The 72,089-nt window shown below is 50.0% G+C and overlaps 1 protein-coding gene across 3 annotated transcripts; it reads right to left on the bottom strand.

Annotated features, from left to right (window-relative positions):
• Positions 1-18,240: 18,240 nt before the first annotated feature.
• Positions 18,241-45,307, bottom strand: LOC115125787 (uncharacterized). Of its 3 annotated transcripts, none has more exons than XM_065018311.1 (12): positions 45,075-45,307; positions 43,325-43,494; positions 42,899-43,054; positions 40,301-40,437; positions 26,522-26,679; positions 26,112-26,300; positions 25,627-25,716; positions 25,401-25,490; positions 24,866-24,988; positions 24,569-24,700; positions 24,327-24,443; positions 18,241-18,721 (listed from the first exon to the last, which is right to left on the bottom strand). In XM_065018311.1, exons 2-12 carry the CDS (start codon positions 43,483-43,485, stop codon positions 18,611-18,613), a joined length of 1,464 nt encoding a protein of 487 aa, XP_064874383.1. In that variant the 5' UTR covers positions 43,486-43,494; positions 45,075-45,307; the 3' UTR covers positions 18,241-18,610. The 3 variants fall into 3 exon arrangements, with proteins under 3 accessions (XP_064874383.1, XP_064874382.1, XP_064874384.1); XM_065018310.1 differs by lacking the exon at positions 45,075-45,307 and adding an exon at positions 44,733-45,016 and having other exon boundaries at positions 43,325-43,499; XM_065018312.1 differs by lacking the exon at positions 45,075-45,307 and adding an exon at positions 44,733-45,015.
• Positions 45,308-72,089: the final 26,782 nt, after the last annotated feature.

Raw genomic sequence — 72,089 nt, 5'->3', positions numbered from 1 at the left:
TCAGAGTAGCTTGCCCAACACTATGTTAAACACATAATTGTTGTTAGCTTCCTGTTTCCTAAATGGTGCAATATTTTACTCCTAGAAACATCCAATCCATTTATTTGAACCTTAGAGAAGCTTTGGGTCAAAACACAAGAGTTTTAGGAAAACCTGTTATAGAGTATACTATATTTCTATCTTCAAGGTTTGCAGCACGGTAGTTCTGAGGGCCATGCTCCTCGCCCTCTATTCCATTTCTCCAGCTAAACAAACTAAATCTAATGAAAAGAGTAGTATTAGAAATGACCCTGTTAACTTTTAGATATCGCTTCTGTACCTCAGAGGGCCACTGCCAACCTGCCATGCCCCTCTTTCTTGACTGCTCCAGCTAAACAAATAGTCTCAGCCTCCCTCAAACTTCTGTCCCTTTGAAGGTAGTACCTAACTAAAACACGCCAACGTCAACACTAGGACATTGTTGTTATTTACGTCTTCAAGGTAGTTCAGAGGGCCACAGCTACTATGCAAAGCTCTTTCTCTCTCTCACTCTACTACCTAAATAAACAGTCTCCGCAGTCCCAGAAGTAGTTGGGCGGAGGGGCCTCCATTCCCGGCTGCTGATTGGACCACAGGCCCCTGAATGTCTCCATTGAGAACTTCAGGAGGAATTTGTGGAGACTCTCTCATTTCAATTCAATTCAAGGGCTTTATTGGCATGGGAAACATATGTTTACATTGCCAAAGCAAGTGAAGTGGATCAGGTACTCCCAAACTGGGGGGGTGGGGGGGATACGTCGGTACACCAAATAAAAACGTGATTCACAATTAATTAATTTATTATAAAAAAGTGTATATATATATATTATATATATATTTTTTTAAATATTTTTTTATTCTTCACATTTTCAAATTTACATTTACATTTACATTTAAGTCATTTAGCAGACGCTCTTATCCAGAGCGACTTACAAATTGGTGCATTCACCTTATGACATCCAGTGGAACAGCCACTTTACAATAGTGCATCTAAATCTTTTAAGGGGGGTGAGAAGGATTACTTTATCCTATCCTAGGTATTCCTTAAAGAGGTGGGGTTTCAGGTGTCTCCGGAAGGTGGTGATTGACTCCGCTGTCCTGGCGTCGTGACGGAGTTTGTTCCACCATTGGGGGGCCAGAGCAGCGAACAGTTTTGACTGGGCTGAGCGGGAACTGTACTTCCTCAGTGGTAGGGAGGCGAGCAGGCCAGAGGTGGATGAACGCAGTGCCCTTGTTTGGGTGTAGGGCCTGATCAGAGCCTGGAGGTACTGAGGTGCCGTTCCAATCACAGCTCCGTAGGCAAGCACCATGGTCTTGTAGCGGATGCGAGCTTCAACTGGAAGCCAGTGGAGAGAGCGGAGGAGCGGGGTGACGTGAGAGAACTTGGGAAGGTTGAACACCAGACGGGCTGCGGCGTTCTGGATGAGTTGTAGGGGTTTAATGGCACAGGCAGGGAGCCCAGCCAACAGCGAGTTGCAGTAATCCAGACGGGAGATGACAAGTGCCTGGATTAGGACCTGCGCCGCTTCCTGTGTGAGGCAGGGTCGTACTCTGCGGATGTTGTAGAGCATGAACCTACAGGAACGGGCCACCGCCTTGATGTTATTTGAGAACGACAGGGTGTTGTCCAGGATCACGCCAAGGTTCTTAGCGCTCTGGGAGGAGGACACAATGGAGTTGTCAACCGTGATGGCGAGATCATGGAACGGGCAGTCCTTCCCCGGGAGGAAGAGCAGCTCCGTCTTGCCGAGGTTCAGCTTGAGGTGGTGATCCGTCATCCACACTGATATGTCTGCCAGACATGCAGAGATGCGATTCGCCACCTGGTCGTCAGAAGGGGGAAAGGAGAAGATTAATTGTGTGTCGTCTGCATAGCAATGATAGGAGAGACCATGTGAGGTTATGACAGAGCCAAGTGACTTGGTGTATAGCGAGAATAGGAGAGGGCCTAGAACAGAGCCCTGGGGGACACCAGTGGTGAGAGCACGTGGTGAGGAGACAGATTCTCGCCACGCCACCTGGTAGGAGCGACCTGTCAGGTAGGACGCAATCAAGCGTGGGCCGCGCCGGAGATGCCCAACTCGGAGAGGGTGGAGAGGAGGATCTGATGGTTCACAGTATCGAAGGCAGCCGATAGGTCTAGAAGGATGAGAGCAGAGGAGTGAGAGTTAGCTTTAGCAGTGCGGAGCGCCTCCGTGATACAGAGAAGAGCAGTCTCAGTTGAATGACTAGTCTTGAAACCTGACTGATTTGGATCAAGAAGGTCATTCTGAGAGAGATAGCGGGAGAGCTGGCCAAGGACGGCACGTTCAAGAGTTTTGGAGAGAAAAGAAAGAAGGGATACTGGTCTGTAGTTGTTGACATCGGAGGGATCGAGTGTAGGTTTTTTCAGAAGGGGTGCAACTCTCGCTCTCTTGAAGACGGAAGGGACGTAGCCAGCGGTCAGGGATGAGTTGATGAGCGAGGTGAGGTAAGGGAGAAGGTCTCCGGAAATGGTCTGGAGAAGAGAGGAGGGGATAGGGTCAAGCGGGCACGTTGTTGGGCGGCCGGCCGTCACAAGACGCGAGATGTCATCTGGAGAGAGAGGGGAGAAAGAGGTCAGAGCACAGGGTAGGGCAGTGTGAGCAGAACCAGCGGTGTCGTTTGACTTAGCAAACGAGGATCGGATGTCGTCGACCTTCTTTTCAAAATGGTTGACGAAGTCATCTGCAGAGAGGGAGGAGGGGGAGGGGGAGGAGGATTCAGGAGGGAGGAGAAGGTGGCAAAGAGCTTCCTAGGGTTAGAGGCAGATGCTTGGAATTTAGAGTGGTAGAAAGTGGCTTTAGCAGCAGAGACAGAAGAGAGGAAAATGTAGAGAGGAGGGAGTGAAAGGATGCCAGGTCCGCAGGGGAGGCGAGTTTTCCTCCATTTCCGCTCGGCTGCCCGGAGCCCTGTTCTGTGAGCTCGCAATGAGTCGTCGAGCCATGGAGCGGGAGGGGAGGACCGAGCCGGCCTGGAGGATAGGGGACATAGAGAGTCAAAGGATGCAGAAAGGGAGGAGAGGAGGGTTGAGGAGGCAGAATCAGGAGATAGGTTGGAGAAGGTTTGAGCAGAGGGAAGAGATGATAGGATGGAAGAGGAGAGAGTAGCGGGGGAGAGAGAGCGAAGGTTGGGACGGCGCGATACCATCCGAGTAGGGGCAGTGTGGGAAGTGTTGGATGAGAGCGAGAGGGAAAAGGATACAAGGTAGTGGTCGGAGACTTGGAGGGGAGTTGCAATGAGGTTAGTGGAGGAACAGCATCTAGTAAAGATGAGGTCGAGCGTATTGCCTGCCTTGTGAGTAGGGGGAAGGTGAGAGGGTGAGGTCAAAAGAGGAGAGGAGTGGAAAGAAGGAGGCAGAGAGGAATGAGTCAAAGGTAGACGTGGGGAGGTTAAAGTCGCCCAGAACTGTGAGAGGTGAGCCGTCCTCAGGAAAGGAGCTTATCAAGGCATCAAGCTCATTGATGAACTCTCCGAGGGAACCTGGAGGGCGATAAATGATAAGGATGTTAAGCTTGAAAGGGCTGGTAACTGTGACAGCATGGAATTCAAAGGAGGCGATAGACAGATGGGTAAGGGGAGAAAGAGAGAATGACCACTTGGGAGAGATGAGGATCCCAGTGCCACCACCCCGCTGACCAGAAGCTCTCGGGGTGTGCGAGAGCACGTGGGCGGACGAAGAGAGAGCAGCAGGAGTAGCGGTGTTGTCTGTGGTGATCCATGTTTCCGTCAGAGCCAAGAAGTCGAGGGACTGGAGGGAGGCATAGGCTGAGATGAACTCTGCCTTGTTGGCCGCAGATCGGCAGTTCCAGAGGCTACCGGAGACCTGGAACTCCACGTGGGTCGTGCGCGCTGGGACCACCAGATTAGGTGGCTGCGGCCACGCGGTGTGGAGCGTTTGTATGGTCTGTGCAGAGAGGAGAGAACAGGGATAGACAGACACATAGTTGACAGGCTAGAGAAGAGGCTACGCTAATGCAGAGGAGATTGGAATGACAAGTGGACTACGCGTCTCGAATGTTCAGAAAGTTAAGCTTACGTAGCAAGAATCTAATTGACTAAAATGATTAAAATGATAGAGTACTGCTGGGGTAGGCTAGCTGCGTTGTTGACACTACCCTAATCAAGTCGTACCGTTGAGTGTGAAGTTTCTACAATGCTGCTTATCGGGAGCTAGCTGGCTAGCTAGCAGTGTTGGTTACGTTACGTTGCGTTAGGAGAACGACAATAGCTGGCTAGCTAACCTAGAAAATCGCTCTAGACTACACAATTATCTTTGAAACAAAGACGGCTATGTAGCTAGCTATGTAGCTAGCTACGATCAAACAAATCACACCGTTGGGACTGTAATGAAATGAAATGAAAAAGTGATACTACCTGTGGAGCGACGCGGAATGCGACCGGAATGCGAAAGTTCTATTCAGTAGACGTTGGCTGGCTATTGGCTAGCTAGGAGTGTCTCCTACGTTAAGGACGACAAAATAGCTGGCTAGCTAACCTCGGTGAATTAAGATAATCACTCTAAGACTACACACTCTAAACTACACAATTATCTTGGATACGAAGACAGCAAAGACAACTATGTAGCTATCTAATACTACACTAATCAAGTCGTTCGGTTGAGTGTGATAGTTACTACAGTGCTACGGTAGCCGGTGAACGTATGCTAGCTGGCTAGCTGCTAGGCAGATAGGAGGGCGACGAAATACGATAATAACGCAATTATCACTCTAAGACTCCACACTCTAAGCTACACAATTATCTTGGATACGAAGACAGCAAAGACAACTATGTAGCTAGCTATGTAGCTAGCTAACACTACACTAATCAAGTCGTTCAGTTGAGTGTGATAGTTACTACAGTGCTACGGTAGCCGGTGAACGTATGCTAGCTGGCTAGCTGCTAGGCAGATAGGAGGGCGACGAAATACGATAATAACGCAATTATCACTCTAAGACTCCACACTCTAAGCTACAGAATTATCTTGGATACGAAGACAGCAAAGACAACTATGTAGCTAGCTATGTAGCTAGCTAACACTACACTAATCAAGACGTTCAGTTGAGTGTGATAGTTACTACAGTGCTACGGTAGACGGTGAACGTGTTGGACAGATAGGAGACGACAGATAGGAGATTTACGAAATACGATAATTACGCAATTATCTTTGATACAACGACGACTATGTAGCTAGCTAAGAGGAAATTGCTAAGATTAGACAAATCAGACCGTTGTACTATAATGAAATGTAATGAAATGTAATGAAAAAGTTATACAACCTGCAGACCGAAGCGCGGATGCGACCAGATCGCTCCAACCCGGAAGTCGAAGAGGGTTAGGGTACCTATGTGAGAGCGGATTCATGGCCCTCACTAGAATGAAAACTAAATACAGACACAGACTGTCACACCCTGATCTGTTTCACCTGTCTTTGTGATTGTCTCCACACCCCTCCGGGTGTCGCCCATTTTCCCCATTATCCCCTGTGTATTTATACCTGTGTTCTCTGTTTGTCTGTAGCCAGTTTGTCTTGTTTGTTCAAATCAACCAGCGTTTTTGTGTCAGCTCTTACTTTTCTCATCCTCCTGGTTTTTGACCCTTGCCTGTCCTGACCCTGTATCCACCCGCCTGACCACTCTGCCTGCCCCTGACCCTGAGCCCGCCTGCCTGACCACTCTGCCTGACCCTGACCCTGAGCCCGCCTGCCGTCCTGTACCTTTGCCCTTGATTGCTGTAATAAACATTGTTACTTCGACACGGTCTGCATCTGGGTCTTACCTTGATTCCTGATACAGACTGTGTGTGGAAAATGATTCCATACTGAGACTCTCTCCAATACATCCCAACGTTGCAGAGTTATGTGCATCCTTTCAAGCACACACTTCTCATTAACCTGTGGTGAGTTATTCACCATTTTCGATGAACAAATAAGGTTTTATATGTAAGATGGTTAAATAAAGAGCAGAATGATTGATTATTATTATATTATTATTTGTGCCCTGGTCCTATAAGAGCTCTTTGTCACTTCCCACGAGCCGGGTTGTGACAAAAACTCACACTCATTCTTATGTTTAATAAATGTATCGTATAGTGTGTGTGTGTGGCAGGCTTATAATGATGACAAAAAAAACAACATTTGAGAGTGCGATGACCCTGGTGCTAGAGGGGGTACAGCTGACCCTGGTGCTAGAGGGGGTACAGCTGACCCTGGTGCTAGAGGGGGTACAGCTGACCCTGGTGCTATAGGGGGTACAGCTGACCCTGGTGCTGACCCTGGTGCTAGGGGTACAGCTGACCCTGGTGCTAGAGGGGGTACAGCTGACCCTGGTGCTAGAGGGGGTACAGCTGACCCTGGTGCTGACCCTGGTGCTAGAGGGGTACAGCTGACCCTGGTGCTAGAGGGGGTACAGCTGACCCTGGTGCTAGAGGGGGTACAGCTGACCCTGGTGCTAGAGGGGGTACAGCTGACCCTGGTGCTAGAGGGGTGCTGACCCTGGTGCTAGAGGGGTACAGCTGACCCTGGTGCTAGCTGACCCTGGTGCTAGAGGGGTGCTAGAGGGGTACAGCTGACCCTGGTGCTAGAGGGGTACAGCTGACCCTGGTGCTAGAGGGGGTACAGCTGACCCTGGTGCTAGAGGGGGTACAGCTGACCCTGGTGCTAGAGGGGGTACAGCTGACCCTGGTGCTAGAGGGGGTACAGCTGACCCTGGTGCTAGTGGGGGTACAGCTGACCCTGGTGCTAGAGGGGGTACAGCTGACCCTGGTGCTAGAGGGGGTACAGCTGACCCTGGTGCTAGAGGGGGTACTCAGTTGGAGGTTGAATGTTTGAAGGGGTACGGGACTATAAAATGTTTGGGAACCACTGAACTAGATAATAAACAAAAGTGAAATAAACAATAAAAAAATAACAGTAAACATTACACTCACAAAAGTTTCAAAAGAATAAAGACATTTGAAATGTCATATTATGTGCAAACAGTTAAAGTACAAAAGGAAAGGAAAAATAAATCAACATAAATATGGGTTGTAATTACAATGGTGTTTGTTCTTCACTGGTTGACCTTTTCTTGTGGCAACAGGTCACAAGGTGGAATTTCACCCAATTGTTTTCTAATTCTTTGTAGGTCTGTGTGTCTCTCTCCCTATATATATTTCTCTTTGCCTCTCTCTCTACCACCTCTCTCTCTGCCCCCTCTCTCTACCACCTCTCTCTCTGCCTCTCTCTTGACCCCCCCTCTCTCTGCCCCTCTCTCTCCTTCTCTCTCCCTCCCTCTCTCAACCTCTCCCTCTCTCTTCCTCTCTCCTTCTCTCTCCCTCCCACTCCCTCTCTCCTTGTCTCTCCCTCCCTCTCTCAACCTCTCTCCCTCTCTCCTTCTCTCTCCCCCCCTCTCCCAACCTCTCCCTCTCTCTCCCTCTCTCCTTCTCTCTCTACCCCCTTCTTTCCCCCCTTGTTGCGTTCCCTGTGGTTCTGCGGTTGTGAACCCTGTGAACTGTTAATCCTGCGCTCAGTCAGTCGGTGGGTTCATTGGTCTGTACATCACAGGATCCATGGTGGCAGTAAACGGCTCAGGGGAGAAGTGGCGGCTGGTGTTATTGGGCGCTCTCCTCATCTGTGGGTTAAACCTGGAGTTTGGTAAGTGACTTTATTTCCTCTCTGTGTGGCTGTGGATAGTGTGCATTCCTGAACGTACACTAGGCTAGTGAGGTGCAGGAAGAGATTAGTAGATGACTTACTGTGAACTTTGATGGCATTTCTTGTGTTAGTTACATTACTTTTCACCTCATGCTGTCTGTCTGTATTGTAAATTTCATGCAGGACATTCCTGTTATTGCCAAAGTATGTTTACCAATAGCAAATCAACACTTGTGACTATGGTTATGTGTATTTCAAAGAATACAAATTCACTATTTGATACTTGCTCTGCAAGACAGTGCCAGCAGGATGAGTAGGAGGGACGGACCAGCCCACCAGGCCGTAAGCCTAAACCCAGTAAGGGTAAACCAGTGAGGGGAGTAGGAGGGATGGACCAGCCCACCAGGCCGTAAGCCTAAACCCAGTAAGGGTAAACCAGTGAGGGGAGCAGGAGGGACCGACCAGCCAACCAGGCCTTAAGCCTAAACCCAGTAAGGGTAAACCAGTGAGGGGAGCAGGAGGGACCGACCAGCCAACCAGGCCGTAAGCCTAAACCCAGTAAGGGTAAACCAGTGAGGGGAGTAGGAGGGACGGTCCAGCCCACCAGGCCGTAAGCCTAAACCCAGTAAGGGTAAACCAGTGAGGGGAGTAGGAGGGACGGTCCAGCCCACCAGGCCGTAAGCCTAAACCCAGTAAGGGTAAGCCAATGAGGGGAGCAGGAGGGATGGACCAGCCCACCAGGCCGTAAGCCTAAACCCAGTAAGGGTAAACCAGTGAGGGGAGTAGGAGGGACGGTCCAGCCCACCAGGCCGTAAGCCTAAACCCAGTAAGGGTAAGCCAATGAGGGGAGCAGGTCAACCCAAAGCTAAAGCAACACCGGCCCTGTTCCTCTGACAGGTAGGGTTGAAAACATTTCAAATGATCAAATTATTCATAAAAGTAAGCCTTGTTTTGCATTTTCATAATCGGGAGGCTGCCATGACAGATTGGGATCTTCGTCTATTCTGTACATATAAGCAGTATGCATTGAAGGTAAACATTATGTGCGCAAATAAAAAAAAAAAGCACACATCTCAAACGGCGATGCCATGAAGCTGAGGTGGAAAGGGAACCCCTGATGCGTGAGGCGTTCCTGCTTACCTAGAGGAGGACAACGAGGTGAGACTCCGGTCCTGACGATGTGATGGGACAGGGTGCCATGGAAACAGGCCTCCGCGGCAACAAGGGCTCACTACAAAAAGTGACCTCAGTCTCAATGTTGTTTTCCCTGTATAAAACTTGAATGTAAAAAAAGACTCACTTAATTACTCATCTCTCTGTTTGTACAGAGATGCTGTATGTAGGCCTGTGTGACTCTGGTGAGAGGGACTCATTTCTCATCTCTCTGTTTGTACAGAGATGCTGTATGTAGGCCTGTGTGACTCTGGTGAGAGGGACTCATTGCTCACCTCTCTGTTTGTACAGAGATGCTGTATGTAGGCCTGTGTGACTCTGGTGAGATGGACTCATTTCTCATCTCTCTGTTTGTACAGAGATGCTGTATGTAGGCCTGTGTGACTGGTGAGAGGGACTCATTGCTCACCTCTCTGTTTGTACAGAGATGCTGTATGTAGGCCTGTGTGACTCTGGTGAGAGGGACTCATTGCTCACCTCTCTGTTTGTACAGAGATGCTGTGTGTAGGCCTGTGTGACTCTGGTGAGAGGGACTCATTGCTCACCTCTCTGTTTGTACAGAGATGCTGTATGTAGGCCTGTGTGACTCTGGTGTGAGGGACTCATTGCTCACCTCCCTGTTTGTACAGAGATGCTGTATGTAATGCCTGTGTGACTCTGGTGTGAGGGACTCATTGCTCACCTCTCTGTTTGTACAGAGATGCTGTATGTAGGCCTTTGTGACTCTGGTGAGAGGGACTCATTTCTCATCTCTCTGTTTGTACAGAGATGCTGTATGTAGGCCTGTGTGACTCTGGTGAGAGGGACTCATTGCTCACCTCTCTGTTTGTACAGAGATGCTGTATGTAGGCCTGTGTGACTCTGGTGTGAGGGACTCATTGCTCACCTCTCTGTTTGTACAGAGATGCTGTATGTAGGCCTGTGTGACTCTGGTGAGAGGGACTCATTTCTCATCTCTCTGTTTGTACAGAGATGCTGTATGTAGGCCTGTGACTCTGGTGAGAGGGACTCATTGCTCACCTCTCTGTTTGTACAGAGATGCTGTATGTAGGCCTGTGTGACTCTGGTGTGAGGGACTCATTGCTCACCTCTCTGTTTGTACAGAGATGCTGTATGTAATGCCTGTGTGACTCTGGTGTGAGGGACTCATTGCTCACCTCACTGTTTGTACAGAGATGCTGTATGTAGGCCTGTGTGACTCTGGTGAGATGGACTCATTTCTCATCTCTCTGTTTGTACAGAGATGCTGTATGTAGGCCTGTGTGACTCTGGTGAGAGGGACTCATTGCTCACCTCTTTGTTTGTACAGAGATGCTGTATGTAGGCCTGTGTGACTCTGGTGAGATGGACTCATTTCTCATCTCTCTGTTTGTACAGAGATGCTGTATGTAGGCCTGTGTGACTCTGGTGAGAGGGACTCATTGCTCACCTCTCTGTTTGTACAGAGATGCTGTATGTAGGCCTGTGTGACTCTGGTGTGAGGGACTCTTGTTTCTTTGTGTTTGTATAGAGATGCTGTATGTAGGCCTGTGTGACTCTGGTGTGAGGGACTCTTGTTTCTTTGTGTTTGTATAGAGATGCTGTATGTAGGCCTGTGTGACTCTGGTGTGAGGGACTCTTGTTTCTTTGTGTTTGTATAGAGATGCTGTATGTAGGCCTGTGTGACTCTGGTGTGAGGGACTCATTGCTCACCTCTCTGTTTGTACAGAGATGCTGTATGTAGGCCTGTGTGACTCTGGTGAGATGGACTCATTTCTCATCTCTCTGTTTGTACAGAGATGCTGTATGTAGGCCTGTGTGACTCTGGTGTGAGGGACTCTTGTTTCTTTGTGTTTGTATAGAGATGCTGTATGTAGGCCTGTGTGACTCTGGTGTGAGGGACTCTTGTTTCTTTGTGTTTGTATAGAGATGCTGTATGTAGGCCTGTGTGACTCTGGTGTGAGGGACTCTTGTTTCTTTGTGTTTGTATAGAGATGCTGTATGTAGGCCTGTGTGACTCTGGTGTGAGGGACTCTTGTTTCTTTGTGTTTGTATAGGACCCGTGCAGCATGACCCATACGGCAACCTGACCCTGTCCAACTCTACAGGAGAAAAAACCTTCCCCTTGTGAAGACAGGGACTGCAAGAAGGACGATGACAAGGAATTCTTTGTCTTCTTCCCTGGTACTAAATCCCGGCCTCCTGACATAGGGGTCATTACCATGGCTACGCCCCATAAGGCACCCTAGTTTCTACGTAGTGCACTACATTTGACCAGGGCCCATAGGCCCCTTTCTTTGATCAAAGAAGTGCATTACATTAGTGGTTTGGGAATAGAATGAACTTTGAGACACAAGCCCATGTGATTACCTACAGCTGCTGAGTCCCTAATAGCACCCTATTCCCTATTCCCATAGGGTTCTGTTCAAAAGTAGTGCATTACATAGGGAATAGGGCACCATATGTTCTCAACTGGCCTACCTGGTTAAATAAAGGTGAGTTTTTAAACAAATGAAATAAGAGGAGCTGTTCATACCCTCCTCCTCCTACTATGAGGTCATCCAGTTGAGGACCAATTGGCCGACAGCACCTCCCCTGTCGGTTGACATCACCTGAAGCTGAAGGTGAGATCAGAACACATCAGGAGGGATTAGATTACATAATACAGAATTACCCATTTTTGAAACAGACCTTGTTGCTTAGAAAAACCTTTACTTTAACAGCTATAGAGGTCTTATAATGCATTGGGACGCAGTTATAATGCATTATAAGACTTGTCATAAGCACATTTGGCCGTGCTTGACTATCATCTCATAATATGCTACAATACGGTACAATATATTTAACGTGTGGGGGGGGGGATGTACCAAACCCTTTCCCTGTAGCCATTCTACACCACCTTGTATATATGTACATATATATATATATATATATGCCAGGTGAGGCCCTCGGGACGAAGCTAAACGTAACACAGGTTCTTTACATCTTGGACTGGAGTCAGACAAACAATAGCAGGATGCAACAGTTATTTATTTAAACATTCCAGCGTCATAAATCTCCACATATCTCTCAGACTCCAAGGAGCTGTGGACAACTCTCCTACAAGACAGACTCCAAGGAGCTGTGGACAACTCTCCTACAAGACAGACTCCAAGGAGCTGTGGACAACTCTCCTACAAGACAGACTCCAAGGAGCTGTGGACAACTCTCCTACAAGACAGACTCTCCTACAAGACAGACTCCAAGGAGCTGTGGACAACTCTCCTACAAGACAGACTCCAAGGAGCTGTGGACAACTCTCCTACAAGACAGACTCCAAGGAGCTGTGGACAACTCTCCTACAAGACAGACTCCAAGGAGCTGTGGACAACTCTCCTACAAGACAGACTCCAAGGAGCTGTGGACAACTCTCCTACAAGACAGACTCCAAGGAGCTGTGGACAACTCTCTCAAGACAGACTCCAAGGAGCTGTGGACAACTCTCCTACAAGACAGACTCCAAGGAGCTGTGGACAACTCTCCTACAAGACAGACTCCAAGGAGCTGTGGACAACTCTCCTACAAGACAGACTCCAAGGAGCTGTGGACAACTCTCCTACAAGACAGACTCCAAGGAGCTGTGGACAACTCTCCTACAAGACAGACTCCAAGGAGCTGTGGACAACTCTCCTACAAGACAGACTCCAAGGAGCTGTGGACAACTCTCCTACAAGACAGACTCCAAGGAGCTGTGGACAACTCTCCTACAAGACAGACTCCAAGGAGCTGTGGACAACTCCAAGGAGCTGTGGACAACTATCCTACAAGACAGACCTACAAGACAGACTCCAAGGAGCTGTGGACAACTCTCCTACAAGACAGACTCCAAGGAGCTGTGGACAACTCTCCTACAAGACAGACTCCAAGGAGCTGTGTACAACTATCCTACAAGACAGACTCCAAGGAGCTGTGGACAACTCTCCTACAAGACAGACTCCAAGGAGCTGTGGACAACTCTCCTACAAGACAGACTCCATGGAGCTGTGGACAACTCTCCTACAAGACAGACTCCAAGGAGCTGTGGACAACTCTCCTACAAGACAGACTCCATGGAGCTGTGGACAACTCTCCTACAAGACAGACTCCATGGAGCTGTGGACAACTCTCCTACAAGACAGACTCCAAGGAGCTGTGTACAACTCTCCTACAAGACAGACTCCAAGGAGCTGTGTACAACTATCCTACAAGACAGACTCCATGGAGCTGTGGACAACTCTCCTACAAGACAGACTCCAAGGAGCTGTGGACAACTCTCCTACAAGACAGACTCCAAGGAGCTGTGGACAACTCTCCTACAAGACAGACTCCAAGGAGCTGTGGACAACTCTCCTACAAGACAGACTCCAAGGAGCTGTGTACAACTCTCCTACAAGACAGACTCCAAGGAGCTGTGTACAACTATCCTACAAGACAGACTCCATGGAGCTGTGGACAACTCTCCTACAAGACAGACTCCAAGGAGCTGTGGACAACTCTCCTACAAGACAGACTCCAAGGAGCTGTGGACAACTCTCCTACAAGACAGACTCCAAGGAGCTGTGTACAACTCTCCTACAAGACAGACTCCAAGGAGCTGTGTACAACTATCCTACAAGACAGACTCCATGGAGCTGTGGACAACTCTCCTACAAGACAGACTCCAAGGAGCTGTGGACAACTCTCCTACAAGACAGACTCCAAGGAGCTGTGTACAACTCTCCTACAAGACAGACTCCAAGGAGCTGTGTACAACTATCCTACAAGACAGACTCCATGGAGCTGTGGACAACTCTCCTACAAGACAGACTCCAAGGAGCTGTGGACAACTCTCCTACAAGACAGACTCCAAGGAGCTGTGTACAACTATCCTACAAGACAGACTCCATGGAGCTGTGGACAACTCTCCTACAAGACAGACTCCAAGGAGCTGTGGACAACTCTCCTACAAGACAGACTCCAAGGAGCTGTGGACAACTCTCCTACAAGACAGACTCCAAGGAGCTGTGTACAACTCTCCTACAAGACAGACTCCAAGGAGCTGTGTACAACTATCCTACAAGACAGACTCCATGGAGCTGTGGACAACTCTCCTACAAGACAGACTCCAAGGAGCTGTGTACAACTCTCCTACAAGACAGACTCCAAGGAGCTGTGTACAACTCTCCTACAAGACAGACTCCAAGGAGCTGTGGACAACTCTCCTACAAGACAGACTCCAAGGAGCTGTGGACAACTCTCCTACAAGACAGACTCCAAGGAGCTGTGTACAACTCTCCTACAAGACAGACTCCAAGGAGCTGTGTACAACTATCCTACAAGACAGACTCCATGGAGCTGTGGACAACTCTCCTACAAGACAGACTCCAAGGAGCCGTGTACAACTCTCCTACAAGACAGACTCCAAGGAGCTGTGTACAACTCTCCTACAAGACAGACTCCAAGGAGCTGTGTACAACTCTCCTACAAGACAGACTCCAAGGAGCTGTGGACAACTCTCCTACAAGACAGACTCCAAGGAGCTGTGTACAACTCTCCTACAAGACAGACTCCAAGGAGCTGTGTACAACTATCCTACAAGACAGACTCCAAGGAGCTGTGGACAACTCTCCTACAAGACAGACTCCAAGGAGCTGTGTACAACTCTCCTACAAGACAGACTCCAAGGAGCTGTGTACAACTATCCTACAAGACAGACTCCAAGGAGCTGTGGACAACTCTCCTACAAGACAGACTCCAAGGAGCTGTGGACAGACTCCAAGGAGCTGTGGACAACTATCCTACAAGACAGACTCCAAGGAGCTGTGGACAACTCTCCTACAAGACAGACTCCAAGGAGCTGTGGACAACTCTCCTACAAGACAGACTCCAAGGAGCTGTGTACAACTCTCCTACAAGACAGACTCCAAGGAGCTGTGTACAACTCTCCTACAAGACAGACTCCAAGGAGCTGTGGACAACTCTCCTACAAGACAGACTCCAAGGAGCTGTGTACAACTCTCCTACAAGACAGACTCCAACTGAGAGAAAGAGCGGATTTCTCACAGACTAAATATCGCTCGGGTTGATACGTTTCATTCACATACTCAAACAGACCATAATAATGTGTTGCAACAGACACGGTAACCAGGGAGAAGGTGAGCCGGGCTAGGTAGAATATTGGCGCCAACGCCTAAAAACACTACATTTACAATCATTCCTATTTGTCATACTTTTTTAAAAGAACAGCATCAGTGCTCATTTCTCCCAAGGCACAACGACCAGCATAGTAAAGGGATCCTCTGAATGACATAAACAGGAAGGCTTCAAAAACACTTGTGCTCCCGAGTGGTGCAGTGTTCTCTCAGTGCTAGAGGCGTCACTGCAGTACCCGGTTCGAATCCAGGCTGTATCACATCCGGCCGTGATTGGGAGTCCCATAGGGCGGCGCACAATTGGCCAAGCGTCGTGCGGGTTTGGCCGGAGAAGGCCGTCATTGTAAATAAGAATTTGTTCTTAACTGACTTGCCTAGTTAAATGAAGGTTAAATTATACAAAAGACCACGCCCATTTCCTGCAGTCAAATGACCTCGTGACCTCATGAGTGAGATGTTTCATAATTTATCAACATTATTTTAAAAAACCTGCAGAAAATGTGGCGTTTCTATGTCAAAGGTTTTGTTAAATTTCAGTCTTCTGTGATGAAAATAAAGTGTAATATTGAGATGCAAACTCAAAATGTAATACATTTCAACTCTATATCTGACATGGTACAGGTGTCTTCTTTTATTACGCCGTAATCATGTGTGTGAGGTGAGGACTTCTGTTTAAAAGTAGAATTATTTAAGACGACCGGAGGGGGGAGAAATAGAGAGGGGGAGAGAAATAGAGAGGGGAGAGAGAAATAGAGAGGGGAGGGAGAAATAGAGAGAGGGGGAGAAATAGAGGGAGAAATAGAGGGGGAGAAATAGAGGGGGAGAGAAAATAGAGAGGGGAGAGAAAAATAGAGGGGAGAGAGAAATAGAGAGGGGGAGAGAAATAGAGAGGAGAGAGAGAAATAGAGAGGGAGAGAGAAATAGAGAGGGGAGAATAGAGAGGGGGAGAGAAATAGAGAGGGGAGAGAGAAATAGAGGGAGAGAGAAATAGAGAGGGAGAGAGAAATAGAGAGGGAGAGAGAAATAGAGAGGGGGAGAGAAATAGAGAGGAGAGAGAGAAAATAGAGAGGGAGAGAGAAAATAGAGAGGGGGAGAATAGAGAGGGGGAGAGAAATAGAGAGGGGAGAGAAATAGAGGGGAGAGAAATAGAGAGGGAGAGAGAAATAGAGGGGAGAGAGAAATAGAAGGGGGAGAGAGAAATAGGGGAGAGAGAAATAGAGAGGGGAGAGAGAAAAATAGAGAGGGGGAGAGAAATAGAGAGGGGAGAGAAATAGAGGGAGAGAGAAATAGAGGGGGAGAGAGAAATAGAGGGAGAGAGAGAAATAGAGGGGAGAGAGAAATAGGGGGAGAGAAAAATAGAGGGAGAGAGAGAAATAGAGGGGAGAGAGAAATAGGGGAGAGAAATAGAGAGAGAGAAATAGAGGGGAGAGAGAAATAGAGGGGGAGAGAAATAGAGGGGAGAGAGAAATAGGGGAGAGAGAAATAGAGAGGGGGAGAGCAATAGAGGGAGGGAGAGAGAAGAAATAGAGGGGAGAGAGAAATAGAGGGGAGAGAGAAATAGAGAGGAGAGAGAGAAACAGAGAGGGGGAGAATAGAGAGGGGAGAGAGAAATAGAGGGGAGAGAGAAATAAAGGGGGAGAGAGAAATATAGGGGGGGAGGGAAATAGAGAGGGGAGAGAAATAGAGGGGAGAGAGAAATAGAGGGGAGAGAGAAATAGGGGAGAGAGAGAAATAGAGAGGGGAGAATAGAGAGGGGAGAGAGAAATAGAGGGAGAGAGTTAAGAGAGAGGGAGAGAGAAATAGAGGGGAGAGAGAAATAGAGAGGGGAGAGAGAAATAGAGGGAGGGAGAAATAGAGGGGAGAGAGAAAATAGAGAGGGGAGAGAAATAGAGAGGGGGAGAGAAATAGAGGGGGAGAGAAATAGAGAGGGAGAGAAAAGAGAGGAGAGAGAAATAGAGAGGGGGAGAGAAATAGAGAGGGGGTGAGAGAAATAGAGGGGGGAGAAATGAGAGGGAATAGAGGGGGAGAAAATAGAGAGGGGAGAGAAATAGAGAGGAAATAGAGAGAGAAAATAGAGAGGGGAGAGAAATAGAGAGGGGAGAGAAATAGAGAGGGGGAGAAATAGAGAGGGGGGAGAAATAGAGAGGGGGAGAAATAGAGAGGGGGAGAAATAGAGAGGGAGAGAGAGGGGGAAATAGAGAGGGGGAGAGAAATAGAGAGGGAGAGAAAGAGAAATAGAGAGGGGAGAAATAGAGAGGGGGGAGAAATAGAGAGGGGGAGAAATAGAGAGGGGGAGAGAAATAGAGAGGGGGAGAAATAGAGAGGGGAGAGAAATAGAGAGGGGAGAGAAATAGAGAGGGGAGAGAAATAGAGAGGGGGAGAGAAATAGAGAGGGGGAGAAATAGAGAGGGGGAGAAATAGAGAGGGGGAGAGAAATAGAGAGAGGGGAGAGAAATAGAGAGGGGGAGAGAAATAGAGAGGGGGGAGAGAAATAGAGAGGGGGGAGAAATAGAGAGGGTTTTACCATAGTGTTTTATTTTTGGTTCAGGTGTATCAGGATTAAATAAAGAGTCCAGGAATCTTTAACAATCAATAGTTTTGTTTAAATTCTGTGGTAAAAGTGTGTCTGCCTGAAACTCTCCTAAATGAACAATGATATTTGAATCTGTTAAAGGTGGAGTACAGAGGTGGTCTCCGCTCTGACTGGGCTGTTCAGCTGCAGCATGGAACTTCACTGGATAAGTGTAAAAACAAAGGGGGGGGGTCAATGTAAATGGTCCAGGGGGCCATTTGATGAATTGTTCAGCAGTCTTATGGCTTGGGGGAAGGAGCTGTTAAGGAGCCCTTTGTTAGTCCCAAAATGTGTTGCACGTCAGCAATCAAGTTTTCAAGACTTTTTCAATGGTGGACATGGTCATAATGGTGACCATGGTGACATGGCGATAATGGTGACATGGCGATAATGGTGACCATGGTGACATAGTGATAATGGTGGACATGGTCATAATGGTGACCATGGCGATAATGGTGACTGTGGTGATTATGGTGACCATGGTGATAATGGTGACCATGGTGATAATGGTGACCATGGTGATACCTTTAGAAGTTGGGAACACAATGTAACGTAACAGGCTTAATAATTCACAATATTAAATATACTGCATATTAGATTTGAATCTTAGCTTACCTCTTTTTACTACCTCATTTGCCATGAAGACAGAACAATGAGGCAGCAACAGACAGAAACTAATTCAAGCCAGGGCAACAGAGTGTTTTCAACATTTTATTTGTAAAAGTTATCAGACTATGATATGTTGATAGTACAGACTGGGAAATGATGCACATTCACATTTGATAACAAAAAAATAGTCGGGTCAAATTTACACAAAGTTAAAATGTCTAATAAAATTTACTTTGGTAAAAAGATCATTTTCGCCTTTCAAACCAAAGACACCAGTTAGACTGGTACCTGGATAATGACCATTTTTCAAATAGTTCACAATCTGTACGTGCCACAAGATCATCTCAGACTAGAGGCTACTGATGTCTAGTAAGCACCTCTAGTTGATCTGGTAGAGTGGAGCTGGGACCAGGCACTGAACCCCCCCTCCTGAAGGGATACTTCTCTCCTCTCTCTCTCTCAGTTCCTTGTTGCATGGAATAGACCCCAGCGTTGGTCCCCAGTGTTGCAGCGTTTTAGTTTGTCTCTCCAGCCGTTCACTATGGCCAGGTAGTCTTCCTCTGAGAACTCCTAGGAAAAGACCCAAGATACAGGATAACATGGGTTTAACAGTCCAACGAAGTATCAAAATCAAATCAAATTGTATTTGTCACCTGCGCCGAATACAACAGGTGTAGTAGACCTGGGAGAAGACTAACTACCAATTGGATATCACGAAATTGGGGAGAGAAAAGGGGTAAAAAGTCAACAATAGCGAGGCATTATACAGGGGGGTACCGGTACAGAGTCAATGTGGAGGCTATATACAGGGGGTACCGGTACAGAGTCAATGTGGAGGCTATATACAGGGTGTTACGGTACAGAGTCAATGTGGAGGCTATATACAGGGGGTACCGGTACAGAGTCAATGTGGAGACTATATACAGGGGGTACCGGTACAGAGTCAATGTGGAGGCTATATACAGGGGGTACCGGTACAGAGTCAATGTGGAGGCTATATACAGGGGGGTACCGGTACAGAGTCAATGTGGAGGCTATATACAGGGGGTACCGGTACAGAGTCAATGTGGAGGCTATATACAGGGGGTACCGGTACAGAGTCAATGTGGAGGCTATATACAGGGGGTACCGGTACAGAGTCAATGTGGAGGCTATATACAGGGGGTACCGGTACAGAGTCAATGTGGAGGCTATATACAGGGGTACCGGTACAGAGTCAATGTGGAGGCTATATACAGGGGTACCGGTACAGAGTCAATGTGGAGGCTATATACAGGGGGTACCGGTACAGAGTCAATGTGGAGGCTATATACAGGGGGTACCAGTACAGAGTCAATGTGGAGGCTATATACAGGGGTACCGGTACAGAGTCAATGTGGAGGCTATATACAGGGGTACCGGTACAGAGTCAATGTGGAGGCTATATACAGGGGGGTACCGGTACAGAGTCAATGTGGAGGCTATATACAGGGGTACCGGTACAGAGTCAATGCGGAGGCTATATACAGGGGGTACCGGTACAGAGTCAATGTGGAGGCTATATACAGGGGGTACCTACAGAGTCAATGTGGAGGCTATATACAGGGGGGTACCGGTACAGAGTCAATGTGGAGGCTATATACAGGGGGTACCGGTACAGAGTCAATGTGGAGGCTATATACAGGGGTACCGGTACAGAGTCAATGTGGAGGCTATATACAGGGGGTACCGGTACAGAGTCAATGTGGAGGCTATATACAGGGGGTACCGGTACAGAGTCAATGTGGAGGCTATATACAGGGGGTACCGGTACAGAGTCAATGTGGAGGCTATATACAGGGGTACCGGTACAGAGTCAATGTGGAGGCTATATACAGGGGGGTACCAGTACAGAGTCAATGTGGAGGCTATATACAGGGGGTACCGGTACAGAGTCAATGTGGAGGCTATATACAGGAGTACCGGTACAGAGTCAATGTAGAGGCTATATACAGGGGGTACCGGTACAGAGTCAATGTGGAGGCTATATACAGGGGGTACCGGTACAGAGTCAAGGTGGAGGCTATATACAGGGGGTACCGGTACAGAGTCAATGTGGACGCTATATACAGGGGTACCGGTACAGAGTCAATGTGGAGGCTATATACAGGGGGTACCGGTACAGAGTCAATGTGGAGGCTATATACAGGGGGTACCGGTACAGAGTCAATGTGGAGGCTATATACAGGGGGGTACCGGTACAGAGTCAATGTGGAGGCTATATACAGGGGGTACCAGTACAGAGTCAATGTGGAGGCTATATACAGGGGGTACCGGTACAGAGTCAATGTGGAGGCTATATACAGGGAGTACCGGTACAGAGTCAATGTGGAGGCTATATAGAGGGGGGCACCGGTACAGAGTCAATGTGGAGGCTATATACAGGGGGTAACGGTACAGAGTCAATGTGGAGGCTATATACAGGGGTACCGGTACAGAGTCAATGTGGAGGCTATATACAGGGGGTACCGGTACAGAGTCAATGTGGAGGCAATATACAGGGGGTACCAGTACAGAGTCAATGTGGAGGCTATATACAGGGGTACTGGTACAGAGTCAATGTGGAGGCTATATACAGGGGGTACTGGTACTGAGTCAATGTGGACACTATATACAGGGGTACCAGTACAGAGTCAATGTAGAGGCTATATACAGGGGTACCGGTACAGAGTCAATGTGGAGGCAATATACAGGGGGTACCGGTACAGAGTCAATGTGGAGGCTATATACAGGGGTACCAGTACAGAGTCAATGTGGAGACTATATACAGGGGGTACCGGTACAGAGTCAATGTGGAGGCTATATACAGGGTACTGCAGAGTTCAGAGTCAATGTGGAGGCTATATACAGGGGTACCAGTACAGAGTCAATGTGGAGGCTATAAATAAAACAGGGGTAAAATGGTACAGAGTCAATGTGGAGGCTATATACAGGGGTACCAGTACTGAGTCAATGTGGAGGCTATATACAGGGGGTACCAGTAATGAGTCAATGTGGAGGCTATATACAGGGGGTACCGGTACAGAGTCAATGTGGAGGCTATATACAGGGGGTACTGGTACAGAGTCAATGTGGAGGCTATATACAGGGCGTACCGGTACAGAGTCAATGTGGAGGCTATATACAGGGGGTACCAGTACAGAGTCAATGTGGAGGCTATATACAGGGGGTACCGGTACAGAGTCAATGTGGAGGCTATATACAGGGGGTTCCGGTACAGAGTCAATGTGGAGGCTATATACAGGGGGTACCGGTACAGAGTCAATGTGGAGGCTTTATACAGGGGGTACCGGTACACAGGGGGTAGTAGAGAGGCAGAGGCAGTAGGGATTTTCACACCTACAGTAGCCGGGCTATTAAACAACCATTTTGTAAATAAAAGGAGGTATGAAGAGTCTATTGTCCTGCTAATAGTCCATCATGGAAACATTGTCTGCAGAGTTCACGACCTGCTACACTTGTGGAAAAACATGTTTTCAAAATGACTCCAGCTGTCATCATTAACATCATCATTACATCGGCACCACTGTAAATAAAACAGCATCTAAAATGGTACAAATATATTAATGAATTCGCTCAAAATCAAAACAATGCATATAATACCTGATGCATTTTTCTTTTGGGGCAAATCTGGTCTGTGATATTGAGTGTGGGGGAATAATCAGAATTAGTTGGGTAACATAGATAACATGTTTCATTTTCATTATATGCTTGTGAGTTAACAATGTTGTTCATTGTAACCACAATGTCAAAAATAGTTGAACACACACAACATGAGCAGATTAACTTGGTCAAAAAGGTCAAAACATTTAATAAAGACGCTCAGAAAGAATGTTACTTGTTTTATTTTTGATCCAAAGCCATTCATGAGTAAGTCACTCAGCTTGCTGACAAATCCTCGCTGGACTCTCTTTCATTCAGTTTCGTCTTCACCTCAGCAAAGAAGGACTCCGTGTTTCAGAAACTCACTTTAGTTTTCATTAGGTTATAATAATGGGGGGAGTTACAAATTTGTCCGTAGTATTAAAATCAACTAAATGTCAGCCTAAATGCTTTGTTTAAAGTTTGTGTGGGCGACGGAAAAACACAATTGTCGTTTGGATGTTTATGTTTAGTATTGTCTAAAAATAGAGAAACCAAAAGGCCACCTTGCCTATTTTAAAAAATCCCGCCAGCTCATTTTGTTTTTGCCTGATGCAGGAATCTAATGCCAGAGAAGAGAGACTCTCAGACTGAAAACACCTCCATTAATTGAGGAGAAGATAAGTCAATTTGTGCCACAGTTTATACCACGTATAGGTCGGCGTTCTAACTCCCCCTAGTGGTAGTGTGGTGCAATGACAGAATGACGCGATTTACCACAATCTGCCACCATATACCACAAACAGTCAGGGCATAAGCTCAAAACGTTTAAAGGAAGAACCACTGTAGACAATAAACAGACAGCAGCAGCGGCATAAAAATGAGGGGGGGGGTCAATGGAAATAGTCTGGGTAGCCATTTGATTAGCTATTCGGGAGTCTTATGGCTTGAGGGTAGAAGCTGTTAAGACGCCTTTTGGACCTAGATGTGTTGCTCGGGTACCGCTTGCCCTAACTGACTAGGGTGGCTTGAGTCTTTGGCAGTTTTTAGGGCCTTCCTCTGAACAGTTGGTCAGCGCATGCTCGGAGTACACGTCTTGGTAATCCGTCTGGCCCTGCGGCCTTATGAATGTTGAGTGGTTTAAAGGTCTTACATTGGCTATGGAGAGTGTGATCACACAGTCGTCTGGAACAGCTGGTGCTCTCATGCATGCTTCAGTGTTGCATGCATCGAAGCGCGCATAGAAGTAATTTAGATCGTCTGGTAGGTTTGTGTCACTGGGCAGCTCACGGCTGTGCTTCCCTTTGTAGTACGTAATAGTTTGCAAGCCCTGCCACATCCGACGAGTGTCAGAGTACTATTTGATCATAATCCTGTATTGACGCTTTAACTGTTTGATGGTTCATCGGAGGGAATAGCGGTGTTTCAAATAAGCATCCGGGTTAGAGTCCCGCCCCTTGAAAGCAGCAGATCTACCCTTTAGATCAGTGCGGATGTTGCCTGTAATCCATGGCTTCTGGTTGAGGTATGTACGTACTGTCACTGCACTTATTGATGAAGCCAGTGATTGATGTGGTGTACTACTCAATGCCATTGGAATAGTCCCGGAACATGTTCCAGTCTGTGCTATCAAAACAGTCCTGTAGCTTAGCATCTGCGTTATCTGACCACTTTCGCATTGATCGAGTCTACTGGTACTTGCTTGTAAGCAGGAATCAGGAGGATAGAGTTATGGTCAGTTTTGCCAAATGGAGGGTTGAGGGAGAGCTTTGTACGCATCTCTGTGTGTGGAGTAAAGGAGGTCCAGAGTTTTTTTCCCCCTCTGCTTGCACATGTGACATGCTGGTAGAAAAAACGGATTTAAGTTTCCCTGCATTAGGAGCGCTGCCTCTGGATGAGCATGTTCCTGTTTGCTTATGTCCCTATACAGCTTGTTGATTGCGGTCTTAGTGCCAGCATCGGCTTGTGGTGGGAAATAGACAACAACGAAAAATATAGATGAAAACTCTGTTGGTAAATAGTGTGGTCTACAGCTTATCATGAGACACTCTACCTCAGGTGTGCGAAACCTCAAGACTTCCTTAATATTTGATTTTGTGCACCAGCTGTTATTGACAAATAGACACAGACCACCACCCTTTGTCTTACCAGACGTAGCTATTCTGACTAGCCGATGCACGGAAGCCATCCAGCTCTATATTATCCATTTCCTCGTTCAGCCACGACTCGGTGAAACATACGATATTACTGTTTTGAATGTCCCGTTGGTAGGATAGTCTTGATCGGAGCTCATCCCGTTTCTTATCCAATGATTGCACGTTGGCTAATAGTACGGAAGGTAGAGGCGGGTTACTCACTCGCCGTCGGATTCTTACAAGGTACCCTGACCTACGACCCCGATTTCTCCGTCTCTTCTTCATGAGAATTAACGGGGATTTGTTCCTTGTCCGGGATCTGAAGTGAATCCTTTGCGTCCGACGCGTTAAAGAAATCCTATACTATTACAATGGTTTGTGTGAGTGAGTGAGTGAGAGAGGAGGGAGGGAGAGAGAATGAAAAAGAGTACACGATTTACCTTAATGAACTCGTCTTTCATGGCTGCTGCTCTCTCCAGTTCTGTCTGGATCACCTGCGTGAACTGAGCTGTCCTGTCCTCAGCACGTACGTTAGAGAAACCTGCCTGCTGGAGGAACTGCAGACAGACAGTCACCGTACATGGAGTTACATAGGATAATTCTAAGATATTATAACGTATGTGGTAAAAGTCAGGTCAGGGAGATATTATCAGGGTATTATCAGGTTTATGATTGGACCTACCTTGCCGTATTCTGGTGGGGTGTAGAGAATGTAACCTCTCTGTTTGACGTACTCCTGGAACTGAGGAGTCCAGGGCTTCTCTCCACAGCAGTAGTCAGTGATCAGAACCTGGCCAGTGGGCTTCAACCACGACTGAAGAGGAAGATACACAGCGTTTTGGATTGGTAAAAACAGACAGCAAAATATAATACAGTCTGGAATTGATGTTAAGGTGTGTGTGGTTGTGTGTGTGTGTGTGTGGTTGTGCGGTTGTGCGGTTGTGTGTGTGTGTGTGTGTGTGTACACACACACACTCACATGGAAGCGTTTTAACAGTGCCAGTTTGTCGTCGATGTGCAGGATGGTGTCTCGACTGTAGACCACATCAAACGACGCTTCTGGGAACTCTCTCTTAGTGGCGTCGGCCACCTCGAAATGGACCTGCAGGAATAGGCAGGCAGAACCTGTTACTAAAACACCTTGAACTAAGACTGCTAATGCATTTCAATATATTTCAATTAACTTGACCATAGAAAAAGACATGTAGAACGTAACATTTTCACGACAACAGAAATGTTGTCAGAAACTCTAACCTAGTATGTTTCTCATTGTTGACCCAGTAACTCTATAACCTAGTATGTTTCTCATTGTTGACCTATCAACTCTAACCTAGTATGTTTCTCATTGTTGACCCAGTAACTCTATAACCTAGTATGTTTCTCATTGTTGACCCAGTAACTCTATAACCTAGTATGTTTCTCATTGTTGACCCAGTAACTCTTTTAACTTAGGTTCGAGTTCCAGATGAGAGCAACAACATGACCTCATTCAACTGACGACCAATCAGACTCACCGATGGAAGCTTCTCCTCCATGGCCCTCTCCATGGCAATATCCACCATATTGGCTGACAGGTCCAGGCCCAGCACCTCCACGCCGAAGGCCTGCAGAACATCATCGTCATCATCATAATCATCATTGGGATATAGGACCTAACCCGATCCTATTGTTTCTAATGTGAATGTGTTTATAGTGGACTGGACCATTTCTCCTATATACTAAATGTCACTGGGGGCTGACCTTTGCCATGTAGAAGTTTCCACCACCAATGCCACACCCCACATCCAGCACCTTCATCCCAGGCTTCAAGTTCAGCAGGTCAACAAACTCCTTTTTTAACCACAAAGATTTTAAAAAGCAGAACAGAAAGTGTCAAGTCCATCCCAGTAATAACTACACACATGTTTGGTATTTGGATATAGAGAAGGCTAAAAGAGCACAGTACCGTGGCAGTCTGTGTAAACCCAGTCTAAACAGTAACTATGTTTCAGCAGTCTGTGTAAACCCAGTCTAAACAGTAACTACACAACCTCTCCTGTGTGTTGTCCTCTCATGGTTCAGTGATTTTTATTCAACTTTGTCGTGGTTCACATATCCATCTGTCCATAGGAAAAACACAAACCTTTCTACTCTGGGTCTTGATGTCCCAAACCTATGTTGGCTATGTGTGTGTGTGCATGCGTGAGTGTGTGTATGCCCGTATGACTGTGTGCAGGACTCCCTACCTTGGTAGTGCTGTGTCCCCCAGTGCTGACGTATCCTGCCCCAAACATCTTCTCGTATCGCAGGATGCCTTTGCGTGTGTACTGCTGGTTGTCCAGGAACTGCTGGAAGGTTCTGAAGCCCTCTTGACAGGCGGTGTCCCGACCCACCTTCTCCAACAGCCAACACACCTGGTTCTGGTTGTTCTTCATCTGAAGAGGGGAAGATATGAGGGGAGTAATATCGCACTTGCACACACACACACACACACACACACACACACACACACACACACACACACACACACACACACACACACACACACACACACACACACACACACACAGAGAGAGAGAGACAGCAGGCTACAGCAAACAGCCTGACATTACATTAGTTAAGACACAACACAATCAGTAGCAATAGAGTAACCTACCTTGATGTATGTCTGCACGATTTTATTGAGCACGATGTCAAAGCCAAACACCCGCTTCTCCGCCCCCTCTGACTCCTCCCGCAGTGTTGTTGTCACCAGGTGACTGTAGTGGGCCGACGATCTGTAGTGGGTGGGGTTAAAGGTCCTCTTATAGTCACCTGGAGAGAGAGACAGAGAGAGAGAGAGAGAGAGAGAGAGAGAGAGAGAGAGAGAGAGAGAGAGAGAGAGAGAGAGACAGAGAGAGAGAGAGAGAGAGAGAGACAGAGAGAGACAGAGAGAGACAGAGAGAGAGAGAGAGAGAGAGAGAGAGAGAGAGACAGAGATAAAGGAGATGGACCCACTGGTTGCCCTCTAGGTTACAGAGAGCTGGTTGTCCCATCCACCAAACTACCAGGTGTGAAGGGGGTATGCTTATTTGGTATAGAGCAGACATAACCCACTTTATTAAATAAGTCAAAACTGGAACATTTTACATCTGGTTAGAAATTAATAAGGAAATTATATCATCAGAGAAACATGTCCTCATGTGTGCTACCTATATCCCCCTAATAGAATCCCCATACTTTAATGAAGACAGCTTCTCCATCTCGAGGGGGAGATCAACAATTTCCAGGCCCACGGACATGTACTAGGTCTGTGGCGACCTACAGTGCCTTGCGAAAGTATTCGGCCCCCTTGAACTTTGCGACCTTTGCCACATTTCAGGCTTCAAACATAAACATATAAAACTGTATCTTTTGTGAAGAATCAACAACAAGTGGGACACAATCATGAAGTGTAACGACATTTATTGGATATTTCAAACTTTTTTAACAAATCAAAAACTGAAAAATTGGGCGTGCAAAATTATTCAGCCCCCTTAAGTTAATACTTTGTAGCGCCACCTTTTGCTGCGATTACAGCTGTAAGTCGCTTGGGGTATGTCTCTATCAGTTTTGCACATCGAGAGACTGAAATGTTTTCCCATTCCTCCTTGCAAAACAGCTCGAGCTCAGTGAGGTTGGATGGAGAGCATTTGTGAACAGCAGTTTTCAGTTCTTTCCACAGATTCTCGATTGAATTCAGGTCTGGACTTTGACTTGGCCATTCTAACACCTGGATATGTTTATTGAACCATTCCATTGTAGATTTTGCTTTATGTTTTGGATCATTGTCTTGTTGGAAGACAAATCTCCGTCCCAGTCTCAGGTCTTTTGCAGACTCCATCAGGTTTTCTTCCAGAATGGTCCTGTATTTGGCTCCATCCATCTTCCCATCAATTTTAACCATCTTCCCTGTCCCTGCTGAAGAAAAGCAGGCCCAAACCATGATGCTGCCACCACCATGTTTGACAGTGGGGATGGTGTGTTCAGGGTGATGAGCTGTGTTGCTTTTACGCCAAACATAACGTTTTGCATTGTTGCCAAAAAGTTCAATTTTGGTTTCATCTGACCAGAGCACCTTCTTCCACATGTTTGGTGTGTCTCCCAGGTGGCTTGTGGCAAACTTTAAACAACACTTTTTATGGATATCTTTAAGAAATGGCTTTCTTCTTGCCACTCTTCCATAAAGGCCAGATTTGTGCAATATACGACTGATTGTTGTCCTATGGACAGAGTCTCCCACCTCAGCTGTAGATCTCTGCAGTTCATCCAGAGTGATCATGGGCCTCTTGGCTGCATCTCTGATCAGTCTTCTCCTTGTATGAGCTGAAAGTTTAGAGGGACGGCCAGGTCTTGGTAGATTTGCAGTGGTCTGATACTCCTTCCATTTCAATATTATCGCTTGCACAGTGCTCCTTGGGATGTTTAAAGCTTGGGAAATCTTGTTGTATCCAAATCCGGCTTTAAACTTCTTCACAACAGTATCTCGGACCTGCCTTGTGTGTTCCTTGTTCTTCATGATGCTCTCTGCGCTTTTAACGGACCTCTGAGACTATCACAGTGCAGGTGCATTTATACGGAGACTTGATTACACACAGGTGGATTGTATTTATCATCATTAGTCATTTAGGTCAACATTGGATCATTCAGAGATCCTCACTGAACTTCTGGAGAGTTTGCTGCACTGAAAGTAAAGGGGCTGAATAATGTTGCACGCCCAATTTTTCAGTTTTTGATTTGTTAAAAAAGTTTGAAATATCCAATAAATGTCGTTCCACTTCATGATTGTGTCCCACTTGTTGTTGATTCTTCACAAAGAAATACAGTTTTATATCTTTATGTTTGAAGCCTGAAATGTGGCAAAAGGTCGCAAAGTTCAAGGGGGCCGAATACTTTCGCAAGGCACTGTAAATGACAGAACCTGACAGCCTCAGCACACAGGGGGACAAACACGTACCTAGAGGTGACAGCATTCCCTCCCCCATATTCCCCTCCAGACACAACTACAACAACATAACCAACAAAAACGGGTCACAACTCCTGCAGCTCTGTTAGACGCTGGGTGTGTATATAGCCAATGGTAGGTGTCGAGGTGACTCCTATGGTATTCCTGGACAAAATGTTTCACTGTAATAGTGAAGGTGTAAACTTGACAGTAGAAAACCTAAACACTATATCTGACCTCTCAGCTTCCCCATCAAATCAAAAAATGTCAAGCAGACAACCTAAGAAAATGAACAACAATGACAAATGGTTTGATGAAGAATGCAACAACCTAAGAAAGAAATTGAGAAACCTGAACAACCAAAAACATAGAGACCAGGAAAGTCTTCACTATGGTGAATCACTAAAACAAATACAGAAATACACTGCAGAAAAAGAAGGAACAGCACATCAGAAATCAGCTCAATGTAATTGAAGAATCCATAGACAACCACTTCTGGGAAAATTGGAAAACTCTAAACCAACAACAACACGAAGTTATCGATCCAAAACGGAGATGTATGGATAAACCACTTCTCCAATCATTTTCTCTCTATAACAAAGAACAAAGAACAAACAATAAACACATATACATGATCAAATACAAATCTTAGAATCAACTATTAAAAGTCTACCAGAACCCACTGGAATCTCCAATTACATTGAATGAACTACAGGACAATATACAAACCCAACAACCCAAAAAGGCCTGTGGTGTTGATGGTTTCCTCAATGAAATTATCAAATATACAGATCACAAATTCCAATTGGCTATACTAAAACTCTTTAACATCATCCTCAGCTCTGGCATATTTCCCAATACTTGGAACCAAGGACTGATCAGCCCAATGATCAGTTCCTTGGGCAAATTTGACCCCAATAACTACAGTGGGATATGCGTCAACACCAACGTTGGTAAAGTCCTCTGCAAAGTCTTCTCATGCTTTATTGATTTAAAAAAAGCTTTAGACTCATTTTGGCATGAGGATCTGCTATACAAATTGATGGAAAGTGGTGTTGGGGAAAAACATACGACATTATAAAATCCATGTACACAAACAACAAGTGTGCGGTTAAAATGGGCAAAAAAACACATTTCTTTCCACAGGGCCGTGGGGTGAGACAGGGATGCAGCTTAAGCCCCACCCTCTTCAACATATATATCAATGAATTGGCGCGGGCACTAGAATAGTCTGCAGCACCCGGCCTCACCCTACTAGAATCTGAAGTCAAATGTCTACTGTTTGCTGATGATCTGGTGCTTCTGTCCCCAACCAAGTAGGGCCTAGATATTCTCCACAGATTCTGCCAGACCTGGGCCCTGACAGTAAATCTCAGTAAGACAAAAAATAATGGTGTTCCAAATAAGGTCCAGTTGCCAGGACCACGAATACAAATTCCATCTAGACACCGTTGCCCCAGAGCACACAAAAAACTATACATACATTGGCCTAAACATCAGCGCCACAGGTAACTTCCACAAAGCTGTGAACGATCTGAGAGAAGAAGAAGAGCCTTCTGTGCCATCAAAAGGGACATAAAATTCAACATACCAATTAGGATCTGTCTAAATATACTTGAATCAGTTATAGGACCCATTGCATCAGTTACAGAACCCAGTTTTAGAACCCATTGCCCTTCATGGCCTGGGGTCCGCTCACCAACAAGAAACACCAAATTGAGACTCTGCATTCAGAATTCTGCAAAAATATCCAATGTGTACAACGTAAAACACCAAATAATGTACGCAGAGCAGAATTAGGCCGATACCCGCTAATGATCAACATCCAGAAAAGAGATGTTAAATTCTACAACCACCTAAGAGGAAGCGATTCCCAAACCTTCCATAATAAAGCCAACACCTACAGAAAAATGAACCTGGAGGAGAGCCCCCTAAGCAAGCTGGTCCTGGGGCTCTGTTCACAAACACAAACAGACCCCACAGAGTCATCACCTACAGAGAGATGAACCTGGAGGAGAGTCCCCTAAGCAAGCTGGTCCTGGGGCTCTGTTCACAAACACAAACAGACCCCACAGAGTCCCAAGACAGCAACACGATTCATGAGAAAACAAAAATATATTTACTTGACGCATTGGAAAGAACAAACTAGAGTGATATTTGGCCCTAAACAGATAGTACACAGTGGCAGAATACCTGACCACTCTGACTAGCCCAAAATGAAGGAAGTCTTTGACTATGTATAGACTGAGTGAGCATAGCCTTGTAGTTAACCTCTTGCTCCTACTGAGACGCTTGCGTCCCATCTAGAGCTCTGGAAATGCAAATGCGCTACGCTAAATGCTAATAGTATTAGTTAAAACTCAAACGTTCATTAAAATACACATGCAGGGTATTGAATTAAAGCTACACTCGTTGTGAATCCAGGCAACAAGTCAGATTTTTAAAATGCTTTTCGGCGAAAGCATGAGAAGCTATTATCTGATAGCATGTAACACCACAAAAGACCCGGGACTTAAACAAAATAATTAGCATATTTGGCGCTACACAAACCGCACAATAAAATAGAAAACATTCATTACCTTTGACCATCTTCTTGTTGGCACTCCTAGATGTCCCATAATCACTATTGGGTCTTTTTTTTCGATTAAATCGGTCCATATATAGCCTAGATATCGTTATATGTATGTGTGATAAACGAAAAAAAAAAAAGTTTCATAACGTAACGTCATTTTTTTAAATTCAAAAAGTCGACGATAAACTTTCACAAAACACTTCGAAATACTTTTGTAATGCAACTTTAGGTATTAGTAAACGTTAATAAGCGATCAAATTAATCACAAGACGAAGTATATTCTATAGCTGTCCGTCTGGAAAAATGTCGCTGAAAGGTCACTGTTGTCAGACCTGGCTCTCAAGAGAAGACAGGCTATGTGCAAACTTCCCACATAACCTCATGCCAAACGTATGACCGTATTAGAGACACATATTTCCCTCAGATTACACAGACCTACAAATAATTTTAAAAACAAATCCAATTTTGATAAACTCCCATATCTATTAAGTGAAATAACCCGTGGTAGAAAAGTAACCAATTGTCAAACTTGAGTAAAAGTCTAGATACCTTAATAGAAAGTTACTCAAGTAAAAGTGGAAGTCACCCAGTAAAATCCTACTTGAGTAAATGTCTAAAAGTATTTGGTTTTAAATATACTTAATTATCAAAAGTAAAGTATAAATAATTAAAAATTCCTTATACTAAGCAAAGCAGACGGCACCATTTTCTTGCTATTAAAATGTATGGATAGCCAGGGGCTCCAACACTCAGACATTATCTGCACAACATGCATTTGTGTTTAGTGAGTCCGCCAGCCCAGAGGCAGTAGGGATGACTACTTGATCTCTGGTTAGTGTGTCCTCCAGGCCAGAGGCAGTAGGGATGACTACTTGTTCTCTGTTTAGTGAGTCCACCAGGCCAGAGGCAGTAGGGATGACTACTTGATCTCTGTTTAGTGAGTCCTCCAGGCCAGAGGCAGTAGGGATGACTACTTGTTCTCTGTTTAGTGAGTCCTCCAGGCCAGAGGCAGTAGGGATGACTACTTGTTCTCTGTTTAGTGAGTCCACCAGGCCAGAGGCAGTAGGGATGACTACTTGTTCTCTGTTTAGTGAGTCCACCAGGCCAGAGGTAGTAGGGATGACTTCTTGTTCTCTGTTTAGTGAGTCCACCAGGCCAGAGGCAGTAGGGATGACTACTTGTTCTCTGTTTAGTGAGTCCACCAGGCCAGAGGCAGTAGGGATGACTACTTGTTCCCTGTTTAGTGAGTCCACCAGGACAGAGGCAGTAGGGATGACTACTTGTTCTCTGTTTAGTGAGTCCACCAGGCCAGAGGCAGTAGGGATGACTACTTGTTCTCTGTTTAGTGAGTCCTCCAGGCCAGAGGCAGTAGGGATGACTACTTGTTCTCTGTTTAGTGAGTCCACCAGACCAGAGGCAGTAGGGATGACTACTTGTTCTCTGTTTAGTGAGTCCACCAGGCCAGAGGCAGTAGGGATGACTACTTGTTCTCTGTTTAGTGTGTCCTCCAGGCCAGAGGCAGTAGGGATGACTACTTGATCTCTGTTTAGTGAGTCCTCCAGGCCAGAGGCAGTAGGGATGACTACTTGTTCTCTGTTTAGTGAGTCCTCCAGGCCAGAGGCAGTAGGGATGACTACTTGTTCTCTGTTTAGTGAGTCCACCAGACCAGAGGCAGTAGGGATGACTACTTGTTCTCTGTTTAGTGAGTCCACCAGACCAGAGGCAGTAGGGATGACTACTTGTTCTCTGTTTAGTGAGTCCTCCAGGCCAGAGGCAGTAGGGATGACTACTTGTTCTCTGTTTAGTGAGTCCTCCAGGCCAGAGGCAGTAGGGATGACTACTTGTTCTCTGTTTAGTGAGTCCTCCAGGCCAGAGGCAGTAGGGATGACTACTTGATCTCTGTTTAGTGAGTCCTCCAGGCCAGAGGCAGTAGGGATGACTACTTGTTCTCTGTTTAGTGAGTCCTCCAGGCCAGAGGCAGTAGGGATGACTACTTGTTCTCTGTTTAGTGAGTCCACCAGACCAGAGGCAGTAGGGATGACTACTTGTTCTCTGTTTAGTGAGTCCACCAGACCAGAGGCAGTAGGGATGACTACTTGTTCTCTGTTTAGTGAGTCCTCCAGGCCAGAGGCAGTAGGGATGACTACTTGTTCTCTGTTTAGTGAGTCCTCCAGGCCAGAGGCAGTAGGGATGACTACTTGTTCTCTGTTTAGTGAGTCCTCCAGGCCAGAGGCAGTAGGGATGACTACTTGTTCTCTGTTTAGTGAGTCCTCCAGGCCAGAGGCAGTAGGGATGACTACTTGTTCTCTGTTTAGTGCTTGAATTGAACAATTTTCCTGCCCTGCTAAGCATTCAAAATGTAGCAAGTTCTTTTGGTTGCCAAGGAAAATGTAAGTAAAAAGTACAGATACCCCACCTATGTATTGTCATACCGCCACCTCTACCTACTCTGTCTGCTCTGTAGACAATATACCCAGCTAACAGAACATCTGAGTCTTCCTCTACCTACTCTGTCATTATACCCAGCTAACAGAACATCTGAGTCTACCCCTACCCACTCTGTCTGCTCTGTAGACATTATACCCAGCTAACAGAACATCTGAGTCTACCCCTACCCACTCTGTCTGCTCTGTAGACAATATACCCAGCTAACAGAACATCTGAGTCTACCCCTACCCACTCTGTCTGCTCTGTAGACAATATACTCAGCTAACAGAACATCTGAGTCTACCTCTACCCACTGTCTGGTCTGTAGACAATATACCCAGCTAACAGAACATCTGAGTCTGGAGCAGAGACACACAGCCAGGATTCAGATATAATCATTACATCAGCATGTGATTGTGTGACCAGTATTTCAAACAAATCTAACTTTTGGATCAAGCTTCTAGCATTCAAATGAATAAATCCAAGGCCACTATTTCGAGAGCTCATATCAGATGGATCATTCAAGGTAATATTAGATGAGCGACGCTTCCTTGTGTAAGTACTGACAGGCCTGAGATGGATGGAGACGAGATTACCTCTAACAATACCTGTACAAGGAAGTGGCAACACGGTACCTTGACAATAGTGTAACAATAACATAAAGTCCATCAAAAGTTTCATCCATGTTTCATCCAGCAGTGAGTATAGTCTGATGGGGAAACGACCAATTCCGAGTATCAACCCCCATGGCTATATATTGTCAATTGTCACATGCCCTGTATGAGGCTATAGTGAGAGCCATGTTTGAGGAGAGGATGCTTGTACCTATTCAGATGTAATCCATCCCGGAGAAATACATTTGGTCGATGTAGAAAAGCTGTAAAAAAACAATAACCTTTAAGCCAGATATGCAGCTGGCGTATACGACTGAAATGATTATCAGTAGAGCGTGGAGACGGGAGTGGACCTGAAATAATGCATTGTTTACCTCGTTTAACCTCTTTGAGATAGGGGGCGCTCTTTTAATTTTTGGATAAAAAACGTTCCCGTTTTAAACAAGATATTTTGTCACGAAAAGATGCTTGAGTATGCATGGAATTGACAGCCTTGGAAAGACAAAACTCTGACGTTTCCAAAACTGCAAAGATATTATCTGTGAGTGCCCCAGAACTAATGCTACAGGCGAAACCAAGATGAAGTTTCATACTGGAAATGCCCCAGATTCTGAAGGCGCTGTGTTCCAATGTCTCCTTATATGGCTGTCAATGCGCCAGGAATGAGCCTGCCCTTTGTGTCCTTTCTCCAAGGTGTCTGCAGCATTGTGACGTGTTTGTAGGCATATCATTGGAAGATTGACCATAAGAGACTACATTTACCTGGTGTCCGCCCGGTGTCCTGTGTCGAAATTATTGCGTAATCTGTAGGTCCATGCGCGTTCCATTTCTTCAGAAGAGAAAGTCAACTGCCACGAAGGATTTTATCGTCGATAGATATGTGAAAAACACCTTGAGGATTGATTCTAAACATCGGTTTTCCATGTTTCTGTCGATATTATGGAGTTAATTTGGAAAAAAGTTTGCGTTTTAATGACTTAATTTTTCTTTTTTTTTCTTACCCAAACGTGATGAAGAATGATGAAGAAAACGGAACGATTTGTCAACACAAATAATATTTTTTGTAAAAACGGAACATTTGCTATCTAACTGAGAGTCTCCTCATTGAAAACATCTGAAGTTCTTCAAAGGTAAATTATTTTATTTGAATCCCTTTCTGGTTTTTGTGAAAATGTTGCATGCTGAAAGACAGGCATATTCCTATGCTAGGCTATCAATACTGTTACACAAATGCTTGTTTAGCTATGGTTCAAAAGCATATTTTGAAAATCTGAGATGACAGTGTTGTTAACAAAAGGCTAAGCTTGAGAGCAAATAGATTAATTTCATTTCATTTGCGATTTTCATGAATAGTTAACGTTGTGTTATGCTAATGAGCTTTGAGGATAGATTTACACAATCCTGGATACAGGTTTTTTTCGTAGCTAAACGTGACGCAGAAAACGGAGCGATTTGTCCTAAACAAATAATCTTTCAGGAAAAACTGAACATTTGCTATCTGAGAGTCTCCTCATTTAAAATATCCGAAGTTCTTCAAAGGTAAATGATTTTATTTGAATGCTTTTCTGGTTTTTGTGAAAATGTTGCCTGCTGAATGCTAACGCTAAATGCTACGCTAAATGCTACGCTAGCTATCAATACTGTTACACAAATGCTTGTTTTGCAATGGTTGAGAAGCATATTTTGAAAATCTGAGATGACAGTGTTGTTAACAAAAGGCTAAGCTTGAGAGCAAATAGATTAATTTCATTTCATTTGAGATTTTCATGAATAGTTAACGTTGCGTTATGGTAATGAGCTTGAGGCTGTAGTCACGATACCGGATCCGGGATGGCTCGACGCAAGAAGTTAAGTAGAGTATGAATCAGGGATTAAAGTCATTTTTAAGTTACTCAGTTTCCTGTAGTTTAATATCATTTGACCCTACATGGACAGTGATACCTGAAGCAGTCGGTTGGTCACTAATGAGTAGCGGGATCATACAGTCAATGTCCTGGATCTGGGCACCTGGGTAACAGACGGTCTCTGAAGCAGTCGGTTGTTCACTAATGAGTAGCGGGATCATACAGTCAATGTCCTGGATCTGGGCACCTGGGTAACAGACGGTCTCTGCTTTCCTAATAGTCGGTTGTTTACTAATGAGTAGCGGGATCATACAGTCAATGTCCTGGATCTGGGCACCTGGGTAACAGACGGTCTCTGCTTTCCTCATAACATTTTGGATCATAGATGAGCCCACAATAAGGACTGCTTGGTCAATTTTTTAAGTTGTGTCTCTCTTGAGTTATCTTCCTCCTAGAAAGTTGTTTGGGGTTAATTGTAGAGCTGTTTCGTTGTAAATGGTTTAAATGGCAGGGGTATCACTTGCTTCCGGGCAGAGTTGTTTGGGGTTAATTGTAGAGCTGTTTCGTTGTAAATGGTTTAAATGGCAGGGGTATCACTTGCTTCCGGGTTGTTTGTTCTTTTGTGGCCAGAGCCAGAAATCTCAGACGCTTCCGATACCCGGAATCTGTTTCCCAAATCCAAGGCATCACTTTGCCTTGGCGTTTTCCTGCCAAGGTTTTTGGGTTTCCGTACAGTAAACCATGGCTCCTGAGGTGGAGCAGAGGGAGTGGAACAGACCGGGTGCTTGAGTGTAGCTCCCGGTAATGACCAGGGCTCTTCTAGCGGGATCAAAGCACGTCTCACAGCTGCAGACTCCTCCGAGGCCGCCCTCCGAGGCCGCGGTGACAAGCCATGGGCAAGTGGCTTCGTTCTCCACGTTTTTGGCAGACTCAAGAATTGAGTCGATCAGCTGTTCATCTCCTTTAATCTGATGAAGAATAGACACTCTACCCTCCAATTCAGCGATTTTCTGGGTCAGTTGTTGACAACTGACACATTCAGGGGTGAGTTTGATCTTTATTCTGAGTCGTTAGCTAGCAACGCTAACTAGCTTTGTTGTGGTGGTAGGCCCAAATTGAGCTAATACACTAATCAGCGTTACGGCGCTTCCGCGAATCCAATACGATTTTCATTGCAAATAGTATTTTTGTAACTCCACTCACCACTTATATAGTCTGTTTGTAACTCCACTCACTACTTATATAGTCTGTTTGTAACTCCACTCACTACTTATATAGTCTGTTAGTAACACCACTCACTACTTATATAGTCTGTTTGTAACTCCATTCACTACTTATATAGTCTGTTAGTAACACCACTCACTACTTATATAGTCTGTTAGTAACACCACTCACTACTTATATAGTCTGTTTGTAACTCCACTCACTACTTATATAGTCTGTTAGTAACACCACTCACTACTTATATAGTCTGTTAGTAACACCACTCACTACTTATATAGTCTGTTAGTAACACCACTCACTACTTATATAGTCTGTTTGTAACTCCACTCACTACTTATATAGTCTGTTAGTAATCATAAAAGTGACCATGTAAGAAACTACCACGATTCCAATACGATTTTCTTTGCAATTTTCTATGAATGTGTGTGATGTGAATGACTTTTGCTTCCCTCTAGGCCTGAGTGCACACGCTCTCTAGTAGGCTTAATTTCACAACAGATAGTCTGACCTGAATTTATGTGACTCATGAAGGTGAAAGTGGACTGAATAGGGATCTGTTTAGTAAGGTATTAAATTATGAGAGGACGACAGGATGAGAGGAGTATCTGGGTAGATACACTGCTCAAAAAAATAAAGGGAACACTTAAACAACCCAATGTAACTCCAAGTCAATCACACTTCTGTGAAATCAAACTGTCCACTTAGGAAGCAACATTGATTGACAATACATTCCACATGCTGTTGTGCAAATGGAATAGACAACAGTTGGAACTTATAGGCAATTAGCAAGACACCCCCAATAAAGGAGTGGTTCTGCAGGTGGGGACCACAGACCACTTCTCAGTTCCTATGCTTCCTGGCTGATGTTTTGGTCACTTTTGAATGCTGGCAGTGCTTTCACTCTAGTGGTAGCATGAGACAGAGTCTACAACCCACACAAGTGACTCAGGTAGTGCAGCTCATCCAGGATGGCACATCAATACGAGCTGTGGCAAGAAGGTTTGCTGTGTCTGTCAGCGTAGTGTCCAGAGCATGGAGGCGCTAAAAGGAGACCGGCCAGTACATCAGGAGACATGGAGGGCAACAACCCAGCAGCAGGACCGCTACCTCCGCCTTTGTGCAAGGAGGAGCACTGCCAGAGCCCTGCAAAATGACCTCCAGCAGGCCACAAATGTGCATGTGTCTGCTCAAACGGTCAGAAACAGACTCCATGAGGGTGGTATGAGGGCCCGACGTCCACAGGTGGGGGTTGTGCTTACAGCCCAACACCGTGCAGGACGTTTGGCATTTGCCAGAGAACACAAAGATTGGCAAATTCGCCACTGGTGCCCTGTGCTCTTCACAGATGAAAGCAGGTTCACACTGCCCACGTGACATAGTCTGGAGACGCCGTGGAGAACGTTCTGCTGCCTGCAACATCCTCCAGCATGACCGGTTTGGTGGTGGGTCAGTCATGGTGTGGGGTGGCATTTCTTTGGGGGGCCGCACAGCCCTCCATGTGCTCGCCAGAGGTAGCCTGACTGCCATTAGGTACCAAGATGAGATCCTCAGACCCCTTGTGAGACTATATGCTGGTGCGGTTGGCCCTGGGTTCCTCCTAATGCAAGACAATGCTAGACTTCATGTGGCTGGAGTGTGTCAGCAGTTCCTGCAAGAGGAAGGATTTGATGCTATGGACTGGCCCGCCCGTTCCCCAGACCTGAATCCAATTGAGCACATCTGGGACATCATGTCTCGCTCCATCCACCAACGCCACATTGCACCACAGACTGTCCAGGAGTTGGCGGATGCTTTAGTCCAGGTCTGGGAGGAGATCCCTCAGGAGACCATCCGCCACCTCATCAGGAGCATGCCCGGGCGTTGTAGGGAGGTCATACAGGCACGTGGAGGCCACACTCTACTGAGCCTCATTTGAACTTGTTTTAAGGACATTACATCAAAGTTGGATCAGCCTGTAGTGTGGTTTTCCACTTTAATTTTGAGTGTGACTCCAAATCCAGATGTCCATGGGTTGATAAATTTGATTTCCATTGATAATTTTTGTGTGATTTTGTTGTCAGCACATTCAACTATGTAAAGGAAAAATGATTTAATAAGAATATTTCATTCATTCAGATCAAGGATGTGTTATTTTAGTGTTCCCTTTATTTTTTTGAGCAGTGTATATTACCATGTTGCTTCCACCTATCAACCTCTCAGCTCTACAGGAGGGTCTAGGGATTCATTAGACAGTAACCTCTCATCTCTACAGAAGGGTATAGGGATTCATTAGACAATAACTTCTCAGCTCTACAGGAGGGTCTAGGGATTCATCAGACAGTAACCTCTCATCTCTACAGAAGGGTATAGGGATTCATTAGACAGTAACCTCTCATCTCTACAGAAGGGTATAGGGATTCATTAGACAATAACTTCTCAGCTCTACAGGAGGGTCTAGGGATTCATTAGACAGTAACCTCTCAGCTCTAGGGGAGGGTCTAGAGATTCATTAGACAGTAACCTCTCAGCTCTAGGGGAGGGTCTAGGGATTCATTAGACAGTAACCTCTCAGCTCTACAGGAGGGTCTAGGGATTCATTAGACAGTAACCTCTCAGCTCTACAGGAGGGTCTAGGGATTCATCAGACAGTAACCTCTCAGCTCTAGGGGAAGGTCTAGGGATTCATTAGACAGTAACCTCTCAGCTCTACAGGAGGGTCTAGGGATTCATTAGACAGTAACCTCTCAGCTCTACAGGAGGGTCATTACTGTAAGACTCACAATAGATATTCAGGTGATATTAAAGCTCGTACCTGATTGGTGGTTGCAGGACTCCCTGAAAAACAGGTATCCTCCGAGGCGGAGCCATCCCAGCATCCTCTCTGTTAGTGACCTCAGCTCCTCGTCACTCAGATACATCAGTAGCCAGTTGGAGAAGATGATGTCAAAACTGATGGGGAGGTACACATCAGAATAACACCATAACTGATGGGGGGGGGGTACACATCAGAATAACACCATAACTGATGGGGGGTAAACATCAGAATAACACCATAACTGATGGAGGGGGGTACACATCAGAATAACACCATAACCGATGGGGGGGTACACATCAGAATAACATCCTAACTGATGGAGGGGGGCACATCAGAATAACATCATAACTGATGGAGGGGGTACACATCAGAATAACACCATAACTGATGGGGGGGGGGGGTACACATCAGAATAACACCAAAACAATAACCTTAGCATAATCAATCCAAAGTCACAATGTCACAATGGCAACAGACTTATGTATTTTCTTATTGAACCTTTATTTAACTAGGCAAGTCAGTTCCTATTCTTATTTACAATGACGGCCAAACCCTGACGACGCTGGGCCAATTGTGCACCGCCCTATGGGACTCCGAATCACGGCCAGATGTGATACAGCCTGGATTCAAACCAGGTCGTATAGTGACACCTTTTGTACTGAGATGCAGTGCCTTAGACCGCTGCGCCACTCGGGAGCCAACAAAACACCCAAAAAATCCCAACAGAGAATTTATACTGAGACGCAGACCTAGAGGTGCAAAGAGAGGAACGTTTACCAGTAACTTTCGACGTTTACCAATAACCTGACAGAATTTTGGTATCTTTCGATAAATAAATGGAATCTTAGAAGATTAAATCTAGTGTCCTTTTTGGGTGCTACAGATTATCACAGGTGTCTGTAATGATCTCAGGCCCTCTGTGTGGCCTTATCACATGGAAATATATAAAAATATATTTTTTAAATCAATAGTTTGGCAAAGCTGTAAAACATTATCTAAAATATATATACCATCAACTTAGTGAATACAATTTTTGTTTAATATGAGGGTTTCAGCATGAAATATCCTTGACATATTTTTTTCACACTCTTGTATTTATTTTACTATGTCACTATGTCACTATGTATATTTTAATATGTCACTATGTATATTTTACTATGTCATTATGTATATTTTACTATGTCACTATGTATATATTTTAATATGTCACTATGTATATTTTACGATGTCATTATGTATATTTTACTATGTCACTATGTATATTTTACTATGTCACTATGTCACTATGTATATTTTACTATGTCACTATGTATATATTTTACTATGTCACTATGTATATTTTACTATGTCACTATGTATATTTTACTATGTCACTATGTATATTTTACTATGTCATTATGCATATTTTACTATGTCACTATGTATATTTTACTATGTCACTATGTATATTTTACTATGTCACTATGTATATTTTACTATGTCACTATGTATATTTTACTATCATTATGTATATTTTACTATGTCACTATGTATATATTTTACTATGTCACTATGTATATTTTACTATGTCACTATGTATATTTTACTATGTCATTATGTATATTTTACTATGTCACTATGTATATTTTACTATGTCATTATGCATATTTTACTATGTCACTATGTATATTTTACTATGTCATTATGTATATTTTACTACGTCACTATGTATATTTTACTATGTCATTATGTATATTTTACTATGTCACTATGTATATTTTACTATGTCACTATGTATATTTTACTATCATTATGTATATTTTACTATGTCACTATGTATATTTTACTAAGTCACTCTGTATATTTTACTATGTCATTATGTATATTTTACTGTGTCATTATGTATATTTTACTATGTCACTATGTCACTATGTATATTTTACTATGTCACTATGTATATTTTACTATGTCACTATGTATATTTTACTATGTCACTATGTATATTTTACTATGTCACTATGTCACTATGTATATTTTACTATGTCATTATGTATATTTTACTGTGTCATTATGTATATTTTACTATGTCACTATGTCACTATGTATATTTTACTATGTCACTATGTATATTTTACTATGTCACTATGTCACTATGTATATTTTACTATGTCACTATGTATATTTTACTATGTCATTATGTATATTTTACTATGTCACTATATATTTTACTATGTCACTATGTATATTTTACTATGTCACTATGTATATTTTACTATGTCACTATGTATATTTTACTATGTCACTATGTGTTTGTTGTCGATGTTTTGGGGGTCAAACTGGTGGCAGAAACAAGTCAACAGTAGGAAGAGTTGCAGAGTTCGTTCATTAATTCGGCTATCTTCTCTTGAACCATTTGGTCTATCCACTAGAAACGCATTGACAATATGGCCACAGATTATATATATATTAATACATTTTTTCCAAATTGCCATAGATTTACCTGTTAATTACCAAAATTACAGAAGATTTTGGTAACTGTGGTAAACTATGTACACATATTTTATAATATATTGTTATAATAGTATTATATTATACACATCCTATCAAACAGCAGACCTGTTTTTGGGGAAGTCCAGCTTGGTGACGTCTGCCTGGAGGAAGGAGGCGTTGCCATGGTGACTGTTGTCCTGTCTGTTCTTCTCCACGAAGCTCTCCATGAAGTCGACCGCTGTCACGTGACTGGCCTGGGTCAACAGGTGGCTGGTGTACCTACTGGAAGAGACCAAATACACAAACACAAAGGGTCAAACACCTCCACATCAGACAGCGAGGGTCAAACTGCCAACAAGAGAGTCAATGTCACCTGACCAGGAAAAACACAGGTCCCCATCATAGCCCAGGGCCAGGGAGTTTTACCTATCAGGTCACATGGTCAGTTAAACCTCATGTCTCTACAGAGATCATGACACAGTATATGCTTGTTGTTATTAACGGTCTATCGGGTCAGTTGTTTTATAGATATAGTTCAATAGACCCACTGACCCGATGCCGGCGCCCAGCTCCAGGACCCTCTGTCCGGAAAGGCTGGGCAGCAGGGAGAGGATTTCAGGCAGTTCTTGCTGGGTCAGCTCCTGGGCATGAGAGTCCAACATCATTTCCTCAACCGTGGCCTGGCGGCTGTGCTCCTTCCAGAATTCTGTCATCGTACTCCTCTTTACTCAGAGTGGAGAGAAGAACTAAAGCAAACTGCTGGACAAGTACAGAATAACAATAACACCAACAACAACATACTGTATTTGTATATTTGTTTTATGTACCCAGTCTGTGTGTTATTTTGCTAGGAATTGCCATTCTATTCTATTCTGTCATTCTATGCCACGTTTTTCTATTCTATGCTATTCTATTATATTCAATGCTATAATATTATATGCTATGTTATTCTATTCTATTCCATGTCATTCTATGCTATGTTATTCTATGCTATGCTATTCTATGTTATGTTTTCCATGCTATGTTATTCTGTTCTATGCTATTCTATGTTATTCTATGCTATGTGATTATATTCTATGTTATTCTATGATATATTATTATATTCTATGATATGTAGTTATTTTCTATGCTAGGTTATTCTATGATATGTTATTCTATTATATTCTATTCTATTCTATGCTATTCTTTGCTATTTTATTCTATGCTATGTTATTATATTCTATGTTATTCTATGCTATGTTATTATATTCTATGATATGTTATTCTATGCTATTCTGTTTTAAAGCTATTGTAGACTACAGGGTGTGGTAAAGTGAGTTTGATACTGTAGGGTTACTATAGAATGAGAGCAACAACAAGAGGTACTACTCTCCAGAACTCAATCACAAAATATTGTAGAAATCAACCACTGTTTTGTAAAGAATGCCAACTCAATGAAAATGTTTGTCACGTCAACTACTGTCATATACTACCACCACAACCTCAAAGACCTAAAAGCAATATGAACCTGAAATAACAACGATCACAACTACTGCTAACAACTTATATAACGGTCACATAACAGGTCATAATCATTCATAAAACACCATAACTGCCTGACGACTCAAACTGAATTATTCCGAGGCTCTATCGTTCCGGTTCATAGCGTTTGTCCGGAGAAAGGAGTTTGGGGTAACCAGGCAATAAAACTGCAGCAGCAATCTCGATTAGTAGCCAACTAGCCCTACAATCAATGTTTCATCCAGGAGTAAACAAGAATATACAGTAGAAACCCTCCAGAACTCTACAGCAGTTAGCATTACTTCAATCATTTGCGTGAATATACTAAACACAGAACACACGTTGGGCCAAAATAACCTTGTAAGTATTATTAACATCTGACAAGAAAACGTCAACCACATTGAATAAACCCACACTGTTATTTACAGTCGATAGAGGATGGAAACCATGTAATTCTTACCTTTGGTGTCCATGTTTGTTGGTTAAAATATATATATATATATATTGGGGGAAAAAGGGCTAACTATTACTGTTAGTAGTTAGTGATACTAACAGCATCAATTATCAGCCGATGGTATGTTGAGTGTTATCACTGGCAGACTAATGGAAACTTGTTTGAGTGCTCGTGTTTAAATAAGGGTTGACCATAATGCGCGTGGAAGAGTTGGCTTTCCACATCCATAAGTGACAATACTGATGCGCGGAATAAGGGAGGGGTGGAGAACGCATGAATAATCATCTGGTTAACAATGGGGGTCTTCGGTGTCTGCTATCTGACGCGTTATGTTAGGATTTCCCTTACCGTATAACCAGACCTTGACTGTCGATGAACCGATCTGGTGATATGTCAATCATTCAGAGGAGGCGATAAGGCGATATTGAGTCATCCATCCATGTGGAAGAAAAAATAAGAGTCTGTTGTATGTACATAAAGGCCTATTAAAGATATAGCCTGTGGTCTGAGCAAAGTGCATCTGCGTGCGTTATTTTACACCGCGGTTGAAACGAGCCCCGTTCGTCCAGAATGTGCTGACACGGTTCGGATGGAGCCGCTCATGTGTGAGATGCATGCGAGGATTGCGCAATATTGCCTCATGCAGCTGTTTTCTGCAAAAACGTGGCCTTTAAAGGGCCAGCCTGAGGCAGGTAGCGCATGGTTCAGATTAATAATGATGAAACACACGAAGCAGATTACAGCATGACCAAAACGACAATTTTAAATGCGAAAAATGTTTTTTTTTTATTAGGAATGTAAAAAATTCTTTACATAATGTGAGGACAAGGTGTTATGAGAAGCAAATCAGTTTTATAATGGACATAATCACAATACATGAATACAATTAATTAGTTATTGTTTCAAATGGCAAGGGCAAAATAACGTTGAGACAGAGAGACAGAGAGAGAGAGAGAGAGAGAGAGGGAGATGAGAGAGAGAGACAGAGACAGAGAGAGAGAGAGAGAGAGAGAGAGAGAGAGAGAGACAGAGACAGAGAGAGAGAGAGAGAGAGAGACAGAGACAGAGAGAGAGAGAGAGAGAGAGAGAGAGAGAGAGAGAGAGAGAGAGAGAGAGAGAGAGAGAGCCAGAGAGAGAGAGAGAGACAGAGACAGAGAGAGAGAGAGAGAGAGAGAGACAGAGACAGAGAGAGAGAGAGAGAGAGAGAGAGAGAGAGAGAGAGAGAGAGAGAGAGAGAGAGAGCCACAGACCCACAAAAAAATCGAAACAACAAATCCAATTTTGATAAACTCCCATATCTATTGGGTGAAATATCACAGTGTGACATCACAGCAGCAACATGTGGCCTGTTGCCATTAAAAAAGGGTGAAGAACAACCAGTGAAGAACAACCAGAGTTGTGAATACAACCCATATTAATGTTAATGTCTGTTCCCTTGTGTACTTTAACCATTTACACATCATTACAACACTGTATATATACATAATATGACATTTGACATGTCTTTAGTCTTCTGGGACTTTTGTGAGTGAGGGAGCAAGAGAGAGAGAGAGAGAGAGAGAGAGAGAGAGACAGAGAGAGAGAGAGAGAGAGAGAGAGAGAGAGAGAGAGAGAGAGAGAGAGAGAGAGACCGAGAGAGAGAGAGAGAGAGAGAGAGAGGGAGAGAGACAGAGAGAGAGACAGAGAGAGAGACAGAGAGAGAGGGAGAGGAGAGAGAGAGAGAGAGAGAGAGAGAGAGAGGAGAGAGAGAGAGAGAGAGACAGAGAGAGAGAGAGAGAGAGAGAGAGGATATGGACATGATCCTCTGCCCAGGCGATGCTGATGTGGTTACCTATCAGTTAACCACATCATATGTTATAGCAATCTGTCAGTCCATTACACAGTCGATGACGTGGCACACAAACTTTGAATGATTCATGCAGTCTGAGCAGGGGACCTGTGTGTGTGTGAAAGACAGAGAGAGATAGAGAGAGAAAGAGAGAGAGATAGAGAAAGAGAAAGAGAGACGGCTAGCCCGCTCGTGGCTGGCCTTGGTGACACACACAATGTCAATATGTAGCCTGCTGTGTGTAGTTGATAACTGGTTTGACATTTAACTTGGTTACAATACAACTTCCAAAGTTCAATGATTGTGGTCAGAGGCCACGGAGATGTTTTAAAAAATAAAAATAAAAACTTTTACCCATCCTCAGGAGAACTCAAATCAAATCAAGGTTTATTTGTCACATGTGCCGAATATAACAGGTGTAAATCTTACCGTGAAATGCTTACTTACCAGCCCTCAACCAAAAAGGCTTTAAGAAGTTTAAGGAAAAAAAAAATATCAAAAAAGTAACACAAGAAAATTAAATAGCAATACGGAGGCTATAGTATACACTATATAATTATACTATATGCACTATGTATATATACTATATAATTACACTATATGCACTATATATATATATATATACACACTATATGCACTATATATATATATATATATATATATATATATACACACTATATGCACTATATATATACACACTACATAATTACACTATATGCACTATATATATATATATATTTGTCACTATATGCACTATATATATATATACACTACATAATTACACTATATGCACTATATATATATATATACACACTATATGCACTATATATATATACACACTACATAATTACACTATATGCACTATATATATATATATACACACTATATGCACTATATATATATATACACTATATAATTACACTATATGCACTATATATATATATACACTACATAATTACACTATATGCACTATATATATATATATATATATATTATATATATGCACACTATATGCACTATATATATATATATATATATACACTATATAATTACACTATATGCACTATATATATATACACACTACATAATTACACTATATGCACTATATATATATATATACACACTATATGCACTATATATATATATACACTACATAATTACACTATATGCACTATATATATATATATACACTACATAATTACACTATATGCACTATATATATATATACACTACATAACACACTATATGCATTATATATATACACTATATAATTACACTTTTATAATTACACTTTATGCACTATATGTATATATACACAATATATAATTACACTATATGCACTATATATATATATATATACACTACATAACACACTATATGCATTATATATATACACTATATAATTACACTTTTATAATTACACTTTATGCACTATATGTATATATACACAATATATAATTACACTATATGCACTATATATATATATATATATATATATATATATATATATATATATATATAATTATACGATATGCTCTATATATATATATATATACTATATAATTACACTATATGCTCTGTATATATACACTATATAATTACACTATATACTTTTGTTCATGTTTTTATTCCCTCGTGTTAAAGAAAGGTGCAACATTTATAGTGGCCCTGTGTATGAATGGCAGGTCTGGTCAATAGATACTTTGGTTGTAATGTTTGACTTGAGGCCTCGACACAATATCAAGTTCTGGGTGAAAGTTCAGGATGTCACCCTGGAGTAAATCACAGCAGAGTTGTGTTCATAGTTCCCATTGTCATTTAAAATGGTTATATTCTCACATTGTCATGTTGTCTCTTGTCTCACGTTCTCTCACAGTGACTTTTGTCAGGTAAGGGGCTTTATACTATAGTATCCTTACTTATCATAGCCTTGCCTAGTTAAATAAAGATTAAATAAAATATATATACACTACCGTTCAAAAGTTTGGGGTCACTTAGAAATGTCCTTGTTCCCCATGAAAACATACATGAAATGAGTTGCAAAATGAATAGGAAATATAGTCAAGACGTTGACAAGGTTATAAATAATGATTTTTAATTGAAATAATAATTGTGTCCTTCAAACTTTGCTTTCATCAAAGAATCCTCCATTTGCAGCAATTACAGCAATGCAGAACTTTGTCATTCTAGTTGTCAATTTGTTGAGGTAATCTGAAGAGATTTCACCCCATGCTTCCTGAAGCACCTCCCACAAGTTGGATTGGCTTGATGGGCACTTCTTACGTACATACGGTCAAGCTGCTCCCACAACAGCTCAATAGGGTTGAGATCCGGTGACTGTGCTGGCCACTCCATTATAGACAGAATACCAGCTGACTGCTTCTTCCTTAAATAGTTGTTGCATAGTTTGGAGCTGGGTTTGGGGTCATTGTCCTGTTATAGGAGGAAATTGGCCCCAATTAAGCGCCGTCCACAGGGTATGGCGTTACAAAATGGAGTGATAGCCTTCCTTCTTCAAGATCCCTTTTACCCTGTACAAATCTCCCACTTTACCACCACCAAAGCACCCCCAGACCATCACATTCAATCAATCAAATGTATTTATAAAGCCCTTTTTACATCAGCTGATGTCACAAAGTGCTGTACAGAAACCCAGCCTAAAACCCCAAACAGCAAGCAATGCAGGTGTAGAAGCACGGTGGCTAGGAAAAACTCCCTAGAAAGGCCAGAACCTAGGGAGAAACCTAGAGAGGAAGCAGGCTCTGAGGGGTGGCCTATCCTCTTCTGGCTGTGACGGGTGGATATTATAACAGAACATGGCCAAGATGTTCAAACGTTCATAGATGACCTGCAAGGTCAGACAATAATAATCACAGTGGTTGTAGAGGGTGCAACAAGTCAGCAACTCAGGGGTAAATGTCAGGTCAGGGTTCCATAGCCGCAGGCAGAGCAATTGAAACTGGAGCAGCAGTACGACCAGGTGGACTGGAGACAGCAAGGAGTAATCAGGCCAGGTAGTCCTGAGACATGGTCCTAGGGCTCAGGTCCTCCAAGAGAAGAGAGAGAGAGAGCATAGTTACCCACACCACTAGAGGGATATCTTCAACCACCAACCTACTAAACTGAGACAAGGCCGAGTATAGCTCATGAAGATCTTCCCCACTGCAAAAACACGAGGGGGGCACCAAACCAGACAAGAAGATCCCGTCAGTGACTCAACCCACTCAAGTGACGCACCCCTCCTAGGGACGGCATGGAAGAGCAACAGTAAGCCAGTGACTCAGCCCCTGTAATAGTGTCAGAGGGTGAGAATCCCAGGGGAGAGAGGGGAACCGACCAGGCAGAGAATCCCAGGGGAGAGAGGGGAGCCGATCAGGCAGAGAATCCCAGGGGAGAGAGGGGAAGCCGACCAGGCAGAGAATCCCAGGGGAGAGAGGGGAGCCGACCAGGCAGAGAATCCCAGTGGAGAGAGGGGAGCCGACCAGGCAGAGAATCGCAGGGGAGAGAGGGGAGCCGACCAGGCAGAGAATCCCAGTGTAGAGAGGGGGAACCGGCCAGGCAGAGAATCCCAGTGGAGAGAGGGGAGCCGACCAGGCAGAGAATCCCATTGGAGAGAGGGGAGCCGACCAGACAGAGAATCCCAGTGGAGAGAGGGGAGCCGACCAGGCAGAGAATCCCAGGGGAGAGAGGGGAGCCGACCAGGCAGAGAATCCCAGGGGAGAGAGGGGAACCGACCAGGCAGAGAATCCCAGGGGAGAGAGGGGAGCCGACCAGGCAGAGAATCCCAGGGGAGAGAGGGGAGCCGACCAGGCAGAGAATACCAGGGGAGAGAGGGGAGCCGACCAGGCAGAGAATCCCAGGGGACAGAGGGGAACCGACCAGGCAGAGAATCCCAGTGGAGAGAGGGGAGCCGACCAGGCAGAGAATACCAGGGGAGAGAGGGGAGCCGACCAGGCAGAGAATCCCAGGGGAAAGAGGGGAGCCGACCAGGCAAGAATCCCAGGGGAGAGAGGGGAGCCGACCAGGCAGAGAATCCCAGTGGAGAGGGGGGAACCGGCCAGGCATAGAATCCCAGGGGAGAGAGGGGAACCGGCCAGGCAGAGAATCCCAGGGGAGAGAGGGGAACCGGCCAGGCAGAGAATCCCAGGGGAGAGAGGGGAACCGGCCAGGCAGAGAATCCTAGGGGAGAGAGGAGAACCGACCAGGCAGAGAATCCAGGTGGAGAGAGGGGGAACCGACCAGGCAGAGAATCCCAGTGGAGAGAGGGGAACCGGCCAGGCAGAGAATCCCAGGGGATAGGAGAGGGGAGCCGACCAGGCAGAGAATCCCAGGGGAGAGAGGGCAAACGACCAGGAAGAGAATCCCAGGGGAGAGAGGGGAGCCGACCAGGCAGAGAATCCCGGTGGAGAGAGGGGAGCCGAACAGGCAGAGAATCCCAGTGGAGAGAGGGGAACCGACCAGGCAGAGAATCCCAGTGGAGAGAGGGGAGCCGACCAGGCAGAGAATCCCAGGGGAGAGAGGGGAGGGGAACCGACCAGGCAGAGAATCCCAGTGGAGAGAGGGGGAACCGACCAGGCAGAGAATCCTGGTGGAGAGAGGGGGACCCACCAGCCAGAGAATCCCAGTGGAGAGAGGGGAGCTGACCAGGCAGAGAATCGCAGTGGAGAGAGGGGGAACCGACCAGGCAGAGAATCCCAGTGGAGAGAGGGGAGCCGACCAGGCAGACAATCCCAGTGGAGAGAGGGGACCCGGCCAGGCAGAGAATCCCAGTGGAGAGAGGGGAACCGGCCAGGCAGAGAATTCCAGGGGAGAGAGGGGGAACCGGCCAGGCAGAGAATCCCAGGGGAGAGAGGGGGAACGGACCAGGCAGAAAATCCCAGGGGAGAGAGGGGAACCGACCAGGCAGAGAATCCCAGTGGAGAGAGGGGAACCGACCAGGCAGAGAAACCCAGGGGAGAGAGGGGAGCCGACCAGGCAGAGAATACCAGGGGAGAGAGGGGAGCCGACCAGGCAGAGAATCCCAGGGGACAGAGGGGAACCGACCAGGCAGAGAATCCCAGTGGAGAGAGGGGAGCCGACCAGGCAGAGAATACCAGGGGAGAGAGGGGAGCCGACCAGGCAGAGAATCCCAGGGGAAAGAGGGGAGCCGACCAGGCAAGAATCCCAGGGGAGAGAGGGGAGCTGACCAGGCAGAGAATCCCAGGGGAGCCGACCAGGCAGAGAATCCCAGGGGAGAGGGGAGCCGACCAGGCAGAGAATCCCAGGGAGAGGGAGCCGACCAGGCAGAGAATCCCAGGGAGAGAGGGGAACCGGCCAGGCAGAGAATCCCAGTGGAGAGAGGGGAACCGACCAGGCAGAGAATCCCAGTGGAGAGAGGGAACCGGGCAGAGAATCCCAGTGGAGAGAGGGGAACCGGCAGGCAGAGAATCCCAGTGGAGAGGGGGAACCGACCAGGCAGAGAATCCCAGTGGAGAGAGGGGAACCGTCAGGCAGAGAATCCCAGGGAGAGAGGGGAACCGACCAGGCAGAGAATCCCAGTGGAGAGAGGGGGAACCGGCAGAGAATCCCAGTGGAGGCAGGCAGAGAATCCCAGGGAGAGGGGGAACCGACCAGGCAGAGAATCCCAGGGGAGAGAGGGGAACCGACCAGGCAGAGAATCCCAGGGGAGAGAGAACCGAAGGCAGAGAATCCCAGGGGAGAGAGGGGAACCGACCAGGCAGAAAATCCCAGGGAGAGAGGGGACCAGGCAGAGAATCCCAGTGGAGAGAGGGAACCGACCAGGCAGAGAATCCCAGTGGAGAGAGGGACCGACCAGGCAGAGAATCCCAGGGAGAGAGGGGAACCGACCAGGCAGAGAATCCCAGGGGAGAGGGAACCGGGGCAGAAATCCCAGTGGAGAGAGGGAGCCAGGCAGAGAATCCCAGGGAGAGAGGGGGAACCGAGGCAGAGAATCCCAGGGAGAGGGGGAACCGACCAGGCAGAGAATCCCAGTGGAGAGAGGGGAACCAGAGAATCCCAGGCAGAGAATCCCAGGGGAGAGAGGGGAACCGACCAGGCAGAGAATCCCAGGGAGAGAGGGGAGCCGACCAGGCAGAGAATCCCAGTGGGAGAGAGGGGAACCGACCAGGCAGAGAATCCCAGTGGAGAGAGGGGAACCGACCAGGCAGAGAATCCCAGGGGAGAGAGGGGAGCCGACCAGGCAGAGAATCCCAGGGAGAGAGGGGAACCGACCAGGCAGAAATCCCAGTGGAGAGAGGGGAACCGACCAGGCAGAGAATCCCAGTGGAGAGAGGGGGAACCGACCAGGCAGAGAATCCCAGTGGAGAGAGGGAACCGACCAGGCAGAGAATCCCAGTGGAGGAGAACCGAGGCAGAGAATCCCAGGGGAGAGAGGGGAACCAGGCAGAGAATCCCAGGGAGAGAGGGGGAACCGACCAGGCAGAGAATCCCAGTGGAGAGAGGGGAACCGACCAGGCAGAGAATCCCAGTGGAGAGAGGGGAACCGACCAGGCAGAGAATCAGGCAGAGAATCCCAGGGAGAGAGGGGAACCGACCAGGCAGAGAATCCCAGTGGAGAGAGGGGAACCGACCAGGCAGAGAATCCCAGGGGAGAGAGGGGAACCGACCAGGCAGAGAATCCCAGTGGAGAGAGGGAACCGACCAGGCAGAGAACAGGGGAGAGAGGGGAGCCGACCAGGCAGAGAATCAGAGAGAATCCCAGTGGACAGAGGGGAACCGACAGGCAGAGAATCCCAGGGAGAGAGGGGAACCGGCCAGGCAGAGAATCCCAGTGGAGAGAGGAACCGGGCAGAGAATCCCAGTGGAGAGAGGGGAACCAGGCAGAGAATCCCAGGGGAGAGAGGGGAACCGACCAGGCAGAGAATCCCAGTGGAGAGAGGGGAACCGACCAGGCAGAGAATCCCAGTGGAGGGAGGGGAACCGACCAGGCAGAGAATCCCAGGGAGAGAGGGGGAACCGACCAGGCAGAGAATCCCAGTGGAGGGAGGGGAACCGGTCCAGGCAGAGAATCCCAGGGAGAGGGGCCGACCAGGCAGAGAATCCCAGTGGAGAGAGGGAACCGACCAGGCAGAGAATCCCAGTGGAGAGAGGGGGAACCGACCAGGCAGAGAATCCCAGGGAGGAGGGGAACCGACCAGGCAGAGAATCCCAGTGGAGAGAGGGGAACCGACCAGGCAGAGAATCCCAGTGGGAGAGAGGGGAACCGACCAGGCAGAGAATCCCAGTGGAGAGAGGGGAACCGACCAGGCAGAGAATCCCAGGGAGAGAGGGGGAACCGACCAGGCAGAGAATCCCAGGGAGAGAGGGGAACCGACCAGGCAGAGAATCCCAGGGAGAGAGGGGAACCCCAGGCAGAGAGAGGGAGCCGACCAGGCAGAGAATCCCAGTGAGAGAGGGGAGCCGACCAGGCAGAGAATCCCAGGGAGAGAGGGGAACCGACCAGGCAGAGAATCCCAGTGGAGAGGGGAACCGGCCAGGCAGAGAATCCCAGGGGAGAGAGGGGAACCGACCAGGCAGAGAATCCCAGTGGAGAGAGGGGAACCGACCAGGCAGAGAATCCCAGTGGAGAGATGGGGAACCACCAGGCAGAGAATCCCAGTGGAGAGAGGGGAACCGACCAGGCAGAGAATCCCAGTGGAGGAGGGGAACCGCCAGGCAGAGAATCCCAGTGGAGGGAGGGGGAACCGGTCAGGCAGAGAATCCCAGGGGAGAGAGGGAAACCGACCAGGCAGAGAATCCCAGTGGAGAGAGGGGGAACCGACCAGGCAGAGAATCCCAGGGAGAGAGGGGAACCGGGCAGAGAATCCCAGTGGAGAGAGGGGAACCGGCCAGGCAGAGAATCCCAGGGAGAGAGGGGGAACCGACCAGGCAGAGAATCCCAGTGGAGAGAGGGGAACCGACCAGGCAGAGAATCCCAGGGAGAGAGGGGAACCGACCAGGCAGAGAATCCCAGTGGAGAGAGGGAACCGACCAGGCAGAGAATCCCAGGGGAGAGGGGAGCCGACCAGGCAGAGAATCCCAGTGGAGAGAGGGGAACCGACCAGGCAGAGAATCCCAGGCAGAGAATCCCAGGGGAGGAGGGAGCCGACCGAGGCCAGAGAATCCCAGTGGAGAGAGGGGAACCGAAGAGAATCCCAGGGAGAGAGGGGAACCACCAGGCAGAGAATCCCAGTGGAGAGAGGGGAACCGGCCAGGCAGAGAATCCCAGGGAGAGAGGGGAACCGACCAGGCAGAGAATCCCAGTGGAGAGAGGGGAACCGACCAGGCAGAGAATCCCAGTGGAGAGAGGGGAACCGTCAGGCAGAGAATCCCAGTGGAGAGGGGGAACCGACAGGCAGAGAATCCCAGGAGAGGGGAACCGACCAGGCAGAGAATCCCAGTGGAGAGGGGAACCGACCAGGCAGAGAATCCCAGGGGAGAGAGGGGAACCGGCCAGGCAGAGAATCCCAGGGGAGAGAGGGAACCGACCAGGCAGAGAATCCCAGTGGAGAGAGGGGAACCGACCAGGCAGAGAATCCCAGTGGAGAGAGAGGAACCGACCAGGCAGAGAATCCCAGAGAGGGGAATCCAGGCAGAGAATCCCAGGGAGAGAGGGGAGCCGACCAGGCAGAGAATCCCAGGGGATAGAGGGGAGCCGACCAGGCAGAGAATCCCAGGGAGAGAGGGAGCCGACCAGGCAGAGAATCCCAGGGGAGAGAGGGGAGCCGACCAGGCAGAGAATCCCAGTGGAGAGAGGGCAGAGAATCCCAGGGGAGAGAGGGGAACCGACCAGGCAGAGAATCCCAGTGGAGAGAGGGGAACCGACCAGGCAGAGAATCCCAGGGAGAGAGGGGAACCGACCAGGCAGAGAATCCCAGTGGAGAGAGGGGAACCGACCAGGCAGAGAATCCCAGTGGAGAGAGGGGAACCGACCAGGCAGAGAATCCCAGTGGAGGGAGGGGGAACCGGGCAGAGAATCCCAGAGAACCAGGCAGAGAATCCCAGTGGAGAGAGGGGAACCGACCAGGCAGAGAATCCCAGGGGAGAGAGGGGAACCGACCAGGCAGAGAATCCCAGTGGAGAGAGGGGAACCGACCAGGCAGAGAATCCCAGGGAGAGAGGGGAACCGACCAGGCAGAGAATCCCAGTGGAGAGAGGGGAACCGACCAGGCAGAGAATCCCAGGGAGAGAGGGGAACCGACCAGGCAGAGAATCCCAGTGGAGAGAGGGGAGCCGACCAGGCAGAGAATCCCAGGGGAGAGAGGGGAGCCGACCAGGCAGAGAATCCCAGGGGAGAGAGGGGAGCCGACCAGGCAGAGAATCCCAGGGGAGAGAGGGGAGCCGAGGGGAGCCGACCAGGCAGAGAATCCCAGGGAGAGAGGGGAACCGACCAGGCAGAGAATCCCAGGGGAGAGAGGGGAGCCGACCAGGCAGAGAATCCCAGTGGAGAGAGGGGAACCGGCCAGGCAGAGAATCCCAGGGGAGAGAGGGGAACCGACCAGGCAGAGAATCCCAGTGGAGAGAGGGGAACCGGCCAGGCAGAGAATCCCAGGGGAGAGAGGGGAACCGACCAGGCAGAGAATCCCAGTGGAGAGAGGGGAACCGACCAGGCAGAGAATCCCAGTGGAGAGAGGGGAACCGACCAGGCAGAGAATCCCAGTGGAGGGAGGGGGAACCGGTCCAGGCAGAGAATCCCAGGGGAGAGAGGGGAACCGACCAGGCAGAGAATCCCAGTGGAGAGAGGGGAACCGACCAGGCAGAGAATCCCAGTGGAGAGAGGGGAACCCAGGGGAGAGAATCCCAGGGGAGAGAGGGGAACCGACCAGGCAGAGAATCCCAGTGGAGAGAGGGGAGAATCCCACCAGGCAGAGAATCCCAGGGGAGAGGGGAACCGACCAGGCAGAGAATCCCAGGCAGAGAATCCCAGGGGAGAGAGGGGAACCGACCAGGCAGAGAATCCCAGGGGAGAGAGGGGAGCCAGGCAGACCAGGCAGAGAATCCCAGGAATCCCAGAGAGGGGAGGGGAGAATCCCAGGGGAGCCACCAGGCAGAGAATCCCAGGGGAGAGAGGGAGCCGACCAGGCAGAGAATCCCAGGGAGAGAGGGGAACCCGACCAGGCAGAAATCCCAGGGAGAGAGGGAGGGGCAGAGAATCCCAGTGGAGAGAGGGGAACCGACCAGGCAGAGAATCCCAGGGGAGAGAGGGGAACCGACCAGGCAGAGAATCCCAGGGAGAGAGGGGAACCGACCAGGCAGAGAATCCCAGGGAGAGAGGGGAAGCCGACCAGGCAGAGAATCCCAGGGGAGAGAGGGGAACCGACCAGGCAGAGAATCCCAGGGAGAGAGGGGAACCGACCAGGCAGAGAATCCCAGGGGAGAGGGGGGAACCGACCAGGCAGAGAATCCCAGTGGAGAGAGGGGAACCGACCAGGCAGAGAATCCCAGGGAGAGAGGGGAACCGACCAGGCAGAGAATCCCAGTGGAGAGAGGGGAACCGGCCAGGCAGAGAATCCCAGGGAGAGAGGGGAACCGACCAGGCAGAGAATCCCAGTGGAGAGAGGGGAACCGGCCAGGCAGAGAATCCCAGGGAGAGAGGGGAACCGACCAGGCAGAGAATCCCAGTGGAGAGAGGGGAACCGACCAGGCAGAGAATCCCAGGGAGAGAGGGGAACCGGCCAGGCAGAGAATCCCAGGGGAGAGAGGGGAACCGACCAGGCAGAGAATCCCAGGGAGAGAGGGGAGCCGACCAGGCAGAGAATCCCAGGGGAGCCGACCAGGCAGAGAATCCCAGGAGAGAGGGGAACCAGGCGGAGAATCCCAGGGAGAGAGGGGAGCAGAGAAATCCCAGTGGAGAGAGGGGAACCGGGGCAAAGTATCCCAGGGGAGAGAGGGGAACCAGGCAGAGAATCCCAGTGGAGAGAGGGGAACCGGCCAGGCAGAGAATCCCAGGGAGAGAGGGGAACCGACCAGGCAGAGAATCCCAGGGAGAGAGGGGGAACCGACCAGGCAGAAAATCCCAGGGAGAGAGGGGAACCGTCCAGGCAGAGAATCCCAGTGGAGGGAGGGGGAACCGGTCAGGCAGAGAATCCCAGGGAGAGAGGGGAACCGACCAGGCAGAGAATCCCAGTGGAGAGAGGGAACAGACCAGGCAGAGAATCCCAGGGGAGAGGGGGAACCGTCCAGGCAGAGAATCCCAGGGGACAGAGGGGAACCGACCAGGCAGAGAATCCCAGTGGAGAGAGGGAGCCGACCAGGCAGAGAATACCAGGGGAGAGAGGGGAACCGACCAGGCAGAGAATCCCAGGGAGAGAGGGGAGCCGACCAGGCAGAGAATCCCAGGGAGAGAGGGGAGCCGACCAGGCAGAGAATCCCAGGCAGGCAGAGAATCCCAGGGGAGAGAGGGGAGCCGACCAGGCAGAGAATCCCAGGGGAGAGAGGGAGCCGACCAGGCAGAGAATCCCAGTGGAGAGAGGGGAACCGGTCAGGCAGAGAATCCCAGGGAGAGAGGGGAACCGACCAGGCAGAGAATCCCAGGGGACCAGGCAGAGAATCCCAGTGGAGAGAGGGGAACCGACCAGGCAGAGAATCCCAGTGGAGAGAGGGGAACCGACCAGGCAGAGAATCCCAGTGGAGGGAGGGGAACCGGTCCAGGCAGAGAATCCCAGGGAGAGAGGGGAACCGACCAGGCAGAGAATCCCAGGGAGAGGGGAACCGACCAGGCAGAGAATCCCAGGGGAGAGAGGGGAACCGACCAGGCAGAGAATCCCAGGGGAGAGAGGGGAACCAGGCAGAGAATCCCAGGGGAGAGGGGGAACCGACCAGGCAGAGAATCCCAGGGGAGAGAGGGGAACCGACCAGGCAGAGAATCCCAGGGGAGAGAGGGGAACCGACCAGGCAGAGAATCCCAGTGGAGAGAGGGAGCCGACCAGGCAGAGAATCCCAGGGGAGAGGGGAGCCGACCAGGCAGAGAATCCCAGGGGAGAGGGGAGCCGACCAGGCAGAGAATCCTAGGGAGAGGGGAGCCGACCAGGCAGAGAATCCCAGGGAGCCGACCAGGCAGAGAATCCCAGGGGAGAGAGGGAGCCGACCAGGCGGAGAATCCCAGGGGAGAGAGGGGAGCCGACCAGGCAGAGAATCCCAGTGGAGAGAGGGGAACCGGCCAGGCAAAGAATCCCAGGGAGAGGGGGAACCGACCAGGCAGAGAATCCCAGTGGAGAGAGGGGAACCGGGGCAGAGAATCCCAGGGAGAGAGGGAACCGACCAGGCAGAGAATCCCAGTGGAGAGAGGGGGAACCGACCAGGCAGAGAATCCCAGTGGAGAGAGGGGAACCGTCCAGGCAGAGAATCCCAGTGGAGGGAGGGGGAACCGGTCAGGCAGAGAATCCCAGGGGAGAGAGGGAACCGACCAGGCAGAGAATCCCAGGGAGAGAGGGGAACCGACCAGGCAGAGAATCCCAGGGGAGAGAGGGGAACCGTGGCAGAGAATCCCAGGGGAGAGAGGGGAACCGACCAGGCAGAGAATCCCAGTGGAGAGAGGGGAACCGACCAGGCAGAGAATCCCAGGGAGAGAGGGGAACCGACCAGGCAGAGAATCCCAGGGGAGAGAGGGGAACCGACCAGGCAGAGAATCCCAGTGGAGAGAGGGAAGCCGACCAGGCAGAGAATCCCAGGGGAGAGAGGGGAGGACCAGGCAGAGAATCCCAGGGGTGAGAGGGGAACCGACCAGGCAGAGAATCCCAGGGGAGAGAGGGGAGCCGACCAGGCAGAGAATCCCAGGAGGAGCCGACCAGGCAGAGAATCCCAGTGGAGAGGGGAACCGGCCAGGCAGAGAATCCCAGGGGAGAGAGGGGAACCGACCAGGCAGAGAATCCCAGTGGAGAGAGGGGAACCGGCCAGGCAGAGAATCCCAGGGGAGAGAGGGGAACCGAAGGCAGAGAATCCCAGTGGAGAGAGGGGAACCAGGCAGAGAATCCCAGTGGAGAGAGGGAACCGACCAGGCAGAGAATCCCAGGGGAGAGAGGGGAACCGACCAGGCAGAGAATCCCAGGGAAGAGGGGGAACCGACCAGGCAGAGAATCCCAGTGGAGAGGGGAACCGACCAGGCAGAGAATCCCAGGGAGAGAGGGGAACCGACCAGGCAGAGAATCCCAGGAGAGAGGGGAACCGACCAGGCAGAGAATCCCAGGGGAGAGATCCCACCAGGCAGAGAATCCCAGGGAGAGGGGAACCGACCAGGCACCCAGGCCGACCAGGCAGAAATCCCAGGGGAGAGAGGGGAACCGACCAGGCAGAGAATCCCAGTGGAGAGAGGGGAACCGACCAGGCAGAGAATCCCAGGGGAGAGAGGGGAACCGACCAGGCAGAGAATCCCAGGGAGAGAGGGGAACCGACCAGGCAGAGAATCCCAGTGGAGAGAGGGGAACCGACCAGGCAGAGAATCCCAGGGAGAGAGGGGAGAATCCCAGTGGAGAGAGGGAACCGACCAGGCAGAGAATCCCAGTGGAGAGAGAGACCAGGCAGAGAATCCCAGTGGAGAGAGGGGAACCAGGCAGAGAATCCCAGGGGAGAGAGGGGAACCGACCAGGCAGAGAATCCCAGTGGAGAGAGGGAGCCGACCAGGCAGAGAATACCAGGGAGAGAGGGAACCGACCAGGCAGAGAATCCCAGGGGAGAGAGGGGAGCCGACCAGGCAGAGAATCCCAGAGAGGGGAGACCAGGCAGAGAATCCCAGGAGCCGACCAGGCAGAGAATCCCAGGGGAGAGAGGGGAGCCGACCAGGCGGAGAATCCCAGGGGAGAGAGGGGAGCCGACCAGGCAGAGAATCCCAGTGGAGAGAGGGGAACCGGCCAGGCAAAGTATCCCAGGGGAGAGAGGGGAACCGACCAGGCAGAGAATCCCAGTGGAGAGAGGGGAACCGGCCAGGCAGAGAATCCTAGGGGAGAGAGGGGAACCGACCAGGCAGAGAATCCCAGTGGAGAGAGGGGGAACCGACCAGGCAGAGAATCCCAGTGGAGAGAGGGGAACCGTCCAGGCAGAGAATCCCAGGGGACAGAGGGGAACCGACCAGGCAGAGAATCCCAGTGGAGAGAGGGGAACCGACCAGGCAGAGAATCCCAGGGAGAGAGGGGAACCGCAGGCAGAAATCCCAGGGAGAGAGGGGAACCGACCAGGCAGAGAATCCCAGTGGAGAGAGGGGAACCGACCAGGCAGAAATCCCAGGGGAGAGAGGGGAACCGACCAGGCAGAGAATCCCAGTGGAGAGAGGGGAACCGACCAGGCAGAAAATCCCAGGGGAGAGAGGGAACCGACCAGGCAGAGAATCCCAGTGGAGAGAGGGAGCCGACCAGGCAGAGAATACCAGGGGGAGAGAGGGGAGCCACCAGGCAGAGAATCCCAGGGGAGAGAGGGGAGCCGACCAGGCAGAGAATCCCAGAGGGAGCCGACCAGGCAGAGAATCCCAGGGAGCCGACCAGGCAGAGAATCCCAGGGGAGAGGGGAACCGACCAGGCGGAGAATCCCAGGGAGAGAGGGGAACCGACCAGGCAGAGAATCCCAGTGGAGAGAGGGGAACCGGGGCAAAGAATCCCAGGGAGAGAGGGGAACCAGGCAGAGAATCCCAGTGGAGAGAGGGGAACCGGCCAGGCAGAGAATCCCAGGGAGAGAGGGGAACCGACCAGGCAGAGAATCCCAGTGGAGAGAGGGGAACCGACCAGGCAGAGAATCCCAGTGGAGAGAGGGGAACCGGCCCAGGCAGAGAATCCCAGTGGAGGGAGGGGAACCGACCAGGCAGAGAATCCCAGGGGAGAGAGGGAACCACCAGGCAGAGAATCCCAGTGGAGAGAGGGAGAACCGACCAGGCAGAGAATCCCAGTGGAGAGAGGGGAACCGGTCAGGCAGAGAATCCCAGGGAGAGAGGGGAACCGACCAGGCAGAGAATCCCAGTGGAGAGAGGGGCAGAAATCCCAGTGGAGAGAGGGGAACCGACCCAGGCAGAGAATCCCAGGGGAGCGAGGGGAACCGACCAGGCAGAGAATCCCAGTGGAGAGAGGGGAACCGACCAGGCAGAAATCCCAGGGAGAGAGGGGAACCGGGGAGAATCCCAGTGGAGAGAGGGGAACCAGGCAGAGAATCCCAGTGGAGAGGCAGGGGAAGCCGACCAGGCAGAGAATCCTAGGGAGAGAGGGGAAACGACCAGGCAGAGAATCCCAGGGAGAGAGGGGGAACCGACCAGGCAGAGAATCCCAGTGGAGAGAGGGAACCGGCCAGGCAAAGAATCCCAGGGGAGAGAGGGGAACCGACCAGGCAGAGAATCCCAGTGGAGAGAGGGGAACCGACCAGGCAGAGAATCCCAGGGGAGAGAGGGGAACCGACCAGGCAGAGAATCCCAGGGAGGAGGGGGAGCCAGGCAGAGAATCCCAGGGGAGAGGGGGAGGGGAGAATCCCAGGGAGAGCCGACCAGGCAGAGAATCCCAGTGGAGAGAGGGAGCCGACCAGGCAGAGAATCCCAGGGGAGAGAGGGGAACCGACCAGGCAGAGAATCCCAGTGGAGAGAGGGGAACCGAGAGAATCCAGTGGAGAGAGGGGAACCGACCAGGCAGAGAATCCCAGGGAGAGAGGGGAACCGACCAGGCAGAGAATCCCAGGGAGAGAGGGGGAGAGGCAGAGAATCCCAGTGGAGAGAGGGGAACCGACCAGGCAGAGAATCCCAGTGGAGAGGGGGAACCGACCAGGCAGAGAATCCCAGGGAGAGAGGGGAACCGACCAGGCAGAGAATCCCAGGGGAGAGAGGGGAACCGACCAGGCAGAGAATCCCAGGGAGAGAGGGGAACCGACCAGGCAGAGAATCCCAGGGGAGAGAGGGGAACCGACCAGGCAGAGAATCCCAGGGAGAGAGGGGAACCGACCAGGCAGAGAATCCCAGGGGAGAGAGGGGAACCGACCAGGCAGAGAATCCCAGGGAGAGAGGGGAGCCGACCAGGCAGAGAATCCAGGGGAGAGGGGAGCCGACCAGGCAGAGAATCCCAGGGGAGAGAGGGGAGCCGACCAGGCAGAGAATCCTAGGGGAGAGAGGGAGCCGACCAGGCAGAGAATCCCAGGGGAGCCGACCAGGCAGAGAATCCCAGGGAGAGAGGGAGCCGACCAGGCAGGAGAATCCCAGGGGAGAGAGGGGAGCCGACCAGGCAGAGAATCCCAGTGGAGAGAGGGGAACCGGCCAGGCAAAGTATCCCAGGGGAGAGAGGGGAACCGACCAGGCAGAGAATCCCAGTGGAGAGAGGGGAACCGGCCAGGCAGAGAATCCTAGGGGAGAGAGGGGAACCGACCAGGCAGAGAATCCCAGTGGAGAGAGGGGGAACCGACCAGGCAGAGAATCCCAGTGGAGAGAGGGGAACCGTCCAGGCAGAGAATCCCAGTGGAGGGAGGGGGAACCGGTCAGGCAGAGAATCCCAGGGGAGAGAGGGGAACCGACCAGGCAGAGAATCCCAGTGGAGAGAGGGGAACCGACCAGGCAGAGAATCCCAGTGGAGAGAGGGGAACCGACCAGGCAGAGAATCCCAGGGGAGAGAGGGGAACCGACCAGGCAGAGAATCCCAGTGGAGAGAGGGGGAACCGACCAGGCAGAAAATCCCAGGGGAGAGAGGGGAACCGACCAGGGAGAATCCCAGTGGACCAGGCAGAGAATCCCAGGGGAGAGAGGGGAACCAACCAGGCAGAGAATCCCAGTGGAGAGAGGGGAACCGACCAGGCAGAGAATCCCAGTGGAGAGAGGGGAACCGACCAGGCAGAGAATCCCAGGGGAGGGGGAACCGACCAGGCAGAGAATCCCAGTGGAGAGAGGGGGAACCGACCAGGCAGAAAATCCAGGGGAGAGAGGGAACAGAGAAATCCCAGTGGAGAGAGGGGAACCGACCAGGCAGAGAATCCCAGTGGAGAGAGGGGAACCGACCAGGCAGAGAATCCCAGTGGAGAGAGGGGAACCGAGGCAGAGAATCCCAGGGGAGAGAGGGGAACCGACCAGGCAGAGAATCCCAGTGGAGAGAGGGGAACCGTCGAGGCAGAGAATCCCAGTGGAGAGAGGGGAACCGACCAGGCAGAGAATCAGGGAGAGAATCCCAGAGAATCCCAGGGGAGAGGGGAACCGACCAGGCAGAGAATCCCAGTGGAGAGAGGGGAACCGACCAGGCAGAGAATCCCAGGGGAGAGGGGAGCCGACCAGGCAGAGAATCCCAGGGGAGAGGGGAACCGGCAGAGAATCCCAGGGGAGCAGAGAATCCCAGTGGAGAGAGGAGGGGGAACCACCAGGCAGAGAATCCCAGGGGTGAGAGGGGAGCCGACCAGGCAGAGAATCCCAGGGGAGAGAGGGGAACCGACCAGGCAGAGAGAATCCCAGGGGAGAGAGGCGGAGGGGGAGAGAGGGGAGCCGACCAGGCAGAGAATCCCAGTGGAGAGAGGGGAACCCACCAGGCAGAGAACCCAGTGGAGAGATGGGAACCGGGGCAGAGAATCCTAGGGAGAGAGGGAACCGGCCAGGCAGAGAATCCCAGTGGAGAGAGGGGAACCGACCAGGCAGAGAATCCCAGTGGAGAGAGGGGGAACCGACTAGGCAGAGAATCCCAGTGGAGAGAGGGGAACCGTCCAGGCAGAGAATCCCAGGGGACAGAGGGGAACCGACCAGGCAGAGAATCCCAGTGGAGAGAGGGGAGCCGACCAGGCAGAGAATACCAGGGGAGAGAGGGGAGCCGACCAGGCAGAGAATCCCAGGGGTGAGAGGGGAGCCGACCAGGCAGAGAATCCTAGGGGAGAGAGAGGAGCCGACCAGGCAGAGAATCCCAGGGGAGCCGACCAGGCAGAGAATCCCAGGGGAGAGAGGGGAGCCGACCAGGCAGAGAATCCCAGGGGAGAGAGGGGAGCCGACCAGGCAGAGAATCCCAGTGGAGAGAGGGAGAACCGACCAGGCAGAGAATCCCAGTGGAGAGAGGGGAACCGTCCAGGCAGAGAATCCCAGTGGAAGGAGGGGGAACCGGTCAGGCAGAGAATCCCAGGGGAGAGAGGGGGAACCGACCAGGCAGAAAATCCCAGGGGAGAGAGGGGAACCGACCAGGCAGAGAATCCCAGTGGAGAGAGGGGAACCGACCAGGCAGAGAATCCCAGGGGAGCGAGGGGAACCGACCAGGCAGAGAATCCCAGTGGAGAGAGGGGGAACCGACCAGGCAGAAAATCCCAGGGGAGAGAGGGGAACCGACCAGGCAGAGAATCCCAGTGGAGAGAGGGGAACCGACCAGGCAGAGAAACCCAGGGGAGTGAGGGGAGCCGACCAGGCAGAGAATACCAGGGGAGAGAGGGGAGCCGACCAGGCAGAGAATCCCAGGGGACAGAGGGGAACCGACCAGGCAGAGAATCCCAGTGGAGAGAGGGGAGCCGACCAGGCAGAGAATCCCAGTGGAGAGAGGGGAACCGGCCAGGCAAAGAATCCCAGAGGAGAGAGGGGAACCAACCAGGCAGAGAATCCCAGTGGAGAGAGGGGAACCGACCAGGCAGAGAATCCCAGTGGAGAGAGGGGAACCGGCCAGGCAGAGAATCCCAGTGGAGGGAGGGGGAACCGGTCAGGCAGAGAATCCCAGGGGAGAGAGGGGGAACCGACCAGGCGGAGAATCCCAGTGGAGAGAGGGGAGCCGACCACGCAGACAATCCCAGTGGAGAGAGGGGAGCCGACCAGGCAGAGAATCCCAGGGGAGAGAGGGGAACCGGCCAGGCAGAGAATCCCAGTGGAGGGAGGGGAACCGGCCAGGCAGAGAATCGCAGTGGAGAGAGGGGGAACCGACCAAGCAGAGAATCCCAGTGGAGAGAGGGGAGCCGACCAGGCAGACAATCCCAGTGGAGAGAGGGGGAACCGACCAGGCAGAGAATCCCAGTGGAGAGAGGGGAGCCGACCAGGCAGACAATCCCAGTGGAGAGAGGGGAACCGACCAGGCAGAGAAACCCAGGGGAGAGAGGGGAGCCGACCAGGCAGAGAATACCAGGGGAGAGAGGGGAGCCGACCAGGCAGAGAATCCCAGGGGACAGAGGGGAGCCGACCAGGCAGAGAATCCCAGGGGACAGAGGGGAACCGACCAGGCAGAGAATCCCAGTGGAGAGAGGGGAGCCGACCAGGCAGAGAATCCCAGGGGACAGAGGGGAACCGACCAGGCAGAGAATCCCAGTGGAGAGAGGGGAGCCGACCAGGCAGAGAATACCAGGGGAGAGAGGGGAGCCGACCAGGCAGAGAATCCCAGGGGTGAGAGGGGAGCCGACCAGGCAGAGAATCCTAGGGGAGAGAGGGGAGCCGACCAGGCAGAGAATCCCAGGGGAGCCGACCAGGCAGAGAATCCCAGGGGAGAGAGGGGAGCCGACCAGGCGGAGAATCCCAGGGGAGAGAGGGGAGCCGACCAGGCAGAGAATGCCAGTGGAGAGAGGGGAACCGGCCAGGCAAAGTATCCCAGGGGAGAGAGGGGAACCGACCAGGCAGAGAATCCCAGTGGAGAGAGGGGAACCGGCCAGGCAGAGAATCCTAGGGGAGAGAGGGGAACCAACCAGGCAGAGAATCCCAGTGGAGAGAGGGGGAACCGACCAGGCAGAGAATCCCAGTGGAGAGAGGGGAACCGTCCAGGCAGAGAATCCCAGTGGAGGGAGGGGGAACCGGTCAGGCAGAGAATCCCAGGGGAGAGAGGGGGAACCGACCAGGCAGAAAATCCCAGGGGAGAGAGGGAACCGACCAGGCAGAGAATCCCAGTGGAGAGAGGGGAACCGACCAGGCAGAGAATCCCAGGGGAGCGAGGGGAACCGACCAGGCAGAGAATCCCAGTGGAGAGAGGGGGAACCGACCAGGCAGAAAATCCCAGGGGAGAGAGGGGAACCGACCAGGCAGAGAATCCCAGTGGAGAGAGGGGAACCGGCCAGGCAGAGAATCCTAGGGGAGAGAGGGGAACCAACCAGGCAGAGAATCCCAGTGGAGAGAGGGGAACCGACCAGGCAGAGAATCCCAGTGGAGAGAGGGGAACCGACCAGGCAGAGAATCCCAGGGAGAGGGGAACCGACCAGGCAGAGAATCCCAGTGGAGAGAGGGGAACCGACCAGGCAGAAAATCCCAGGGAGAGAGGGAACCGACCAGGCAGAGAATCCCAGTGGAGAGAGGGGAACCGGCCAGGCAGAGAATCCCAGTGGAGAGAGGGGAACCCACCAGGCAGAGAATCCCAGTGGAGAGAGGGGAACCGGCCAGGCAGAGAATCCTAGGGGAGAGAGGGGGAACCGGCCAGGCAGAGAATCCCAGTGGAGAGAGGGGAACCGTCGAGGCAGAGAATCCCAGTGGAGAGAGGGGGAACCGACCAGGCAGAGAATCCCAGTGGAGAGAGGGGAACCGTCCAGGCAGAGAATCCCAGGGGACAGAGGGGAACCGACCAGGCAGAGAATCCCAGTGGAGAGAGGGGAGCCGACCAGGCAGAGAATACCAGGGGAGAGAGGGGAGCCGACCAGGCAGAGAATCCCAGGGGTGAGAGGGGAGCCGACCAGGCAGAGAATCCTAGGGGAGAGAGAGGAGCTGACCAGGCAGAGAATCCCAGGGGAGCCGACCAGGCAGAGAATCCCAGGGGAGAGAGGGGAGCCGACCAGGCGGAGAATCCCAGGGGAGAGAGGGGAGCCGACCAGGCAGAGAATCCCAGGGGTGAGAGGGGAGCCGACCAGGCAGAGAATCCTAGGGGAGAGAGGGGAGCCGACCAGGCAGAGAATCCCAGGGGAGCCGACCAGGGAGAATCCCAGGGGAGAGGGGAGCCACCAGGCAGAGAATCCCAGGGGAGAGGGGAGCCGACCAGGCAGAGAATCCCAGGGAGAGAGGGGAACCGGGGGAGAGAGGGGAACCGACCAGGCAGAGAATCCCAGTGGAGAGAGGGGAACCGGCCAGGCAGAGAATCCTAGGGGAGAGAGGGGAACCGACCAGGCAGAGAATCCCAGTGGAGAGAGGGGGAACCGACCAGGCAGAGAATCCCAGGGGAGAGAGGGGGAACCGACCAGGCAGAAAATCCCAGGGGAGAGAGGGGAACCGACCAGGCAGAGAATCCCAGTGGAGAGAGGGGAACCGACCAGGCAGAGAATCCCAGGGGAGCGAGGGGAACCGACCAGGCAGAGAATCCCAGTGGAGAGAGGGGGAACCGACCAGGCAGAAAATCCCAGGGGAGAGAGGGGAGCCGACCAGGCAGAGAATCCCAGGGGTGAGAGGGGAGCCGACCAGGCAGAGAATCCTAGGGGAGAGAGGGGAGCCGACCAGGCAGAGAATCCCAGGGGAGCCGACCAGGCAGAGAATCCCAGGGGAGAGAGGGGAGCCGACCAGGCGGAGAATCCCAGGGGAGAGAGGGGAGCCGACCAGGCAGAGAATCCCAGTGGAGAGAGGGGAACCGGCCAGGCAAAGTATCCCAGGGAGAGAGGGGAACCGACCAGGCAGAGAATCCCAGTGGAGAGAGGGGAACCGGCCAGGCAGAGAATCCTAGGGGAGAGAGGGAACCGACCAGGCAGAGAATCCCAGTGGAGAGAGGGGAACCGACCAGGCAGAGAATCCCAGGGAGAGAGGGGAACCGACCAGGCAGAAAATCCCAGGGAGAGAGGGGAACCGACCAGGCAGAGAATCCCAGTGGAGAGGGGGAACCGACCAGGCAGAGAATCCCAGGGGAGAGAGGGAACCGACCAGGCAGAGAATCCCAGTGGAGAGAGGGGAACCGACCAGGCAGAGAATCCCAGGGAGAGAGGGAACCGACCAGGCAGAGAATCCCAGTGGGAGAGGGGAACCGACCAGGCAGAGAATCCCAGTGGAGAGAGGGGAACCCGCCAGGCAGAGAATCCCAGTGGAGAGAGGGAACCGAGGCAGAGAATCCTAGGGGAGAGAGGGGAACCGACCAGGCAGAGAATCCCAGGGGAGAGAGGGGAACCAGAGAAAATCCCAGGGGAGAGAGAGGGAACAGGCAGAATCCCAGTGGAGAGAGGGGAACCGACCAGGCAGAGAATCCCAGGGGAGAGGGGAACCGACCAGGCAGAGAATCCCAGTGGAGAGAGGGGAACCGACCAGGCAGAAAATCCCAGGGGAGAGAGGGGAACCGACCAGGCAGAGAATCCCAGTGGGGAGAGGGGAACCGGCCAGGCAGAGAATCCCAGTGGAGAGAGGGGAACCCGCCAGGCAGAGAATCCCAGGGAGAGAATCCCAGGCAGAGAATCCTAGGGAGAGAGGGGAACCGACCAGGCAGAGAATCCCAGTGGAGAGAGGGGAACCGTCCAGGCAGAGAATCCCAGTGGAGAGAGGGGGAACCGACCAGGCAGAGAATCCCAGTGGAGAGAGGGGAACCGTCCAGGCAGAGAATCCCAGGGGACAGAGGGGAACCGACCAGGCAGAGAATCCCAGTGGAGAGAGGGGAGCCGACCAGGCAGAGAATACCAGGGGAGAGAGGGGAGCCGACCAGGCAGAGAATCCCAGGGTGAGAGGGGAGCCGACCAGGCAGAGAATCCTAGGGAGAGAGGGAGCCGACCAGGCAGAGAATCCCAGGGGAGCCGACCAGGCAGAGAATCCCAGGGGAGAGAGGGGAGCCGACCAGGCGGAGAATCCCAGGGGAGAGAGGGGAGCCGACCAGGCAGAGAATCCCAGGGGTGAGAGGGGAGCCGACCAGGCAGAGAATCCTAGGGGAGAGAGGGGAGCCGACCAGGCAGAGAATCCCAGGGGAGCCGACCAGGCAGAGAATCCCAGGGGGGAGAGGGGAGCCGACCAGGCGGAGAATCCCAGGGGAGAGAGGGGAGCCGACCAGGCAGAGAATCCCAGTGGAGAGAGGGGAACCGGCCAGGCAAAGTATCCCAGGGGAGAGAGGGGAACCGACCAGGCAGAGAATCCCAGTGGAGAGAGGGGAACCGGCCAGGCAGAGAATCCTAGGGGAGAGAGGGGAACCGACCAGGCAGAGAATCCCAGTGGAGAGAGGGGGAACCGACCAGGCAGAGAATCCCAGGGGAGAGAGGGGGAACCGACCAGGCAGAAAATCCCAGGGGAGAGAGGGGAACCGACCAGGCAGAGAATCCCAGTGGAGAGAGGGGAACCGACCAGGCAGAGAATCCCAGGGGAGCGAGGGGAACCGACCAGGCAGAGAATCCCAGTGGAGAGAGGGGGAACCGACCAGGCAGAAAATCCCAGGGGAGAGAGGGGAACCGACCAGGCAGAGAATCCCAGTGGAGAGAGGGGAACCGACCAGGCAGAGAATCCCAGTGGAGAGAGGGGAACCCACCAGGCAGAGAATCCCAGTGGAGAGAGGGGAACCGGCCAGGCAGAGAATCCTAGGGGAGAGAGGGGAACCGGCCAGGCAGAGAATCCCAGTGGAGAGAGGGGAACCGACCAGGCAGAGAATCCCAGTGGAGAGAGGGGGAACCGACCAGGCAGAGAATCCCAGTGGAGAGAGGGGAACCGTCCAGGCAGAGAATCCCAGGGGACAGAGGGGAACCGACCAGGCAGAGAATCCCAGTGGAGAGAGGGGAGCCGACCAGGCAGAGAATACCAGTGGAGAGAGGGGAGCCGACCAGGCAGAGAATCCCAGGGGTGAGAGGGGTGCCGACCAGGCAGAGAATCCTAGGGGAGAGAGAGGAGCCGACCAGGCAGAGAATCCCAGGGCAGCCGACCAGGCAGAGAATCCCAGGGGAGAGAGGGGAGCCGACCAGGCGGAGAATCCCAGGGGAGAGAGGGGAGCCGACCAGGCAGAGAATCCCAGTGGAGAGAGGGGAACCGGCCAGGCAAAGTATCCCAGGGAGAGAGGGGAACCGACCAGGCAGAGAATCCCAGTGGAGAGAGGGAACCGGCCAGGCAGAGAATCCTAGGGGAGAGAGGGGAACCGACCAGGCAGAGAATCCCAGTGGAGAGAGGGGGAACCGACCAGGCAGAGAATCCCAGGGGAGAGAGGGGGAACCGACCAGGCAGAAAATCCCAGGGGAGAGAGGGGAACCGACCAGGCAGAGAATCCCAGTGGAGAGAGGGGCCGACCAGGCAGAGAATCCCACCAGGGAGCGAGGGAACCGACCAGGCAGAGAATCCCAGTGGAGAGAGGGGGAACAGACCAGGCAGAAAATCCCAGGGGAGAGAGGGGAACCGACCAGGCAGAGAATCCCAGTGGAGAGAGGGGAACCGGCCAGGCAGAGAATCCCAGTGGAGAGAGGGGAACCCACCAGGCAGAGAATCCCAGTGGAGAGAGGGAACCGGCCAGGCAGAGAATCCTAGGGGAGAGAGGGGAACCGGCCAGGCAGAGAATCCCAGTGGAGAGAGGGGAACCGACCAGGCAGAGAATCCCAGTGGAGAGAGGGGGAACCGACCAGGCAGAGAATCCCAGTGGAGAGAGGGGAACCGTCCAGGCAGAGAATCCCAGGGGACAGAGGGGAACCGAGAGAGAATCCCAGTGGAGAGAGGGGAGCCGACCAGGCAGAGAATCCCAGGGGAGAGAGGGGAGCCGACCAGGCAGAGAATCCCAGGGGTGAGAGGGGAGCCGACCAGGCAGAGAATCCTAGGGGAGAGAGAGGAGCCGACCAGGCAGAGAATCCCAGGGGAGCCGACCAGGCAGAGAATCCCAGGGGAGAGAGGGGAGCCGACCAGGCGGAGAATCCCAGGGGAGAGAGGGAGCCGGGCAGAGAATCCCAGGGGTGAGAGGGAGCCGACCAGGCAGAGAATCCTAGGGGAGAGGGAGCCGACCAGGCAGAGAATCCCAGGGGAGCCGACCAGGCAGAGAATCCCAGGGGAGGGGAGCCGACCAGGCGGAGAATCCCAGGGGAGAGAGGGAGCCGACCAGGCAGAGAATCCCAGTGGAGAGAGGGGAACCGGCCAGGCAAAGTATCCCAGGGGAGAGAGGGGAACCGACCAGGCAGAGATCCCAGTGGAGAGAGGGGAACCGGCCAGGCAGAGAATCCTAGGGGAGAGAGGGGAACCGACCAGGCAGAGAATCCCAGTGGAGAGAGGGGAACCGACCAGGCAGAGAATCCCAGGGGAGAGGGGGAACCGACCAGGCAGAAAATCCCAGGGGAGAGAGGGGAACCGACCAGGCAGAGAATCCCAGTGGAGAGAGGGGGAACCGACCAGGCAGAGAATCCCAGGGAGAGCGAGGGGAACCGACCAGGCAGAGAATCCCAGTGGAGAGAGGGGAACCGACCAGGCAGAAAATCCCAGGGGAGAGAGGGGGAACCGACCAGGCAGAGAATCCCAGTGGGAGAGGGGAACCGGCCAGGCAGAGAATCCCAGTGGAGAGAGGGGAACCCACCAGGCAGAGAATCCCAGTGGAGAGAGGGGAACCGGCCAGGCAGAGAATCCTAGGGGAGAGAGGGGAACCGGCCAGGCAGAGAATCCCAGTGGAGAGAGGGGAACCGACCAGGCAGAGAATCCCAGTGGAGAGAGGGGGAACCGACCAGGCAGAGAATCCCAGTGGAGAGAGGGGAACCGTCCAGGCAGAGAATCCCAGGGGACAGAGGGGAACCGACCAGGCAGAGAATCCCAGTGGAGAGAGGGGAGC

Source organism: Oncorhynchus nerka, linkage group LG5, assembly GCF_034236695.1.
Source record: "Oncorhynchus nerka isolate Pitt River linkage group LG5, Oner_Uvic_2.0, whole genome shotgun sequence".
In the NCBI taxonomy this organism is placed as follows: Eukaryota; Metazoa; Chordata; class Actinopteri; order Salmoniformes; family Salmonidae; genus Oncorhynchus; species Oncorhynchus nerka.
The sequence above is the reverse complement of the archived record's forward strand: the minus strand, read 5'-3'. Positions and strand labels throughout refer to the sequence as shown.

Bases quoted from the DNA above. Each gene is read 5' to 3' on its own strand.
- LOC115125787 (XM_065018310.1), bottom strand. The intron at 40,438-42,898 runs GTCTGCTGTTTG...CCTCCCCATCAG, and splicing joins CTGGACTTCCCCAAAAACAG to TTTTGACATCATCTTCTCCA. The intron at 24,444-24,568 runs GTAGGTCCAATC...GTCTGTCTGCAG, and splicing joins CCCCACCAGAATACGGCAAG to TTCCTCCAGCAGGCAGGTTT.